Source organism: Loxodonta africana, chromosome 11, assembly GCF_030014295.1.
Source record: "Loxodonta africana isolate mLoxAfr1 chromosome 11, mLoxAfr1.hap2, whole genome shotgun sequence".
Lineage (NCBI taxonomy): Eukaryota > Metazoa > Chordata > Mammalia > Proboscidea > Elephantidae > Loxodonta > Loxodonta africana.
The window spans coordinates 27,863,091-27,928,160 of NC_087352.1; the positions used below are offsets into that span (position 1 = coordinate 27,863,091).

General features: G+C 43.1%; 1 protein-coding gene across 1 annotated transcript; it reads right to left on the reverse strand.

The window, feature by feature from the left end:
* Positions 1–29,367: 29,367 nt before the first annotated feature.
* LOC135232835 (zinc finger protein 154-like) lies at positions 29,368–43,804 on the reverse strand. Its single transcript, XM_064294309.1, has 3 exons — positions 43,306–43,804; positions 39,946–40,072; positions 29,368–34,548 (listed from the first exon to the last, which is right to left on the reverse strand). Exons 1-3 carry the CDS (start codon positions 43,336–43,338, stop codon positions 34,478–34,480), a joined length of 231 nt encoding a protein of 76 aa, XP_064150379.1. The 5' UTR covers positions 43,339–43,804; the 3' UTR covers positions 29,368–34,477.
* Between the last annotated feature and the right edge of the window lie 21,266 nt (positions 43,805–65,070).

Below are 65,070 nucleotides of genomic sequence, written 5' to 3' on the forward strand. Positions count from 1 at the left end.
TTCCAGAATACACTGACTCTAAATAAACTCATTGTCCTTATGATCAAATTGCCATCCAAGGTCTTGGCAATGGAAATCATCTTTGTCTCTCAGACTGGGGTTGGAATCCTGGGGAACACCTTCCTCTTTGGTTATTATGTCTTCATTTACTGCTCTGGACAAAGGTTAAGGAACACAGATTGGATTCTTATGAACCTGATATTTGCCACCTGTTTAGAGGAATTCCTCAAGCAATGCAAGCTTTGGGGATGACATATTTTCTGGATGATTTGGGGTGCAAACTAGTTTTCTATCTTCACAGAGTGTCCAGAGGAGTGTCTCTTGGCACCACCTCCCTCTTGAGTGGCTTCCAGGCCATCACAATCAGCCCCAGCAGTCCCTGGTGGATGAAGTTCAAGGTCAAGGCCCCAAGTACATTGGATTTTCTATTATCCTCTGCTGGATCTTTCATATGCTGGTAAATATTAGTGTTCTTATGTATATTAAAGGCAAAACCTGCAATCAGGAAAGCAAAAACCTCATAGACACAAAAGATTATGGATACTGTTATGGCTTGGTTAATCATAGTGTTATTACTTTGTTGCATGTAATGATATATTCTTCCATTGATGTATTATGTTTGGGGTTCATGATTTGGGCCAGTGGCTCCATGGTGTTAATCTTGTGCAGACATAAGCAAAATGTCCTACACATTCACAGCAATAAACTATCCTACAAATGCTCCCCTGAGAAAAAAGCCACCCACAGCATCCTTATCCTCGTGAGCACATTTTTCTCCTCTTACTCACTGTCCTCATTCTTTACCTTTTATTTGTCTTGCTTTGATAAACCCAGGTGGTTGCTGGTGAACACTGCTGCACTGATAGCTGTGTTCTTTCTGGCTCTCTGCCCCTTTGTATTCATGAGCAGTGACCCCTGTGTCTCCAGGCTCTGCCTTACCTGCTGCACAAGGACAAAATATTTCCTTAAAGTGGTCAGAAAACTATAAAAGTTAGGACTTATGGCTATGGATATTGTTTATTTTTTTATTTCCTTCTTTTGTCCCATATATTTAAACATGTACTGTGACCAAATCCAATTGTGAGCAGAACCTGGAACAAGATAGAATGAGCCCATTCCCAAAATATTTTGTAATTTACCAAAAAGCCAGGCACGAAATAAGGTAGGTGTTCTCATGGCCATTTTGCAGATGAAGAATAAAATTTGGAAGTGGCAACATTCACATGTAACAAGGGGCAGAGCAGAACCTGGCGTTTTTCTCTTAGACATTGTGGTCTTTTCCTCATGCGCCCTGCTGTAGTTCCTCTTTCTCCTACTCACCACTCTTCCTTTCTTTAAGATTGTGGGGGGAAAATGCTATTATACAGGGAGGTGTCCCTGGGTTGCACAAAAGGTTAAGCGCAGGACTTCTAGCTGAAGTGTTGGCAGTTCAAACCCACCAGCACTGAGGTGACTTGTAAGACTGGCCTGGCAATCTTCTTCCAAAAGGTCACAGCCTTGAAAACCCCATGGAGCAGCTCTATTCCCCACACATGAGGTTGCCATGAGTGGGAATCGACTTGATGGCAATGAACGACATTGGTCCAGGGAAATTTCATTCTCCCCAAAGTTACTTATCCAGTTCCCTACAGTTAAAAATGCTACTGTAAATAAGGACACCTTTATTAAAACTGACCAGTGTGTCAGAAGCAGGTGCTTACACAATATATTTAGCACAGCGAGGTTTCTTCCTATTAGTGTGTTCATTTAGAAACAGAATCATGTTTGTAAAAACAAGATTTTTTAAACTCTTATTGCGTAAATTGGAGAATTTAGAACTTATGACTCCAGGCATGATGGAGCTGTAAGCATGTTACTTACCTGCACACAATACTACTTTGCATTCCCTCAGGTGGAGGATGAAAGTTCCAAAGAGAATTTAGGAAATTTCTTATCCTCTGGATGAAAAGATAACATATCCCCACACCCTCTTGTAAACATCACCTCCTAGAGGACTGCCTTCTCAGTAGGCAGGACACACAATGATGGACTTTCCAGTAACGACTGACACATTTGTTCCAAAGACATCTGTTTTCAAAGCTGTCTATGTTAACATAGCCAACACTTAATTGTATATCCTCCTAAAAACTCTCAACTCTTTTCAGTCCTAGTCATTTTATTTTTAACAGATTAAAAGAAGAAAACATTCCAAATAATTCATACATATCATATAAAGAATTTTTACTTCAGTATTATTGGAATCATTGTCAGTGTCCAGTTGCCTAGTTTGGAAGGGGAATTAGTAAATACACAAGTTTTATTTGCAGGAAGAAATCATATGCAATTATTACAAATTATAATTTAGGTAACTATGATATAAAGATGGAAAATCTTTTTTGTATATGAACTAAGAAAAAGAGAATGCTAATATTTTCACTGTATTTGTGATGTAAAATGTGCAACATAGGTATATGAGAATAAGAACAAAGGCTCCATTAGGATTTGAAAAAAAATGAAGAAAATTGAATTAATTTCATGGGAATGATGCACACAGGTCTGAGAAAAGACAAAATCACAGAATTTTCAATTTCCCATTGTCTGCTAGATTCCAGGGGAGAATGAATGCTAAAGCTGATAAGAGGAATTACATGGCAAAGTGGCTCTCTGTGTTGGGGAGTTGGAAGTGTTAACACTGGGAAATTTGGATGAGAGGGAAGGCTTTCAAGGATTCCCAAGAAGTCTTCTTGCAGTCTTCTTCCCATACGGGGACTGCCTTAGAGCTCACCTTCATTCTCCATGCAAAGTTGTCCAATATGGTTTTTTTTATTAGCTTTCTGGTTAAATATGCTAATTTTGGTGCCTGCATTAAAGACATTGTGACCTACTTACAGTTTCACTTATTTGATTAAATACATAAAAATACCTTTACAAAATAGGAGGCATTTTCTTTCACTTTGGTTGTTGTGTGCACTAGGTAACCCTTTGGAAATACCACTTTCATAAGTGAGAAGGGTCTTAATTTACTTGGGGCTCAACAATTAATGGCTATTATTGAGTCTATTTTTACAGGCCTTTGTTGCAAGTTGAGTGTCCTCAGATAAATGTGAAACAGGATTACAGAAGAAAGCAAGCTGTCCCATTAATGGTATCTTCAGATCTGTGTTAGGGGTTATTATATAACATTGAAACAGGAGTATGGAATTTTGAAATTTCGATGTTCATGGATGTGATCTGAACAGAGGACTCACATGTCCTCCCCTGCAGTGTTCTCTGTGGGATTCGTGGGATCCATGGGCTCAAGGATGGGCTGAAGGGAAAGGATCACACTGCACTGGTGCTGAGCACAGTACCCCCTACAGCATGGAGAAACTTGTAATTTGCAGCTGAAGAGCACCATTCATGGACACACTGATTTTTTTCACAGCTCTGGTCCTTGGACTCTCAACTTCAAATGGAGACAGCAACAGTTATGTAACTCACCTAAGAGGCTGTGGTCATGCTCAGACTCCAGATCCCCAATCCTTCTGTGATTTCTCTCCCCAAAACTGTTCTCTTGTCCGGGTCACTTGTAAACTCAGCTGTCTCACAACTAGAGCTCAGTGGCTAACTCAGGAAAATTTCTCCAAGCCTTTCTTCAGAGTGGCCTCGGTGTGGGTGTGAATTGCCAGCTTTTTGGTTAGTAGTTGAGTGCTTACCAATTGTGCCTCTTAGGGACTCCTTAATAACTAATAGACTGTGAAGATGTTGATATCCAGTAAGGTAATTCCTCCAAATTAGTCCTTTTCTTATATCATGTCTTCACTATTCTTGACCATATATTGTTTCATATGAGTTTTTAAATGAACTTTTCCATTTGTTCATCCAAAATAATTTTTCAGAATATTAATTTTATTAAACCAATAGAAACATTTAAGAACCTATTAACAGTGTCATTCCCCTTCGGTAAACTCTGTCATCCAAATATACTGTTTAGCCTTCAAAATGATGCTGAATGTACAAGTCTCTCAAAAAAGTAGTGCTGTATGGAGATTCTTTGCTAGGAAGAAAACTAAAGAGCTAGCTAGGAGATTAGAATACAGGCCTGGTGTGAGGTCTGAGGGGTGAGGAGAGGGCCCACATCCTTTGACCTTTCTTCCCAAAGGCCACATGCTCATCAGTTCACCACCATCCTCAATGGCCTTTTCTTCTGCCAGCCTCTGTACTCATTTAAGATATCCTTCCATTCCTTTTTTTTTCTCCATTCCTCTATAGGAAATACAAGTAAAACGTAGCTTATGAGAAACAAAATTGAGATTCTGACCATATTTTTACATAAACATGGATCCTTCCCCTTAACTATGCCTCTGTTTCTCTGAAAGCCAATGGCAACTGGAGTCATGAGACTTGTGGGGCATGTGGTGGCTCCTTTGTCGTGAGGGTTCAGTTCTCTGCAGTTCCTGTGGAGAGAACTGATAAGGGCTAGCTTCCCCGTGGGAGGGCTGAGCATCTGGCAACCAGCATAAAAACCACTAGAGCAAGGATTGAAATGAGTTATAAAATAAAATGACCCAAGGACAGCTGCTGCAGGGACTCACGTTGCTGGTGAAACTGAGAATCTGGATAGATGTTTTGAATTGAATTGTGTCTCCCAAAATATGTGTTGTAAATAATAACCTTTATTTCTGTGGTTAAGAAGTCCTGGTGGTACAGTTGTTAAGCACTCAGTTGCTGACCAAAAGGTCTGTGGTCCGAACCCACCAGAAGCTCCATGGGAGAAAGGTGTGGCAGTATGCTTCCTCAAAGGTTATAGCCTTGGAAACCCCGTGGGGCAGTTCTACTTCATCCTATAGGGTGACTATGAGTTGCAATCCACATGATGGCAGTGTTTTTTTAGTTTGTTTGTTATTATGTATGTGGTTATAATCCCATTTGGGCATGCGTTGCCTTTCTTATGCTAAACGAGGCAAGATTTGTGAGTCAATCGGTATTGAGACATTAAAGAGATTAAAAAGCAAGCTACCAAGTAGAGATGGAGAAAGATTGATGCCATGCCACATGGAGATCTCCAGGGAATCAGGAAACAGAAGAGACACGGACCTTCCCCCAGAGCTGAGAGAGAGAATGCCTTCCCCTATAGCTGGTTCTCTGAATTCAGAATTCCAGCCTCCTAAACTGTGAGAAAATAAACTTCTCTTTGTGAAAGCCATCCAGTGTGGTATTTCCGTTATAGCAGCACTAGAAAGCAGACAAATAGTAACCTGGAAGCCAACATATTTTAGAGTTTAGCATGCATATGTCCTTTGACCTAGAAATACATTCCTGTGAACCTATTAACAGGAATAAAGGCTCCATTACATATGGCCTTATGTATAAAAATGCTGAAGGACATGCGTTCCCTAATAGGAAAATTGTACACAAAATACCCATTAATAGCCAAATGGCTGATTGAATTGTTCTCATGATTAGAAAAAAGAGCGAAAAGAATAACTTCATCAAGTATAAATAATCTGTGTGGTATGATCACACCTATTTACATAATAGAGTATATGTATACCATAAGCATTTGCAAAAAATCTCTTCAAGGAAAAAGAATATAAACATAATATTAACTCTGATTCTCACTGGGGTACTTGGAATATGGAAGAGCTTTTTCTTCTTTACACTTTCTCCTTCTTCCAAAATGTGTTCAGTGAGAAAGAATAATTCTTCCTTTTGTAAGCTAAGAAAAAAAAAAGATAAAAGTTGTTAAACATTTAAAAGTAAGACTTTGGTATAACAAATTACATTTACTGATTACTAAATAATTATGTGTTAAAAATTCATGTTCAAGTACAAAGTGATTATTTTATGAGAAGTAAACATCCCCCACCACATACAATAAAAGAATATAGACTTTTAAAATCAGTTTTTGACCTTAAACTTCTACTTATTGATTCTTCTAACAAGTTGCCACATTTTCCTTGAGACCCATTATCCATCAGGAAATGTGCTGGACACTAGGGTTACCTAAGGCAAGATGTAGGTACAGGTTCTGCCATGTGGCAGTGTTAAGTGTTTAATGGGGAGACTTTTAAAGAAATAAAACCATGCACTACGGTGTGCTGAATCTAGAAGAAGAGAGCCTATGGCGCTACATGGCACCTGGAGGTGAATTCTGCAATGTAGAGTGAGTGAAGCTTGGGGAAGAAGCAGGTAAAGGAGATATTTAAGGTGCTAAGGACTTAAATGGACAAATGAATACATAAAACAAACAACAACTGCCCTATGGACCCCATGTATGCAGAGCAGAACTGCTCCACAGAGTTTCAAGGCTGCCACTTTTTAGAAGCAGATTGCCAGGCCTCTCTTTCAGGCAATTCTAGGTGGATTTGAACTGCCAACCTTTTGGGTAGTAGCGGAGCACTTAACTGTTTGTTCCACACAGGTAAAACCTTCGTAATTGCCTACGGTCACACCTGAAAAATCACACTTAGAGTTTTAGCCAGGGTATGGACTCCTCAACTGCTTTATAATTTTTTTTCTATTACTACACTTTGATATGAATTTTCATCATAAGTTTTCTCCTATGCTGATAATTACATGTTTTTCCCCCTTGATCCCAATCTGAAATAAGAAAGCAAAACATTACATATTTTTCTAAAGTTTTTGAAATAAACTTCTGGTGGAAATTAGAAAATTGAACAAAAAATAAAGCTCCCAGGACACATGGCTCTGACAGCTCTCATCTACTGCAGTGATTTCTGAACAGTGCACAAGACGGGCATAGCTTCCAGAGGCAGGAACAGAGGGTGATAATGGAATACGTTAAATAGAGACAATCAGGTAAAAAAAAAAAAAAAAAAAAAACTTTCAGAAACTGTCTAAGACATTCTGGATTCAAAGTCATCATTTTGTGCCTTTAGTCACGTGGAAAGACACACTTTGCCTCACTGTCTTGGTTCACCAATGTAAAATCAATCTCATTTTGCTGGCGGATTAATCTGCTTAAATTGCAGAAATTATAATACTGCATTAAACACCAAAATAGCTTTCTGAGTTTACGTAGGGTCTATGTGAAATCATATGCTTATCAGAAAATATTGTTCCTGGAAACCATCTCATATGTTCTTCACTTCCTCTAGCACATTTGTTCATGTTTGATCACTGAAGCTCAGTGTAAAATCCTAGTGGTAGTAATAGCATGAGAACTTGTATAACTTCAAGGGGGATAAAGTGAATGAAGACCAGCCCAAAGCTGATTCCCATGAGGTGGAGGTCAGAAATACCTCCACCCTCCAAACTTTTAACCAATTTTGACACCACCCATCCCTCCCACAGCACTCTCTAATTCTTTTCTGGGTTCGATAATCCACTGCTATGGCCACACGGAACTCACAAACGATACTTAAGGTTAAGTGGTTTATTAAGGAAATAACAGGGTATAACTTGGGATCAGGATTAGAAAGCATGTAGGCAAAATCTCCCTTCTTCAGTGCAGGCCAACTCTCTCAGCTCCTCTCTGCCATACAGGCCTCCTTTCAGCCCCTTCAGGACAAGCTCCTCTCAGCCCCCTTAGTACAGGCTTCTTTTGGCCCTCTCAGAACAGGCTCTTCTTGACCCTGCCGTCTATCACAACCAACTCTGCCTCTGGGTGTCTTCTGGGCCTCTCGCTGTCTTTAGTGTTACAGCCCTTGACCCATGTTACAACTCTTTCAGGAGGGTCCTTGCCTCCTCTCTCTCTGCTGCTTCTCTCTTTCACCTGCTTCTTCCTGCTGCTCCTCTTCCTACTTCTTTATGACTTGTCTGAAACCACTATGGGGTTGGCTGCTTATATACACAAACTACTGGTCAATTTCAAGGCATGACCCTCCCACCAAGATCACGAACTGACCAATCCCCTCTTGGTAGGCCACGCGCACTTCATCTGCATGGTAGGCTACAGATATTTCATTTACTTAACCTATACCCAATTCATTTACATGGTATATTTACCAATCCCTGCAAGGTGCATAACAATCACAGGCAGTCCAGAACCAGACAAAAAGTATCAAACCAAATTGTTTACAGCTTACCCAAGAATATCAATCAGCCTGCAAAAAGTAACGGTCCCTATGGTTTAAGGGAACTTCTAAGTCAATTGGCAAAATAATTCTATTATGAAAACATTTTGCATCCCACTTTGAAATGTGGCGTCTGGGGTCTTAAATGCTAACAAGCGGCCATCTAAGATGCATCAATTGGTCTCAACCCACCTGGAGCAAAGGAGAATGAAGAACACCAAGGTCACACGACAACTAAGAGCCCAAGAGACAGAAAGGGCCACATGAACCAGGGACCTACATCATCCTGAGACCAGAAGAACTAGTTGGTGCCTGGCCACAACTGATGACTGCCCTGACAGGGAGCACAACAGAGAACCCCTGAGGGAGCAGGAGATAAGTGGGATGCAGACCCCAAATTCGCATAAAAAGACCATACTTAATGGTCTGACTGAGACTAGAGGAATCCCGGTGGTCATGGTCCCCAAACCTTCTGTTGGCCCAGGACAGGAACCATTCCCAAAGACAACTCATCAGACATGAAAGGGACTGGACAGTGGGTGGGAGAGAGATGCTGATGAAGAGTGAGCTATTTGTATCAGGTGGACACGAGACTGTGTTGGCATCTCCTGTCTGGAGGGGGGATGGGAGGATAGAGAGAGTTGAAGCTGGCAAAATTGTCACGAGAGACTGGAAGGGCTGACTCATTAGGGGGAGAGCAAGTGGGAGTACGGAGTAAGGTGTATATAAACTTGTATGTGACAGTCTGACTTGATTTGTAAACGTTCACTTGAAGCTCAATAAAAGTCAATAAAAAAAAAAAAAAGTAATGGTCCCTCTGGGATAGAAATCCGGGGCAGAGTTAACTCCTCAGAATTTAGGGGGAAAACCTCTCAAGGTGTTTTTCCAAAGAACCAAGGCAAAAGGGCTGACATATAAAGAAATTCATTTCACCACACTCAGCTTTAGAGGAAAAGTTATCTTTCATCTAACTGACAGCTTTTCTTGGCCTAAATTCAGCTGTATCTTTCTCTTTAAATGGACTTAAAAAAGAGTATTTCAACGTTGTTGTTGTTGTGAATAAAACTGCACTTTGACTTAAGACTAAAAACACATTTACCTTTAATTAGATGACATGAGATATACATAAAAATAATAACTAGGGATGGAGATTGGTCCTTTACAATCTAAGCTGAAAATATGCAATTTCCTTTTTTTCTGGGATATTTTCCTGTCTTCTAAGGAAGACAGTGTTCCTCGAAATTCCTAAGAAACCTCCACCTTTCCTCCAATGATCATTTCTACAAAGACTTCTTTTACCCAATTCAACACAACTCACTTGGAAACATACACTTTCACAGTGTTTTCTCCACCACCCACAACTCTTTTCCAGAAATGGGTGAAAGATTTCTGTAAGTAGGGGTAAAGCTCTCCTCTGTCTTGCAGGCCAAGGACTCCATTCCCAGGGGCCCTGTGGTTCTCATAGGTCTCTGTCCCCGCATGTGGGACTGCAAGGTCCACAAGCTTCATAATATGTTGTAGAAATGTGCAAACCATACACCCCAAACGCGTTGCACAGGCCCAGAGAACGGGCATATCCTGAGCGCCGAACACCTCAGGGCGGAACTTCCGGTGGTTTCATCGTGGCGGCCATTTTGGTTATTCTGGGGTATGCTGACTGGTTTGGTTTGGTTTTGGTTTCACTGTAGCAGCAGGTACAGAACGTCTGGCTTGCACCGAAGTGACGGCACTGAGGAGGCGTGAGAAGGTTGTGACCACGGCACAGAGAAGTTTCTGAGCCTTGGCAACGCCCTGCACAGAGTGACCCACGCGATGGCCATGGCAGAGACCCTGGAGCTTGCATGCCTGTCCCAATTACTCCTGGCTTACGAACATGCTCCGTCCACAAGCTCCGAAGGCTATGGCTGAGCTGAAGGGTTCGGCTGATGTATATGCTGCGTCTTCCAGGTTCTCACCCACTCTTACCCCCACCTCTAAATCCCCTAATTGGGGGACCTGCTCACGTCACTGCAGTCTAGGCCCCAGTGCCCTGCACAGAGAGGCGATCCTAGGTGAGCTCTCCTTTCCTGACAGCCAGTGTGAATAGGTGTGGGACAGTGTTACAGGCAGAAAGACCACTGTGTGTAAATGATTGGGAGGTGCGATATGGCCGGGTACATTCAAGAAACCTGGAATTTGTAATTTGCCGACAGGGAACAAAGTATGGTAGGAATCAAGCCTGAAATATCAGGCTGAGAAAGCGTACCTTCATTATCTGGACATAATGGAAGCTGTGGAAGAGTTTTGAACAGAAGAGGGACACGATCTGTGGAGGGCTTTGAAAAGCTTTCCCAAAGCTGCTCAGTGAAAGAATGACTAGAATGGTGATGATAATGGTGTGGTACAAGGAGGTTGAGTCCTTGTACAAGGTGACAACAGCTGGTAAGAGTCAGTACTGAAGGGTGATGCAGAGGTTAGCCAGCCATCCTGAGGTCACCTAGCTTCAGGGCCAGGAACAGGTACAAGGTCTGAGCCCCTGGAGTGCTCACAACTTCTGCCTCTCATGACCTGCTTCTTCCGTCTGGTTCACATGACTGGAAAAGCACTTATGAACCCTACACAGGTGAATGGAGGGTGTCCCAGGGCATCATTAGTCCTGTCCCCACCAATGTGGTCTTTGGACTTGTGGTGTCCTGGGACTCCTCTTCTACAACCCTTCTTGCCTTGGGCCTGGGGATCCGGAACAAACCTCATGCTTAGGGTACTAAGTTCAGGCTGGGGTTATATTGAGTGGTTCATATTGTTGCAACAATGGAATGAGGTGGGGAAGGTTGTCCCAGGTTTAGGTAATCCTGTAGGGTCGCTATGAGTTGAAATTGACTCAGTGGCAATGGGTTTAGTTTTTTTTTTTTTTTTTTTTGGGTTATGTGCAAATGCTTGGAGGTATTCTAAGTTTGACCCAAAGCAGGTCTGTGGTTGTCATGAATGGTCTTTCAGGTGTTTCATGAGTAATTGAGATGCACAGGAATGCCAGAAACAGGAAGAGAAACTACCAGCATTAACCTGCTGATGTTGAGTTGATCCCAACTCGTAGCAACAGAACGGAACTGTCCCACAGGGTTTCCAAGGAGCAGCTGGTGGATTCGAACTGCCGACCTTTTGGTTATCAGCCATAGCAGCCAAACTCTTAACCGCTGCATCACCAGTGCTCCATCACACCTTAATGTAGATCACAAAGGGGGTTGCACTTGGGACCAGGTAACAAAAAGCTGGAATTGTAGGAGAGGGCTATGGTATGGCAAGCAGGGTGAGGTCTGAGTTAGCCCATGTTTAACTCTTCTTGGTCAGTTAAAAGATATCTATGTGTTGATAAACAGATATATGCACACCCATGTTTATTGCAGCTCTGTTTACAATAGCAAAAAGCTGGAAGCAACCAAGGTGTCCATCAACGGATGAATGGGTAAATAAATTGTGTTATATTCACACAATGGAATACTACGCATCGATAAAGAACAGTGACGAATCTGTGAAACATTTCATAACATGGAGGAACCTGGAAGGCATTACGCTAAGCAAAATCAGTCAGAGGCAAAAGGACAAATATTGTATAAGACCACTATTATAAGATCTTGAGAAATAGTATAAACTGAGAAGAACACATACTTTTGTGGTTACGAGGGGGGTAGGGAGGGAGAGGGTTTTTTATTGATTAATTAGTAGATAAGAACTGCTTTAGGTGAAGGGAAGGACAACACTCAATACATGGAAGGTCAGCTCAAGTGGACTGGACCAAAAGCAAAGAAGTTTCCGGGATAAAATGAATGCTTCAAAGGTCAGCGGAGCAAGCGCGGGGGTCTGGGGAACATGGTTTAAGGGGACTTCAAAGTCAATTGGCAAAATAATTCTATTATGAAAACATTTTGCATCCCACTTTGAAATGTGGCGTCTGGGGTCTTAAATGCTAACAAGCGGCCATCTAAGATGCATCAATTGGTCTCAACCCACCTGGAGCAAAGGAGAATGAAGAACACCAAGGTCACACGACAACTAAGAGCCCAAGAGACAGAAAGGGCCACATGAACCAGAGACCTACATCATCCTGAGACCAGAAGAACTAGTTGGTGCCGGCCACAATCGATGACTGCCCTGACAGGGAGCACAACAGAGAACCCCTGAGGGAGCAGATCAGTGGGATGCAGATCCCAAATTCTCATAAAAAGACCATACTTAATGGTCTGACTGACACTAGAGGAATCCCGGTGGCCATGGTCCCCAGACCTTCTGTTGGCACAGGACAGGAACCATCCCCGAAGACAACTCATCAGATATGAAAGGGACTGGACAGTGGGTGGGAGAGAGATGCTGATGAAGAGTGAGCTAATTATATCAGGTGGACACTTGAGACTGTGTTGGCATCTCCTGTCTGGAGGGGGGATGGGAGGATAGAGAGAGAGGGAAGCTGGCAAAATTGTCACGAAAGGAGAGACTGGAAGAGCTGACTCACTGGGGGAGGGCAAGTGGGAGTACGGCGTAAGATATATGTAAACTTACATGTGACAGACTGACTTGATATGTAAATGTTCACTTGAAGCTCAATAAAAGTTAATAAAAAAAAAGATACCTATGTGTTGGATGGGAAAAGGGAGAAATTTTTATCACAGGAAGTCACAGCTACTTGGGCAGGAGGGGAAAGGAGTAACTATGGTGAGCTGTTAAAGACTGGGTCCACGATAACAACATGGGAAACCATATGGGGCACAAATAGGAGAACTAGTAAGAGACTACAGCTGTTGGAAGAGTGTGACAAGACAGGAATGGCCATTGTTATGGATTGAATTGTTTCCCCCCAAAATGTGTATCAACCTGATTAAGCCATGATTCCAAGTATTGTGTGACTGTCCATCATTTTGTCATCTGGTGTGATTCTCCTGTATTGTAAATCCTACCTCTGTGATGTTAATGAGGTGGGATTGGCAGCAGTTATCTTAATGAGTCAGGACTCAATTGACAAGATTAGGTAGTGTCTTAAGTCAGTCTCTTTTGAGATATAAAAGAGAGAATCCAGCAGAGAGACAGGGGGACCTCCTACCACCAAGAATGCAGAAGCAGGGGGACAGCACATTCTTTAGACCAGAGGTCCCTGTACTGAGAAGCTCCTAGGACAGGGGAAGATTGATGACAAGGACCTTCCCCCAGAGCCAACAAAGAGAGAAAGCCTTCCCTGGAGCTGGTACCCGCACGTCTGTCAGTTTGTTGTAATGTGGGGGCTTGTGTGTTGCCGTGATGCTGGAAGATATGCCACTGGTATTCAAATACTAGAAGGGTCACCCATGGCAGACAGGTTGTAGCTGAGATTCCAGGCTAAGACAGACTAGAAAGAAGGACCCAGCAGTCTACTTCTGAAAAGAATTAGCCATTGAAAACCTTATGAATAGCAGCAGAAAATTGTCTGACATAGTGCCAGAAGATGAACCCGTCAGGTTGGAAGGCACTCAAAAAATGCATCTGGGGAAGAGCTACCTCTTCAAAGTAGAGTCAACCTTAATTACAGGGATTGAGTCAAGCCTTTAGGACCTTCATTCACTGATTTGGGGGGACTCAAAATGAGAAGAAACAGCTGCAAACATCCATTAATAATTGGAACCTGGAATATACGAAGTATGAATCTAGGAAAACTGGATATTGTCAAAAATGAAATGGAATGCATAAAGATCAATATCCTAGGCATTAGTGAGCTGAATTGGATTGGTATTGATCCCTTTGAATCAAACAAACATATGGTCTACTATGCTGGGAATGACAACTTGAAGAGGAATGGCATTGCATTCATCATCAAAAAGAACATTTCAAGATCTATCTGGAAGTACAACGATGTCATTGATAGGATAATATCTGTATGCCTACAAGGAAGACCAGTTAATACGACTATTATTCAAATTTACACACCAACCACTAAGGCCAAAAGTGAAAAAATTGCAGATGTTTACCAACTTCTGCAGTCTGAAATTGATTGAACATGCAATCAGGATGCATAGATAATTACAGGTGATTGGAATGCAGAAGTTGGAAATAAAGAAGAAGGATCGGTAGTTGGAAAATATGGCTTTGGTGATAGAAACGATGCCAGATACTGCATGATAGAATTTTGCAAGACCAACTTCTTCATTGCAAATATCTTTTTTCACCAATATAAACAGCGACTATACACATGGACCTCGCCAGATGGAATACACAGGAATCAAATCGACTATGTGGAAAGAGATGATGGGAAAGCTCAATATCATCAGTTAGAACAAGGCCAGGGGCCGACTGTGGATCAGACCATTAATTACTCATAGGCAAGTTTACGTTGAAACTGAAGAAAATTAGAACAAGTCCAAGAGAGCCATAGTATGACCTTGACTATATCCCACCTGAATCTAGAGACCATCTCAAGAATAATATGACGTGTTGAACACTAATGGCCTAAGACCAGATAAGTTGTGGAATGACATCAAGGACATCATACATGAAGAAAGCAATAGGTCATTTAAAAGACAGGAGAGAAAAAAAAAATACCTAAATGGATGTCAGAAGAGACTCTGAGTATTGCTCCTGAATGTTGAGTAGCTAAAGCAAAATGAAAAAATGATGAAATAAAAGAGCTAAACAGAAGATTTCAGCGGGCAGCTGGAGAAGACAAAGTAAAGTATTATGATGACATGTACAAAGACCTGGAGTTAGAAAACCAAAAGGGAAGAACATGCTTGGCATTTCTCAACCTGATAAAACTGAAGAAAAAATTCAAGCTTCGAGTTGCAATACTGAAAGATTCTATGGGGAAAATATTAAACAACGCAGGAAGCATCAAAAGAAAATGGAAGGATTACACAGAGTCACTGTATCAAAAAGAATTGACTGACGTTCAACCATTTCAGGAGGTAACATGATCAGGAACTGATGGTACTAAAGGACTAAGTCCAAGCTGCACTGAAGGCATTGGCAAAAGCAAAGCTCCAGGAATAGACGGAATACCAATTGAGATGTTTCAATGAACAGATGCAGCACTGGAAGTGCTCACTTGTCTATACCAAGAAATTTGGAAGACAGCTACCTGGCTAACTGACTGAAAGAGATCCATATTTATGCCTAGTCCTAAGAAAGGTGATACAACTGAATGCAGAAATTATCAAACAATATCATTAATACCACACGCAAGTAAAATTTTGCTGAAGATCATTCAAAAGCAGCTGTAGCAGTATATCGACAGGGAACTGCCAGAAATTCAAGCCAGATTGAGAAGAGGATGTGGAACCACGGATATAATTGCTGATGTCAGGTAGATCCTGGCTGAAAGCAGAGAATACCAGAAAGATGTTTACCTGTGTTTTATTGGCTATGTATGCTAAGGCATTCGACTGTGTGGATCATAACAAATTATGGATAACATTGGGGAGAATGAGAATTCTGGAACACTTGTGCTCATGAGGAATCTGTACATGGATCAAGAGGCAGCTGTTTGAACAGAACAAGGGGATACTGCATGGTTTAAAGTCAGGAAAGGTGTGCATCAGGGTTGTATCCTTTCCCCATACCTATTCAATCTGTATGCTGAGCAAATAATCTGAGAAGCCGAACTATATGAAGAATGCCACATTGGGATTGGAGGAAGACTGATTAACAACCTGTGATATGCGGATCACACAACCTTGCTCGCTGAAAGTGAAGAAGACTTGAAGCAGTTACTAATGCAGATCAAAGACCACAGCCTTCAGTATGGATTACACATCAACATAAAGAAAACAAAAATCCTCACAACTGGACCTATTAGCAACATCATGATAAACGGAGAAAAGATTGAGGTTGTCAAGGATTTCATTTTACTTGGATCCACAAACAACAGCCATGGAAGCTGCAGTCAAGAAATCAAAAGACGCAGTGCATTGGGCAAATTGGCTGCAAGAGATCTCTTTAATGTGTTAAAAAGCAAAGATGTCACCTTGAGGACTAAGGTGTTTTCAGTTGCCTTATACGCATGTAAAGGCTGGAAAATGAATAAGGAAGACTGAAGAACTGATGCCTTTGAATTGTGGTATTGGAAAAGAATATTGAATATAACATGGACTGCCAAAAGCATGAACAAATCTGTTGGAAGAAGTACAACCAGAATGCTCATTGGAAGCAAGGATGGTGAGACTGCATCTCACATACTTTGGACATGTTACTGGGTCCCTGGAGAAGGACATCAGGCCTGGTAAAATAGAGGGTCAGTGAAAAAGAGGAAGACCCTCAACGATGGGCTCAAGCATAGCAGCAATTGTGAGGAGGGTGCAGGACCGGGCAGTGTTGCATTCTGTTGTGCATAGGGTCGCTATGAGTCATAACTGACTTGACGGCACCTAAAGACAACAAAGCGTCCTATGGTGTGAGAGAATAAACTTCTATTTGCTAAAGCCATCCACTTGTGGTATTTCTGTTACAGCAGCACTACATAACTAAGAATTTGGTACCGGAAGAGTGGGGTGCTGCTCTAACAGATACCTAAAGTGTGGAAGTGGTTTTGACATGTGAATAGATAGAGGCTGGAAGAGTTTTAAAATGCCTAATACTAAAAGACAGATTGCCTGGAAGAGACTATTGGTGGAATTATGGATATCAAAGACAACTCTCGTGAGGACTCAGAAGGAAATGAGGAGAGGTGTTACACTGGAGATGACAAAGACAGTGAGAAGCAGCAGCGGAATCAGGACATGAGTGTGAGGCAGCAATGGAGTTGATCCACAGAGTGAGAGAGCTGAGGGCCTTTGGCAGGAGACTTCCTAGCAGAGTGGAATGCATTAGAGCACTTATTGGTGGAACTAGGCTTGCCAACCCATGGAGCAAGGGAACTGAGTGCCTTCCAGTTGAAATTTATTGGTATAGTCGGGTGTCTCCAGGCACTTATTGGTGAAGCCAAAGAGCTTTGGAAGACTTGCCCCAGCAGGGCAGACATGAGTGATGAGGTCTGAGGGGTGGAAGGGACAAGGCACCAGGCGGCAGAATCTCAAGAGATAAGGAACACAGGAAGTAAAGCTGTCTCAGTCTCAGTCTCAAAGGGTGGTACCACCACTCAGATGGACTAGGAGAATGGGGCTGCCCAAAGCTGAGGGAGCAGAGTTGCTGTTCTGGTGGGCCCAGAAGGTGGAGCTGAAGCCCAGGACCAAGAGACCTCCATCCAGAATCTGGAGAGTGTGGCCAACACCCAGAGTCCGGAGGGCAGGGCCGTTGCCTAAATGTTTTCAGAGGAAAAAGGATTATTTTCAAGACTTGAGAGGTGACGAGAGCAGTTGGAGTTTTGGAGTAGACGACGAAGGTAATCTGAACTAGGTATCATCACGCTCCCTGCTGCTACAGCATAGACACCAGACTGTGGATGTGAGGGTGGTGTAGAAAAACCACGGAAGTGGCTACTGCAGTAGTCCCGGTGCATAGTGACAGTGCCTGGACCAATGTGGAGCCTGTGAATATGGGAGGAATGGTAGGTGTGGTGGATAAGATTGTGTGTCAACTTGGCTGGGCCACGATTCTCAGTGTTTTGGCAGCCGTTTGATGTTTTGGTAACTTCCCTGTTGAGATTTGATATGGGATAACCCCCATGATGGCGTCTGCTGTGAATAGCCAATCAGTTGAAGGGTAGTTTCCTTGGGTGTGATACCTGCATTGAGTGTGGGCAGGTGTTCTGGCAGTGCTTGGGGCTTTTGCTTGTTCTGGATCCTGCAGCTGTCTCCTGTTTGTCTGACATCCGGTTCTTGGGATTTGAGCTGGCAGCTTACCTGTGGTCTTGACTGCCAATCTCAGGATTCATCCATCTTCACAGCCTGTGAGCAAGAGCCCTGCTCTCTGACCTGCTGATCTTGGGTTCGTCAGCCCCTGTGGCTATGTAAATTAGGAGAAGCCTCAATCGCGACCCACAGACTTGGGACGTTCCATCCTCTACAACTGTGTGAGCCATTTCTTTGATATAAATCTCTCTCTATATATATATTTATAGGCTTTACTGGTTTTGCTTCTCTAGAGAACCCAGCCGGAGACAGCAGGGTTCTGGATCTGATTTTTAAGTAGGGCTGCCTGAATTTTCTGATTTTGAGGGTGAGAGAGTAAGGTACAAGTGAGGGATGACTCCAAGGTTTTTGGTTTTCGTAGCTAGAAGAATGGAGCTCTGTCAAGTGAGATAGGAGTCATTAATAGGAGTAACTTTTATTGAGAATCAAAAAATTTCTTTTTGACCATGTTAAGAGTATGAGGTATGTCAAAGAATAATGAATTGAGGCATTAAGTGGATAGCTGGACAACAGATCTGGAACTCTGGAGATAGGTTCAGGATGGAGACATCTCCAAATGTAGTGCCCAATGTGTGAACCAGGGTAGAAATGTGGGTCCCGTTTAGTGGAGGAAATCTTACCATGGTGATAAAGCTAATAACATGCCAGGAATGTGAGGGTAGTTGACAAGGATTAAGTTTCTTGGGCCCCTCTTTGTGAGTGGTGTGTGTCACAAACAAAAGTAAAGAAGAGAACTGGCCATGGGAGGGGTGTAGAGAGAGGATGATCTAGAAGTTGTCTAAGGCTTCCACGGGCTCAGTGGATATGAGCTGGATGCGGAGGCACAGAATTAAGAGAGGCAAAGTGATAGTAATGCCAGGATTGGTGCTTGTTCATCATGCTGTGGACACACCAGAATTTTGTTCTGTTTTGGTATGTTTTAGTCAGGGTTGTGGATTACCTCTGGGCCACAAGTGGTCATTTGGGAGGGCCTGGAGCCAAGGGCCACTGAGGACCAGCTTTGAATGATGGTTAGGTGGAGAGAAGAAGGCTGTGACAGGTGTAGGACAGCAAGTGTAACACAAGTGGAAGAGGACCAAGGGTATATGAGATCCACGTGGTTCTGAGTGGCTGAGTTAGAAGCAAGGAACAATGGCAGCGAGGCCTTCCCAGCAGCATTCAGGGCTGCCTCTGTCAATGGGGACTACCCGTGGTCTGGGGTAGTACAGAATTCTGTTTGACTTTGCCAAAAACTCTTTGCATGCCATGTGCACAGTAGCTTGTGAGAAAGCCAGGGAGATGCTATGATGTGGGAGATGGAGGGGAGGCTGTGGGTGTGCTGCTTTGGTGAAAATGTGGAACAAAGAGTGATGTGCACATGGAGTTGACTGTGAACATCAGGACCCTGGTATTGTGAGCCAAGGAGAATTACCTGAGAAGAGGGGGTACAGCTCTGCATTCCAGTCCCCGAACTTAGATGGTGTCTGTCCCCTCCTGTTTGTTCCTATGGGCTGACACAATGATTGTTGGGACCATGAGGAGAGAGCAGGCATCAATGGCACTAAGGCCTGGCATCTTCTCTGAGGTGGGGAGGACAATGAGCAGAAGTCAGTCATGTGAAGTGATGAATTTGGGGTTCTGAGGAATGAAGCTAATCATGGAAAGAAATGTCCCCATCACGGCAAGTCGGTGTGACCTCTGAAGACGTGGCCATTGACTTCTCCCAGGAAGAGTGAGGGCTCCTTGATGAGGCTTAGAGACTCCTGTTCTGTAATGTAATGCTGGAGAACTCTGCAATCACAGACTGCCTGGGTAATACCCTCACACCCACTCAAGTGTCCTAAGCTGCTGTCTGCCTTCCTTCGTTTTTGCCAGAGACAGCTCTGTGCTTCCACAGCCAGACTATGGGCTCTGCTACCGTCCCCATGTCCTGACATGTGTGCTGTGGGGGCCAGTGCTTAGCTGTGTGCACTGCCCTAAGCAATGTACTCTGTGAGTAGCCCTGACACCTGCTGCCCAAACTATGCAGGGAAGTGTCTGAGAGTCAGGAATTTTATAGTCAGCCTAATGGAGCTCACCTTTCTTGCACTCTCACTGGCTGAGTGACTGTGTGTCTGGATTCATGGCACCTCTGTGTCCAGGATCTGCCCCTTTACTCTAGCTTCATTTCTTCATAGTTGCCTCTCAAAGGAACTAAAGGCATTGTGATAGTCACTACCAATCATAACATCCTCCTGAAGGGTACTGGCAGAGGAGTGATTTGGAAACCCTGCCTCTTGTTCCTGTTCTTCACTTCATCTTAGTATCCTTGTAAACTTCAGAGTCCTAATACTGCAAAGCACTCCATTCCGCAACATGCCTCCAGCTCCCTCGTTCTCAGAACTATTTTGCAGGTACAGACTTGTTCAGTGCCAGGGAATTCACATTAGAGAAATGAATGTAGTGAGTGTGGGAAATCCTTTAGCCATAAATCTTTACCTATTTACTCCTTAGTGTGTGTGTCTGGGACACACATATGCTAGTTCCACCTCCCAGCAAAGTCAACGTGCATTTCATCAGCATTTCTGTTCTTTCAGGTTCTTGGCATAGGACAGAGGATGATGAGGCATCTTTTAAGCAGAAAGTTTCTGTAGAAGGAATATCACATATCAGGACTTCAAAGGCAGGTTCATCCACCCCAGAACACTCACCCCTGGGAGATGGGTGTCCCAGTCTTGAAAGACATTTGCACCTGGATGAAGAAGTAACATACCCTAGGCAGAATCCATACTTGGGTGGGGCATGTGACTGATATCTCTGGATAAGAGCAAACATTCACCAGCACCAGATGCATCACATTGGAGAGACAACCTTCAAAAAAAGACATGAACAAGGCATCATTGATGAAGAGGTGCAAATTCCGTGTTTCAGAGAATCCTTCACCTGTGTGGAGGCTGTGAAGGACTTCCCAAGAACCTTGAGCCTACTCCAGCACCAGGCCCCTCCTAATAGTGAGTGACAAGGCATATGATGGCCTCAAGTGTGCAGAGGGCTTTCACAGTGGAAAAAGACTTTGCAATTGGGGTAAATATGGGAAATTTCCACCCACAATCACATTCATGTTCACCATAAGAGCATCTATACTGGAGAGGGGCTTTATGAGGGTAGCAAATGTAGGACAGTCATTACCTGCAACTACAGACTTGTACAGTGCCAGGGAATTCACACTGGAGAAGGGCCATATGGATGTAGCGAATATGGGAAATTTTTTAAACGCCAATCTTTGCTCATTTACCACCAGATAGTTCATACTGGAGAAAGGCCTCATCAGCGCGTGGGATGTGAGAAATCACTTCGTGATCACTCGGTCCTCATTCAGAATCAGAAAATTTGCACTGGTGCAAGGCTTTGAGTGCAGCCCTGTGGGAAATTGTTTAGCCATAACTCCCACCTTAATAAACACAAGAGATTTCACACTAGAGCTATAGCATATGAGTGAAGCAGAAGTAGAAAACTCTTTGGCAATTTACCCTACTTGAATAAATGCAACAGGATTCACACAGTAACAGAGCTATATGAGTGCTGTGAATGTGGAAAATCATTTAGCCGAGGGCCCAAGCTCATTTAACACCAGAGAATTCACAGTAGAGCTAAGGCATATGAGTGTGCTGAATATGGGAAATTGTTTAGCCACAAATCTTTATTCATTTACCATCAGAGAGTTCATACTAGAGAAAGACCTTATCAGTGTGTGGAATGTGAGAAATCATTTCACGATCACTTAGCCCTCATTCAACATCAGAAAGTTCACACTGGGGAAGGGCCTTACAAGTGCAGTGAATGTGGGAAATTGTTTAGCTGTAATTCCTTCCTTAATAAACACAAGAGAATTCACAGTGGAGAAAAGTCATATAAGTACCAAAAATGTGGGAAATTCTTTAGTGTTTTTCCTTACCTGAAAATCACAAAAGGATTCACACAGGGACAGAACTGATTGAGCGCTGGGAATGTGGAAAATCACTTAGCAAAAGGTCCAGTCTTATTCAACACCAGAGAATTCACACTAGAGCTTTGGCATATGAGTGTGGTGAATGGGCGAAAACGTTTCGCTGCAAATCTTTATTCGTTTACAACCAGAGAGTTCACACTGGAGAAAAGCCTCTTCAGTGATGCCATGGGGCCTACGGGAGTGCAGGCCTCAGTCCTGATACCGACCCGGTGCCTACAACTGAGCCGTCCCTCACTCTCCAGGGGCTATAGCTAATGCAGCAGCCTTTGATACTGAGAAAAATTCTATGGTAGAGATTATACCACAGAGCTTGTATTTTCTGTTTCAGGCAAGATGAGCAAGCCAGAAAGAGCTGGTTTAAACTAGTTCAAAAGACCTAAAGTTAACCTTGGCTCATTAAACACTTCATACATACTAACTTTCCCACCCCAAGGAAGAGTTTAACTGCCATTTTGTAAACAGACGTCCTGTGAAGTTGGATGTAACCCCTACTGTGCCTGCATAGCATGATTTAGAATGTTGCTAATGTAATTCACATGATCTTCCTATTTGTAAGCTGTATAAAAACAAGCACCTTAAACCTTATCCTTCAACAGTCTTGTAGGTACCAGCTCCTTTTCCTTGCACAACAAAATAAAGTTCCCTTTCTGGTCTCTGACCTTGGCCTCTTGTTCAATGGCTTTGACAAGTTGCACTGAGTAGGACCTGGAGTTCCTGGAAACAAATTCTGGAGAGGCAACCAGGAGTCATCTGCTCATTTCCAAAGGCAAATCAGATAACAGACAGGCCCCAACATCAGGTGCCACCAGATTTCTCCCAGAGACCTTGTAACTGCCCTGGAGGCCGACCCACCTTGGACCCAACAGTGACTGAGTGGGAGACATGAAATGCACTTGAGGTATTCCCTAGGAAGGAGGATCATACATCCTCAATGAGTAACAATTTAAATCCTATGTAAAACCTTAGAAAAGCTCCAAGAAATGGAAGTAACTGGCCGCTTAGGACATAAAAGGTTTTTGGTGTTTGTTACTTCTTTGATTGCTAGCACTTGGAGATATGGGTAACACACAAGGAATTCCTGAATGTCGTCCATTAGGGTGCATTGTAAAAAATTGGTCTTACTTTGGGTCGGACCCTATGAAAAAGAATAAAATAATTTTCTTTTGTAACACTGCTTGGCCCCAGTACCAATTAGGGATGGTGAAAAATGGCTCCACGATGGGTCCTTGCACTATACTATTTTGCAACTTGACCTCTTTTCTACGTGTGAAGAGAAATAGGATGAGAAGATGTATGTTGAGGCTTTTATGGTTTTATACCAGAACAAAAATATGCAGAAGCAGTGTAAGATGTTAGTGCAGGAAAAGACTGATGAAGTGAAACCACCAGTCTTGCCCTTGGATTCATAGGATAACATTCCAGTTCCAACCCCACCCTCTCAATATCTTCTTCTGGTTTTGGCACCTCCACAGACACTGGCACCACGGCCCTCTGCCCTGTACCCTGAATTCCTAGCCATTCAGCCCCATCAATGTGATTGCCTCCCAACACACAGAATGGAACAGCTTCTGGGTGCCCTGATTCAGCCAATAGGGAATGCTCTGAAAGACGGGGACAGGACTTTCAGGTAGGCCATGGTTCTGAGGGTCGTGATCCCAAGCCTGTAAAAAAGCCTGATAACATGCACCCTTTACATGAAGTCCCAGGAGGGAATGCCAGAATTGTGTTGGTTCATCAGCCCTTCACAACCAGTGATTTCTATAACTGAGGAAACAGGTGCAGAGAGCACTCTAAGTGAATGCAAGATCTTTTTGCCTCCATCTTCTGAACTCACAGCCCCACTTAAGCAGATTGCCAGGCCCTCTGCGACATTCTTCCAAACACAGGAGAGCGTCACATGATGTTTGAAAAAGCTCAGTCTGAGACAGAGAGGTGGCATGAGTTACAGGCCAAGGACCTAAATGAAACTAATGCCTTTCCTGCTGCAGATCCTGCCTGGGACCCAAGACCACAGCAGGGCAAGAAAGCCAGAATATTGGTGGTGCAGTGGATAAAATGCTCAGGCTGTTAACCAAAAGGTCAGCAGTTCGAATCCCCCAGCCACTGTTTGGAAACCCTGTAGGGAAGGTCTGTTGTTGTTGTTAGGTGCCGTCAAGTTGGTTCCAACTCATAGCGACCCTATGCACAACAGAATGAAACACTGCCCAGTCCTGAGCCGTCCTTACAATCATTGTTATGTTTGAGCTCATTGTTGCAGCCACTGTGTCAATCCATCTTGTTGAGGGTCTTCCTCTTTTCTGCTGGCCCTGTACTCTGCCAAGCATGATGTCCTTCTCCAGGGACTGATCCCTCCTGACAACATGTCCAAAGTATGTAAGACGCAGTCTCTCCATCCTTGCTTCTAAGCAGCATTCTGATTGTACTTCTGCTAAGACAGATTTGTTCATTCTTTTCGTAGTCTATGCTATATTCAATATTCTTCGCCAACACCACAATTCAAAGGCATCAATTCTTCTTCGGTCTTCCTTATTCATTGTCCAGCTTTCACATGCATATGATGTGATTGAAAATACCATGGCTTGGGTCAGGCGCACCTTAGTCTTCAAGGTGACGTCTTTGCTCTTTAACACTTTAAAGAGGTCCTTTGCAGCAGATTTACCCAGTGCAATGCATCTTTTGATTTCTTGACTGCTGCCTCCATGGCTGTTGACTGTGGAACCAAGTAAAATGAAATCCTTGACAACTTTAATCTTTTCTCCGTTTATCATGATGTTGCTTATTGGTCCAGTTGTGAGGATTCTTGCTTTCTTTATGTTGAGGTGCAATCCATATGGAAGGCTGTGGTCTTTGATCTTCATTACTAAGTGCTTCAAGTCCTCTTCACTTTCACCAAGCAAGGTTGTGTCACCTGCATATCGCAAGTTGTTAGTCTTCCTCCAATCCTGATGCCCTGTTCTTCTTCATATAGTTCAGCTTCTCATATTATTTGCTCAGCATACAGATTGAATAGGTATGGTGAAAGAATACAACCCTGACGCACACCTTTCCTGACTTTAAACCAATCAGTATCCCCTTGTTCTGTCTGAACAACTGCCTCTTGATCTGTGTAAAGGTTCCTCATGAGCACAATTAAGTGTTCTGGAATTCCCATTCTTTGCAGTGTTATCCATAATTTGTTATGATCCACACAGCCGAATGCCTTAGCATAGTCAATAAAACACAGGGGAACATCTTTCTGGTATTCTCTGCTTTCAGCCAGGATCCACCTGACATCAACAATGATATCCCCGGTTCCATGTCCTCTTCTGAATCTGGCTTGAATTTCTGCCAGTTTCCTGTCGATATATTGCTGCAGCTGCTTTTGAATGATCTTCAACAAGATTGTGCTTGCATGTGATATTAATGATATCGTTCGATAATTTCTGCATTCGGTTGGATCACCTTTCTTGGGAATAGGCATAAATATAGATCTCTTCCAATAGCTTGGCCTGGTAGCTGTCTTCCAAATTTCTTGGCATAGACAAGTGAGCACCTCCAGCACTGCATCTGTTTGTTGAAACATCTCAACTGATATTCCATCAATTCCTGGAGGCTTGTTTTTCACCAATGCCTTCAGGGCAGCTTGGACTTCTTCCTTCAGTACCATCAGTTCCGGATCATATGCCACCTCTTGAAATGGTTGAACATCGACTAATTCTTTTTGGTATAATGACTCTGTGTGTTCCTTCCATCTTCTTTTGATGCTTCCTGAGTCATTTAATATTTTCCCCATAGAATCATTCACTACTGCAACTCGAGGCTTGAATTTTTTCTTCAGTTCTTTCAGCTTGAGAAACACTGAGCGTGTTCTTCCCTTTTGGTTTTCCATCTCCAGCTCTTTGCACATGTCATTATAATACTTTATTTTGTCTTCTCGAGAGGCCCTTTGAAATCTTCTGTTCAGTTCTTTTACTTCATCAATTCTTCCTTTTGCTTTAGCTGCTCGATGTTCGAGAGCAAATTTCAGAGTCTCCTCTGACTTCCATCTTGGTCTTTTCTTTCTTTTCTGTCTTTTCAGTGACCTCTTGCTTTCTTCACGGATGATGTCCTTGATGTCATTCCACAACTCGTCTGGTCTTCGATCACTAGTGTTCAATGCGTCAAATCTGTTCTTCGGATGGTCTCTAAATTCAGGTGGGATATACTCAAAGTCATATTTTGGCTCTTGTGGACTTCAGTTTCAACTTGAACTTGCATATGAGCAATTGATGGTCTGTTCCACAGTCGGCCCCTGGCCTTGTTCTGACTGATGATATTGAGCTTTTCCATCATCTCTTTCCACAGATGTAGTCAATTTGATTTGTCTGTGTTCCATCTGGCAAGGTCCATGGGTATAGTCGCCGTTTATGTTGATGAAAGAAGGTATTTGCAATGAAGAAGTTGTTGGTCTTGCAAAATTCTATCATTTGATTTCTGGCATTGTTTCTATCACCAAGGCAATATTTTCGAACTACCGATCCTTCTTTGTTTCCAACTTTCGCGTTCCGATCGCCAGTAATTATCAGTGCATCCCGAAACTTGGAATGGGGACATACAGGCAGATACGCAGGAAGCTGGGGACAATGAGCCCCTAAATTCCATGAAATCACTTTTGCCAACAGAGCCAGCCCTCTCACTCCCATCTGAAGAGATTACTCCATCTTTGTCTGCTAAACCATCTTCCCCAGTAAAACCATTATCCCCTCCACCCCCACCTGATGACATTAACTCAGCTGTGTTTGAAGAGCCTTTGTCAGAGATCATGTGGGGCGGCATTTGAGTCATCAACTGGGGAGGCGTCTGAGTCATTGCTTGGGGCATCACCTGAGGTAGATGCCTTACAAGACGCTGTTGAATGTTCTCAGAACACATTCCCACCACCCATTTTGGCTCCTAGACCTATAACTAGACTTAAGTCCAGCAAACCCGAAAAGGTGAAGTAAAAATTGTGACCCAGGAGGAGGTACACTACACTTCAAAAGAACTACTTGACTTTTCTAATATGTACAAACAGAAATTTGGGATATACGTGTGGGAATGGCTATTAAGGGTGTGGGATAATGGTGAAAGGAACATAAAGTTGAACCAGTCTGAGTTTATTGATATAGGCCCACTAAGCACAGATTCTTCATTGTTTCAGCTCAAGGGGTTAGCAAAGGATCTATTAATTTATTTGGTTGGTTCATTGAAGCATGTATTATGCAATTGCCTACACTAAATCAAGCTGAAGTACCCAGATCTGCCTCAGTATACTATAGTAGAAAGAATCCCTCCATGATGGGATCTGCTGTGAGTATCTAATCAGTTGAAAGGGAGTTTCCTTGGTGGTATGGACTGCATCCAATATAGGTGGACTTTCTGGCAAGGCTCACAGGCTTTTGCTCACTCTGGGTCCTGCAGCTAGCTCCTGTTCATCTGACCTCTGGTTCTTGGGACCTGAGCTACCAGCTTACCCGCCAGTCTTGGGAATCGTCAGCCTCCACAGTCTGTGAGCTAGCGGCCTGCCAGCTTACCTGCCAATCTTGGAATTTGTCAGCTTCTGCAGCCTGTGAACCAGAGGTCTCTTGTCTGACCTGCTGATCTTGGGATCACCAGCCCCTGCAGCTACATGAGTCAGAAGAAGTTCCCAGCCTGACCCAAGGACTTGGATCTTTCCAGCCTCCACTGTGTAAGCCATTTTCTTGAAATAAATCTCCCATATGTGTATATATATAGATAGACACACACACATATATGGACACACGTATGTATACATAATCTCTGTGGTGAAACATGGGCACAGGTAGTTTTTAAACCTCCCCAAATGATTATGAAGTCTAGAACCAGGTAACTGCATTCAACTTCAACTCATGGCAGCTACATGTATATAAAACCCAAACCCGTTGATTCCAACTCATATATACCTATATAAATAGACACTTCACTGGTTTTGCTTCTCTTCAGAATCCAGTCTAAGACATCCCCCCTGTAGTATCTTGGCTGTGGTGTAGCCTCTACTCAACATGCCTGCTTCCTGGTACACGCAGCAGCCTCAGTCAGAAGTCCTCAGCACCTACCCGAAGAGGGAGCCTGCAGACCCAAACTGAATTCCCGGGAAGTCTGCCCTGTTGGTTTCAAAGGCTATGGGGTGTGCAGGGAGGCAGAGTGTTGACTATTAGAGCAGGCTCCACTGCAACGGGCCTTCTGTAGCAATTCACAGAACTGGCTCACAGCCAACAGTGCTAGGTGGGGGAGGTGCTGCACATTCCAAATGGACTCCCAGAAAGGTCTAGCTTGCTGATTTCAGAGCAGAAGCTTGGGGTCCTGTCTCTTTGTATAGGCAGGTGATTAGTGGTGGTTAGTTTGCAGCAGCTGGCAGCCTGCCTGGCTGGGGGGAGTGGCAGGGATGGTAGGAGAAGCAGTTTTCCTACTGTATGGGACTTGCTGAGTCATTGATTCTTGCCTGTCTGCAGCTCCTCGCTGCTTTCCTCTGCTCCCTGATTCAGAGTCCCTCAAAGCTGAGTACTGTTTCCTTGTTGTATCTGAGGGGGAGGGTTGGAATGATGGTCTGTTTATGCTGACATCTTCCCAGAATCCCTCCCTTTCTCTTCTAACTCACATTTAGTTACTACAGTCAACTTGCCCTTCAAATTATATACAGAATTTGACCATTGGTTATCTGCCCACTTCATACCACTCTGGTCCAAGTCAAATGTGACAGGAGGCACGTGGACAGGTGGAATGAAGGTCATTGGGCTACACGGTCACTCGAGCCCCTAGGGCATCCACCCAACAAATTTCCCACTAACTTGCAATGCAGTGGCCCCTAGCAGTCTAAAGGCCATAGTGACTCCCACATGTTAGCTGTCAAATGAATGGAAAATCTCAATCCAGACTGGACTTTAAGACAGGGACATGATTTTGGAATGAAGTTATTTCCATCCATGCAAACAAAATGTTGGTATTTGACCTGAAATGCAAGGGCACAAACTCCATCCTTGGGCAACAAAGGCTGGTGAAGGGAGTACTGATGGGACACCTATCCTTCCGTACAGCATTTTTAATTAAGTCACTAGGTCTCAACTACCCTATGGTTCAAAACCACGTGGGGTTGCCTGGTCCAGAAACCAAGCCAAATGAAATAAAATCTCTGTGGTGAAACGTGGGCATTTGGTAGTTTTTAAACCTCCCCAAGTGATTATGGAGGTCTAGAACCAGGTAACTGGATTAAACTTCCACTCATGGCACCCATATACGTGTCACAGAGTACAGCTGCACCCCATAGTGTCTTTCAATAGCTGATTATTTAAAAGTAGCTCACTAGGTCTTTCTTTTGAGACAACTCTGGGTAAACTCCAACCACTAACCTTTAGGTTAGCAGCTGCGCATTTAACTGTTTTAGCCACCAAGGGAATCCATGAGGCCCAAAGATGGTACACAAACACTAGTTAAACCACGGGGATTGTCAGGAGTCTGAGAATAGTCCTGGTGGTGTATAGGTTAAGCTCCCAGGGAGGGCTCAGGTGTAGGTGCTGGGCCAGTATCAGGACTGAGGCCTCTGCTCACCTGGACCCTGCAGCAGCACTGTGTCCTCAGGCCTGTGGCCCTGTGCCCCCATGTGGGGCAGCCTAGGGGTTGAGGCAGGAGGCCTGCACCTTGAGGACTGACTCACTCCCCGCGGTCCTGCTGCCTCTGCCTGGGACATGCCAGCCCCATGTTTGGCAAGAAGCATGAGTGAGACCCTCCCAACACCTCCATCCAAAATGGTACCACACAGGAGCATTAACATCCTTAGGAACCCAGGGGCTCAGCTAAAGCAGCGTCGTAGTTTTGCACCCAGAGACAGGTCCAGAGAGGCAACATGGATGGCCTGTGAGCTCCCTTCGAGGTGTGGGATGGAGTCTGGCATTCAGTCTCTGGCCACAGGGCCACTGCCTCCCTTCCCTCCCTGCAGCCTCCTGGCCAGTAAGCACCCTCCTCTCCTTTTTTCTGCTGACCCCTCTGAGGGGTCCTTCTCAGGCCGTCTAGGGTGCTGTGCAGACCTCCGGGATGCTGAGGGCCCCGACTCATCTTTTCATATGGAGCCAATATTGGCGGACTCTCCTGAGAGTTACTTCACATAACATTCCCAAAACAACTAGTACAGAGGCACAGTGATTAAGCACTTGGCTGCTAATCAAAAAGAGTCAGCAGTTCAAATCCACCAGCCGCTCCTTGGAAACCCTATGGAGCAGTTCTACTCTGTCCCACAAGGTCACTATGAGTTGGAATCAACTCAACAGCAATGGGTTTGGTTTTTTTTTTTGCATTATTTCTTAAAGGATCTGTGGCTCAGAGAGGCTGAGTGACTTCCACAAGGGTACACAGCCCCAAGCAGTTGATCTGGGAATGTTTACTCTGCTCTGGGTCAGCTCATGCTGTTCCCTTCTTGCCGTCCCCTCATGGGGAACTGCTGGGGACTCGGGTCCAGACTCCCAAACTTCTCTCTTTCTCAGTCTGCAGGCTGAGCCCTGGACCATCTGCTAACCAGTACCCACCAGATCAAGCCCCTCCTCACACACCATTCCCCACAAACCTCACTTCCCACCTGCATGAACACTCTTAGCATAAATGATATTACCACTACCCAGCACCCCAACAGCATCAGAGTCACCCCAAATGCATCACTGGCCCTCACCACCACATGCAGGAATTCAGCCCCAGTGTCCTGCTGGTCTTCCTCCTAAACACCCTCAGGGTGCTCCCTTCGTTCTATAACCCCATCTTCAACTGTCAGTCACTAGTGTGGACAATGAGAAAGATACTGAGGGACTCTAGCATGTCCTGGTCCCCAAGGCTTTCCAGTTATCCCAGGCACTATTGTGAACACTGGGAAAGATGCTGCAGCACTGAGATTCTGCACTTTGACTCTGGCATGTCCATATCACCATGACTTTTCTGCCCCACCTCTTTAGCAGGTGGCTTTGGCCTGACTGCTCCTCCCAAACCAATGACTGACAGACTATTAATCCTGACAGAATGGGAGACAGAGTTGTTCTCTGAAAGCCAAGTTGTCTGCTTCATTACACTTAGTCTACGGGAATTGTGTCATTGTGTGTGCCCCACACACGAGGCCTTGGAGCATCTCTATCGCATGCCTGTCTCATAAGTCTCAGGAAAGTATTTTCATTTGTGTCTCCACACCCTCTGTGGTGTGTTGGTACACAGGTCTCTGATGTGTTTGCATATGCTGGTTGTGTCACCTGTTACACAGGGTCCCCCATACATGTGTACAATGCTAGACTGTGCTGCAGTGTCACCACCATACACCCGTCACAGTACTTACGTTTGTTTCCAGGCTGTGCACTGGAGTGCTGGCAAGTCATACGGTGTGCGATTCCAGATGTGTCACCATCATAAACCTGTCCACTAGATCTCAACCACCCATCTCACGAAAATAAAGTGCACAGGAGGGCTAGCATGTTAAAAAAATGACATCAGAGAGATTCAATAAGCCTAATCTGGAATATGGCAAATTCTAACTGACAAAAGGCTAAGCAACTTCAATAAGTAAATAAAAATTTAAAAAGAGGCATATAGCACCCATAGGACAACAGACTCAAAAGACACTTCTACTAAAAGCCATAAGCATATATTTTGGATCTTGACTGCAATCTATCTGCCTTAAAGAACAAAAATGTTTTTGAGACAATCAACAACATTCAGCACTGATAACATAACGATCATATTTTAAAAACAATTTCATTTTACATGATTAAGTTTTTGGGGTTATGATAGAGCCCTTACATTTTTGAAATGCATTCTGAAGAGGTTTACTTATGTCTGGAAGTATAAGTAAAATGACTTGCTGTTTCTTAGAAAGATAAATACCCCCTAGCCTGTAACTCAAGCCTTTCAGTCAGAGTTATCGACACAAGTGAAATGAAATATCTATATTAAGAACTGCACCCAGATATTCACAGTAGTTTTATTTACAAGAGCCAAAAAAGGGAAATAATCTAAACGTTTACAGATGAATAGATAAACAGTGAAATATCCAGAAAGTAATATTCAGCAATAAAAAGAATGAATTACTCATTTAAGCATCACTGGTAAATCTCAATATAACATGCATGATGGAAACTGGGAGAAAAAAATTAACATTTTATGATTTCAATAATATAAAATTCTAGAAAAAGCTAACTAATCTATTCTAAAGAAAGTAAATGGATGCTTGCCTAGAGAGCTGGGGAGGGCAGGAAGAGATTTAAAAATTCGAAGGATGTAAATATGTGGGTATAGACAGATTCATGATCATGATGATAGGCTCGTGGATTTATAATATGTGTGTCAAACTCTTCAAATTGTACATTTAAAATATGTAGCTAAAAGCAAGACTACCAGAAAGATGTTTACCTGTGTTTTACTGACTATGCAAAAGCATTAGACTGTGTGGATCATAACAAATTATGGATAATGTTGCGAAGAATGGGAATTCCAGAACACATAATTGTGCTCATGCGGAACCTGTACAAAGAGGCTGTCATTCCAAACAGCATGGTTTAGTATCAGGAAAGGTCTGTGTCACGGTTGTATCCTTTCATCATACTCATTCAATCAGTATAAAACAAATCCAAACCCGCTGCCGTCGAGTCGATTCCGAGTCAATCAGTATGCTGAGCAAATATTCTGAGAAACTGGACTATACGAAGAAGGTGACAACAGGATCAGAAGACTCATGAACAATGTGTGATATGCAAATGACACGATCTTGCTTGCTGAAAGCAAAGATGACTTGAAGCACTGAAGATCAGACTACAGCCTTCATTATAGATTACACCTCAACATAAAGAAAACAAAAATCCTTACAACATCATGATAAACCAAAACCAAACCCAGTGCTGTCGAGTCGATTCTGACTCATAGCGACCCTATAGGACAGAGCAGATCTGCCCCATAGAGCTTCCAAGGAGTGCTTGGCAGATTCGAACTGCCAACCCTTTGGTTAGCAGCCATAGCACTTAACCACTACACCACAGGGTTTCCCCAACATCATGATAAACTGAGAAAAGACTGAAGTTGTCAAGGATTTCATTTTACTTGGATCTGCAATCAATGCCCATGGAAGCGACAGTCAAGAAATCAAATGATGTAATGCATTGGGAAAATCTACTGCAAAAGACCTTTTTAAAGTATTAAAAAGCATATGAAAATTGGACAATAAGGAAGACAGAAAAAGAATTGGCACCTTTGAATTACGGTGTTGGCAAAGAATACTGAATATACCATGGACTGCCAGAAGAGTGAACAAATCTGTCTTGGAAGTACAGCCAGAATGCTACTTAGAAGCGAGGATGGCCAGACTTCATCTCATTTACTCTGGACACAAGGACATGATGCTTGATAATGTAGCCAGTCAGTGAAAAAGAGGAAGACCCTCAATGAGATGGTTTGATGCAGTGGCTGCAACAATGGGCTCAAACACAGCAACAATTTTGAGGATGGCACGGGACTGGGCAGTGTTTCATTCTGTTGTATATAGGGTTGCTATAAGTTGGAACTGACACGATGGCACCCAACAACAATTGCATGTCAATTATACCTCAGTAAAGCTTTTTAAAAAATTGTTCAAAATAAAATTCTAAACCATCCATTGTTTTTGGAAAATCAAGTTTGGCAACTCTATTTAACTCCCCCATCACTCTCCTCTTGCCCTGGAGAGCCAACAAATATTGGAGAGCAATGAAAGCCACTGGCACCTGAGTTAAAAGGAATGCTGGCTGGACCATAAAAGCCACATCCCTGGACTCCAGGATCTCCTTCAGCTTTATCCTTGCTTTCCGGCCTGTTCATCAATAGCCTTGTGGTGAACAGTCAGTGGCTACAGGAATCCACAAAAACTATTTGCTCTGACCACAGCTGCACACATGCAATTCTTCTGATACTTCAGTACATGGAGTTGGGTCAGACTACACGGATTATAGACACAGTCCTACATAAAACTGCCCTCATTTCAGACACCAGCTACAAATTCAAGAGTTCTCGGCCACCTGCACTTCTGAACAACTGGCTACAAATACAAGGGTTCCCACTACCCCTTAGGTTCAATAATTTGCGAATGATGCACAGAAATCAGAAAAGTGCTATGCTTAATGGTTTATAGTTTTATTACATCAAGAAAGTATACAGAAGAAATACATAGAACAAAGGTCTGGGAGGATCCAAACATGAGCTTCCACATCCTCTCCCCATTAGTCAGGACAGGTCATCTTGACACATCAATGCGTTGACAGTTAGGGAAGCTCAGTGTCCAGAGTTTTGTTGGAATTTCATTTCGTAGGCATGATTGGTTGAATCAGTGACCACGTGACTGAACGCAATCTCCAGCTCCCCTACCTGCCCTAGCAGCCAGGGTAATATTAGGTGGTGGGTTTCCTGGTGTGGCTAACCCCAACATGAGTCACCTCCTTAGCATAAACTACAAATGTGGCCCAGTGCCTCTCATAAATAACAAAGATATTCCAATCACTCAGGAGATCCCAAGGTTTCAAAGGTTACCCCCCAGAACCCAGGGAAAATAAGTAAAATTCTTTGGGTGAAGTTAATTTCTTCATCTCACCAGGGACACAAGTCTGGAGGTTCCAAGTTTCTTTGTACACTGAATCCAACATGCTGGTAACAACAGGAGTGTGTGTGGAAGCACTTTTAGAAGAGGCACACGCATTCTAATTTGCTGCAGTCTCCTCCACTCCTTTTTAATCCAATGTTTCCGTCCCAATCATGGGTCTCCCTGAGCCTCCACAGTGCTGAACACTCTGTGATCTGCCTGGTGGACAAGGGGAAAACGTCACGTTATTCTTAAAAGCCCTGGAGACTTTCACAACTTCACCCTCTTTAGGGTGACCTCTGAACAAATGTACACACATGCACACACACACAAAGCATTCATCCAGCTACAATTTAGGACCAAAAAGCCTGTATTCTTCCCTAAGAAGCCTTGAGCAGCAACGCAATTTAGGCCCCAACTGAAGAGAGCGCTGTTTTCTGTCATAACATTGTCCTGAGGCATACAAAGTTTGGGGTCCCCCTAAGAGTTGTGTACCCCTTGTATTGCTGCATAAGGAACTGTCTAAAGTCCTGAGGGGTAAGAATGAAGACCAGCACAAAACCGGTTCCTATGAGGTGGAGGAGAGACATACCTCCGCTTTCCAATTTCTTCACCATCTCTGACAACAGCCACCTCTGCCCCTCCCCCCTCCACGACAGCACTCTCTACTTCTCTGCTGAGTTTGATAATTCATTGCAATGGCCACACAGAGCTCACAGACCACACTCACAGTTAAGTGGTTTATTAAGATAACAGGCTACAACTCAGGATCACAATCAACCTGGAAGTAACAGGAACAACTCGGATAAGGATCAGGAAACACACAGATGAGATTTGGAGGGCTCCCTCAAAGTGGAGAGCATATCCCTCCCTACTTCAGAGCAGGACAGCTTCCCATCACCAGGACAGCTCTCTCAGCCGCTGCCATGAGAGCAGGCCACTCAGCCATATAAGCAGGACCCTCGTGGCCATGGACGCCCCTTGTCTGCCTTCAGATCTTTCTGCCATTTGTAGCCAGCCCAGCTGAGAGCTAGTGCGGCAGATCTGCTCAGCTCTTTTAGCTGCTTTCCTAGTAGCAGCTTTCTCTTGTCAGTGCAAATTCTGCTGATTGGTCCCCCTCAAGGCTCCTCGCCCCAAACTCTCTGAAGCTGGGCCCCCTTCCCAGGCTCCTCACCATATTCAGTGTTACAACCCTGAACCCCTATTACAGCTTTTCTTAGGAGGTTCCCCTTACAGGAACCCCAGGTCCAGAACCGTGCTCCATACTCTTACTGGTCTTGAGGTTCCTCTTCTCTACTTGCCTCTAAAAACCTCTGTGGAGTTGGCCGCTTAGGTGAGTAAACTTCTTATCAGTTTCAAGGCGTGACACTCCTAACCCAAACTGACCAGTCCTCTCGATAGACCGCAAATCACTCAATCCTATTGGATAGATTTTCAAGCCATTATTTGAACAGTAAATAGACCAACTCCTTGCAAGACTGTGGCCATCATTTAGGTGGAGTCAGAAGCCCAAAAGATGTCAATCAATTCACGTCTTGTACAAAAGTTAACATTTTCCAGTGACAGAAAATTACATCTTCCCTGGGCAAAAGTAACAACCCTCCAGGGTAGAAAGCAACCTGGGAGCACCACCCGCCCCCCCAGCCCCGCCCCAAGTAATTTCTCCAAAGAACCAGGGCTAAGGCAACAATTCTTCAGGGCTTAAGGGGAAAAATATCCCATGCTATTTTTCCAAAGAACCAAGGCAAAAGGCTACAGAAACTCATGTTACCACACCCCTTTATGCAGGCAGATCCTAATACTGCTCTCGCATCACCTAGCATCGTGAGTGGAACCCCCAAGATTTAAGATACTCAAATGAAACGACATTTATGACTGCACACACCACAGCAACGTGCTGCAGGCAGTTTCCAGGTCGGTGACTTGGAAGCTGGATAAATTCAAGCATCATGAGAGACCAAAAATATACTTGAAAAAGGCAGTCTTTCTTGAAAAAACATCAGCACAACTCAGATTGGGTCTTCTGGGCCAAAACTGGGTCAGATCCAGGCCTTCAGTAGTCAGAGAAAGGAGAATGATGTCCCCTTTGCCTCCAATGCTCATGATTTCCTCCGGTGAATAGGTGGGCACATACGTCTGTCTTTGGACACCTTGGCAGGTCAGAAAGTGCAATGCAACTTCTGAAGGCTTCTCTCATACTTATAACCAACAGGGAATCTCCCTTTTCTGTATGTTTAAATGTAGGAGGGTCAATTCAGGCAGATAAGTCCCTCACAAAGACTCTCCATCTAGTGTCGACATACCGAACAAAGAAATGGCACATTCCTTGTACATCTAAGACCTTTTTCAGTGTAAACTCTCCAGTAATAAATGAATTCAGATTTACAGCTATAGGATTTTCCACATTTGTCACACTCATCAGCCTGTCTCCTGTGTGACTTCTCTGGTGTTGAATGAGGTTGCACTTTTCCTAGCAGATTTCTCATTCTCCACTCATAAGGCTTTGTTCCTACATGAACTCTGGTCTCAAATGAGGTCATGCTTATAGAAAAAGGATTTCCCACACTTGCTACATGCATAAGGCCTTTCTCAAGTATGAATTTTCTTGTTTTATTAAGGTGAGAAAAAAGCTATGGCTAAATGCACTCATAAGGCCTTTCACCAGTGTGAATTCTCCAACATCGAATGACGGCTGAACAATGGCGACATAATTTCTCACATGCCATATATTGATAAGGCCTTTCTCCAGTGTGAACTCTGGTGGCAAAGGAGTAAACATTTGTGGTTAAAAGATTTTTCACATTCACCACACTCATATGCCATAGGCCTAGTGTGAATTCTCTGATGTAGAATGAGGCTGGACCCTTGGCTAAAGGATTCTGAACATTTGTAACACTTAAATAATTCTGTTCCAGCATGAATCTTCTTGTGTTTATTCAGATAGAAGCAACAGCTAAAGAATTTTCCACATCTATCGCACTCATACGGTGTAGCTACAGTGTGAATTCTCTTATGATTACGAAGGTAGGCGCTAGGCCAAAGAATTTCCCACATTCACTGCACTCATAAGGCCTTTCTCCAGTGTGACTTCTCTGGTATCTCTTAAGGACAGATCAATGGTAAAGCATTTCCCACATTCACTACGCTCATAAGGCCTTTTTCCATTGTGAACTCTCTGATGGTAACTGAATAAACATTTGGATCTAAAGGATTTTCCACATTCGCCACACTCATATTGCCTTTCTCCAGTGTGAATTCCCTAGCGCTGAACAAGTGTGTACTTGCAGCCCAAGTATTTCTCACACTTGCTACCCTCATAAAGCCCCTATACAGTACAGACACTCTTGTGGTGAGTAAGCGTGTTTGTTACCAGAAGAATTCCCACATTTACCCTACTTGCAAAGTCTTTTTCCACTGTGAAAGGTCTCCCTACACTCAAGGGCACTGGGTGGCGTTATACTCTCAGGAGTGGTGGCGTGTTGGAAAAGGCTTGAGGTTGCTGGGAAGACGTTCCTGACCTCTTCACAGGTGAAGGGTTGCCCTGACACATGGAATCTGCAGCTCTTCATAAATGAGGCCCCGTCCATGCCTTTTTTAAAGAGTATCTCTCCACTGGGATGCTTCTGTTGCTGATGAAGGTTTGCTCTCATCCAGAAGCATCTCACACATGCTCCACCCAAGCATAGATTCTGCCCAGGGTGTGTTGCTTGCTCAGTCAGGTGCAAAATGTCTTTCAAGACTCGGACACCCCCCTCCCAGAGGTGAGTGCTCTGTGTGAATAAACCTGCTTTGACGTCCTGACCTGTGATAATCCTTCTACATAAACGCTCTGCTTAGATGATGCCTCCTCATCCTCTGTTCCATGCCATTAACCTAAAAGCACAGAAATGCTGATGAAATGCATGTTGACTTTGCTGGGAGGCAGATGCACCATCAAAAAGGTGCGTCAGACACAACAAGAAGTGAATTCATGGACTTGTTCTGAGAACAAGGGAGCTGGAGGAAGCCTGAATAATGGGCTGCTTTGCAGTACTGGAACTGTGAGGTTTCGAGGACACTAAGATGTGGTGCAACACAGGAATAAAGCAGGGTCTCCAACTCACTCCTCTGCCAACAGCCTTCAGTAGGACCTTATGACTGGTAACATATGCCTTTTGTGCAGAAGTTGTTTGTGCTCAGGCCCAGGAAAACCCAGCTGGAACTGGGAAGGTGGTATTTAAGGATATGTACACATCGCATGACACATTACATGTGGGCCAATATTGAAGCGCACCGCAGATAAAGCAGTGGAGAGGAATACGTGATGGGTGGAGGCCAAAGAGGTAGACATGGGCTACATGCACAGTTGAAATAACAGTCAGCAAACTGTCAAGATAGGGAGGAAAAGGTAGAAATGACGTGTGGCCATTGCCATTTCCACCAAAACACTGGTGGACACAGAGCAGGTTCCTGATATGACTTAAACAAAGCTCTGATATCATGTCCTCTGTAATACAGTATCTCACAGATGCTCTCTAGACCCAGTTTTGAGGCCCTGGTCAAAGGCTCGTCAGTTCCCCTTCTTGAGCAGCAGGTTAAGTGCTCTCCAACCACTCCCCTGAGTTCTCACACTCCTGGATCACTACACACCCACCATAATCACCATGGGCCAGGTCCCAAAGAAGCAGGATGTCCCATGCCCCAGAGCCTGTGGAATTATTCAAAATGCCCAATCCTCAGAAAACCTGTGAAATCTAGCTAACCCTGTTCTGTTTGCCATACAGAGCATTTCCAACAATTTCTGCTTGTTGTTACCCTATCCTTAGTGGCCACGTTCTGAGTGGCCTGGCACGGCATGTGGTGTTCTCACCAGGGAACTATGACTATAATAAAACCTTTAATACTTTCATGGTCTCAGTCTCTTGATCTGTACCTGACTTTACCATATACCTTATCCAAGGCAATATAATTAAAACACCCTTCCCAGTTGCCACTCAGCAGGGCCAGGCCACCTCTGAGACCATCTTCTCACGTCTACCCTCAGAAGCAACCAGGGTATACCCCCAGTCCCAATTGTGCAACTATATGAGACCTACATGAGGTAAGTCCCAAGGGACACATAGGACAGAAGAGTAGCCAGCAGTGGTCTACAATAAGTCAGCAACAATAGACCACAGGAGAGAAAATCAGCATTATAAACAGGAAAACCTTTGAAGGAGGTTATTGCAAGAACAGCCCATGGTCCACGTAACTAGTGGCCATGACACTGCCTGTAATTCCAGGCAAGTATGAGGAAATGTCAGCTAGAGGAAGGGGGCACAACCTGGACACAGAGGTGTCATGAACCCAGACACAGTCATGCTGCCAGGAAGAAGGCAAGAAAGTTGAGCTCCATTAAGCTGACTGTAAGACTCCTACTCCCAGACCCTTTCCCTGCAGCGTGTGGGCACCAGGTGGTGCCAGTGCTCAGGGAGTACATTGCTCAGAACAGGGGCTCAACCCTAGCCCCACAGCACACATGCCAAGAACATGAAGAAGGTACCAGTGCCACAGTCTGGCTGTGGAAGGACAGAACTGTCTCTGGGGAAAGGAAACAGAGACTAGAGTGGGACAAGTGTGTGGGTGTGAGGGTCTTACCCAGGGAAGTTATGATCGCAAAGTTCTCCAGCATCACATCGCAGAACAGCAGCCTCTGTGCCTCCTCAAGGAGCCCCCACTCCTCCTGGGAGAAGTCAATGGCCACATCCTCAAAGGTCATATCACCCTGTCATGATAGGGACAGCAGTTCATTCCATGATTAGCTTCTCTCCTTGGGACCCCAACTTCATCCCTCCTCATATTCATCTTCCACTTACCATCCTTCCCAGCTCAGAGGAGATACCAGGCCCTGGTGTCACTGATGTTCTCTCTCCCCTTGGTCCCACTGATCGCTATGTCAGCCACCAATACCAACAGGCATGTTGGCAGATAGACACCATCTCACCTCTGGGTTGGGCATGCAGGGCTGTACCCCCTCTTGTCAGGCAATTCTCCTGGGTTCCCAAGAATGTATCTCCCTGATACAACCAAATACGGGCCTACCTTCAGCCTTAGGTTCCCAATACTAGGCCCCGGAACCATCAGTTCACAGTCATCTCCACGTGCACAGCACTCTTTGACCCACACTCTCTCCCACGGCCTCCTCCCCCTCCTTGCCCTACTCCACAGGTACCCCCTGGCCTCCCCACATGGTACTCAGCACATGGCACCAGAGAGTGCTTACCAAATTCAAACAGGATCCAGACCCAGACCTCTGGTGGTCCCCACTGATAGAGTAGCCGTGAATCAGTTATAAAGACCTCCCTGCCTAACTCTGTTCCTTGTTTTAACCTCAGCCACCCAGAAACATGTGGATCTCAGATACCCTTGGTCCTCTTCAGCTTATGCTGCACATGCTGAACCCACACCAATTACAGCTTTCTTCTCTCCACCTAGCCATCATTCGAAGCCAGTCCTCAGTAGCCCAGTGACTTCCAAATGACCACTTGTAGCTCATAGCTAATCCACATCCCAGAGTGAAACACCTCAGACCACACCAAGGGTCGCAACAAAATCGTGTGTCCACAGCAAGGTAAATAAGAACTAATCCTCGCCTCACTGTCATCTTGTCTGTAGTACTCCTATGCCCCCACAACCAGCTCATGTCCATTCACCCCTTGGAAGTCTTAGCCACCTTCCAGATCATCCTCTTGCCTACACCCTTCCCATGGCCACTTCTCTCCCTCACCTGTGTCTGTGACACACACCACCCACAAACACAGACCAAGCAGCTGGGTCCTCAGCCTCCACTCTCCCCTTCCTGGTATGCTATCAGCATTACCACAATGACTAGACTTCCCCTATTAAACAGGACTCACAGCTCTATCCTGGTTCACACATTGGCCACTACCTTTAAAGATGTCTCCATCTTGAACCTCCTTCCAGAGTTCCAAATCTGTTGTCCAGCTGCCCACTTAATACCTCAACTCATTATTCTCTGACATACCCTCATACTCTTAACACGGCCCCAATCAAAGTTACACCTACTACCAGCTCCCCTATCTACTTGGTGGGGCTTCCATCCTTCCAGCTGCAACAACCAAAAAGCGTGGAGTCATCCCTGACTCCTACCCTACTCTCTTACTCAAAAAATCAGAAAATCCAAGCATCCCAACTTAAAAATCAAATCTAGAATCCAACCATTCCTCCTACCTTCACGGCCACCACACTGGTCCAGCCACCGTCAACATGCACCTGGACTACTGCAGTAGCCCCCTCCCTGGTTTCCCTACCAGGCCCCTCATATCCACAGTCTGGTCTCCAAGCTGCAGCCACAGGGAGTTGACGACACCCGGGTCAGATCACCTCCCTCCTCTGCTTCAAAACTCCCACTGCTCCCCATCACCTCCAGAATAGACGCTCAACTTCTCAGGAAGATATTTCAAGCCTGATTCCTGCCCCTTGCTCTCTATTCCCATGAGAAAAAAAGGGAAACCTTCAGTTTCCTAAAGACTGCAGCTCAGCCTCACCTTCTGTCATGAGGCCAATGTGTGGCCTACATAATTTGTTGCCTTGGCATCCCTTAATTCCTTCTAAGTCTTGTCACACAGTATCTCAACAGTTGTAGAATCTTACTAGCCCTCCTAGCTGTGTACCATACGGCTTCTCAGGATAAAGACCTTGTTGATATCCTATAACCCAGTCTCTCAATCACCTACTGTAGTTACTCCGTGCTCCTCCTAGCTATGTCCCATATGACTCTCTTTGAAAAAAATTTCTCCATATTCCTGCACTAATGCACCAGAAACTTTTAAACTGACCAATAAGACTTAAGTGTTCACTAACTTGGAGACCCCACCCTCCTTGCCCTCTCCTGCAGTTCCAGCTTGTTGTTACCTGGCCCCTGGGTGTAATACCCTGTGTGGTCCTGTGTCGAGGTGTTCTGTAGTTTGTTCTGTGGGACCTGTGAGTCCTAAATTCTACTTGTTTACTGGTCTTCCTGGAGCTCAGGTGGTGCAGTGATTAAGAGCTATGGCTGCTAACCAAAAGGTCTGCAGTTTGAATCCACCAGCCACTCCTTGGAAATCCTATGGGGCAGTTCTACTCTGTCCTACTGGATCGCTATGAGTCAGAATCGACTAAACAGCAACAGAGATTGTTTGTTTGCTTACCAGCCTTCCTATGTTAGTCTCACTTCTTCTTGCAGCACCTGACAGACCATCTACGGCATCCACAGACCTCCTTTGGGTTAAGTTAAAAACCTCTAAGCATTTGCATATGCAGTTACCTAAGCCTGGGACAACCTTCCCCACATTCTTCCATCGACTGCAACAATATGTACTGCTCTACTTAATCCCTGGCCTGAACTTAGTACCATATAAGAAGTACACAGTCACGTACTCAAAGGTCAGACCACCCTCTAGGATGGGACAACAGTCCGCTCCTTGATTAGCACCTCTCCTCGGGACCCCAAGTTTTTCCCTCCACATTCCCATCTTCTGCTCACTGTCTTTCTGAGCTCTCCACCTCAGAGGAGATGCCAGGCCTTAGTGTCATTGATGCCTGCTCTTCCCCCGTGGTCCCATTGATCAATGTGTCAACTCACAGACACCATCTAAGTTCTGGGCCTGGCATACAGGGCTGCACCCCCTCTTGTCAGGCAATTCTCCTAAAGTCCCCATGAATGTATCTCCCTGACACAACCAAATATGGGCTTACCTTTTCCCGTAGTCCCCAGTACTAGGACCTTGGTTTTAACACTGTTTCCAATTACACACCACTCTTTGTCCCACACTCTCTCCAAGAGCAGCACTCCCACAGCCTCATCTCCCTCCCTGCCCCACACTATAGCACCTCCCTGGCCTCCCCACGTGGTACCGCGTACTTGGCATACAGAGTATTTGACAAATTCAAATATGACCCAGTACTATCAAAGTCCTCTGGTTGTCCCACTGACAGAAGCAGCCCGGAATCATTTACCTGAGGCGGGTCCTTCAGCTTAGCCGCCGCCATCGGAGCCTGTGGGCTGAGCCGGGCCAGGAGCGGCAGGCAAACGGGGCGCTCGTTTCTGCTGCCTCTAGTCCGGCGTGGCTCGGGTCAACTAGTGCGGCGCCGGCGCCGAGTCTCTGAAACTCCTTATGCAGTGGTGACAACGCCTCCTCTCGTGTCTCCTTGGTCCCATCACTTTGCTGTACACCCGACTTTCCGTAGCCTCTAACATAGTGAGCGCCTCTGAACGGAATCAAAAGGGCCGCCATGAGGAAGACGCCGGAAGTTCCACCCTGACGTATTGCGCACGAATGGAAATACCCATTTTTGGGGGCCTTCATAGGCTCAACTGTGTTACGGCTTTTCTGGTTATTGTAGTTCGCACTTCTCTACAGAACAAGAAGAAGGATGCGGATCCACCCGCAGGGCCAGAGGTCTAAGGGCACCGCCAGGTACTCTGGGACTGGCGTCCTGGGCCTCCAATGCAGGGGAGGGGCTTCGCCGCTGCTTAAAGGAGCCGTTCGCCGATTTCCTGGAAAGAGCCCTTGGTGGTGGAGAAAACATTGTGAAATTGTACGTTTCCAAGTGAATTGGGCAAAAGAAGTCTTTGCAGAAAAGATCCTTGCAGAAGGTGTGGAGGCTTTTTTAGGGTCTTGGAGGAATACTGTCTTCTAAGATCCCAGCTGGAAAAACCAAACCCATTGCCTTAGAGTCCATTCCGACTCATAGCGACCCTATAGGACAGAGTAGAACCACCCCATAGGGTTTCCAAGGAGCAACTCGTGTATTCTAACTGCCTACCTTTTGGTTACAAGCCGAACTCTTAACCACTATGCCACCAGGGCTCAGTTACATATTTTCAGCTTAGAGTCTAAAAGAACCATTTCCTCGTTCCCAGTTATTATCTGTATCCCTCATGTGATCTAATCAAGGGTGATGTTATTTGCCATCGTAAGTCAAAGTGTAAATTTAATGAAAACAAAAAATAGGTAAATTCCTCTTTTTAAAGTGCACTTTAGGCTAAGAAAAGCTTTCAATTAGTTGGAAAATCACTTTGCCTCTAACTCCTCTAATTGAACAAAAGTGTTACAGGAAGCGAAGAACGTATGAAATCGTTTCCAGGGACAACATTTTCTAAAGTCCAATAAATGAACATATGATTTCACATGTTGTTGTTAGGTGCTGTCAAGTCAATTCTAACTCATAGCGACCCATATGTACAACAGAACAAAACACTGTCAGGTCTGGCAGCATCCTCACGATTGTTATGCTTGAGCCCACTCTTGGAATGACTGAGTCAATCCATCTGGTTGAGAGTCTTCCTCTTTTACACTGACCCTCTATTTTACCAAGCATGATGTCCTTCTCCTGGGACAGGTCCCTCCTGAAGAAGGGACCAAACTATGTGAGACGAAGTCTCACCACCCTTGCTTCTAGGGAGCATTATGGCTGTACTTCTTCTAAGACAGATTTGTTCATTCTTACAGTCCGTGTTATGTTGGATATTCTTTGCCAACACCTTAATTCAAAGGCATCAATTCTTCTTCCGTCTTCCTTAGTCATTGTCCAGCTTTCACATGCATATGAGGTGATTGAAAACACCATGGCTTGGGTCAGGCGCACCTTCGTTCTTAAAGTGACATTTTTACTTTTTAACTAAAGTGTTAAAAGAGATGTTTTGCCACAGATTTGCCCAATGCACCATTTGATTTCTTGACTGCTGCTTCCATGGGCATTGATTATGGATGCAAGTAAAATGAAATCCTTAAAAATTTCAGTATTTTCTCCGTTTATCATGATGTTGCTTACTGGTCCAGTTAAGAGATTTTTTCTTTTTCCTTATGTTGAGGTGTAATCCATACTGAAGGCTACAGCCTTCCACTTCACTTTCAGCAAGCAAGGTTGTGTTGGTCGTCTGCATATTGTAGGGTGTTAATGAGACTTCCTCCAATCCTGATGCCTTTCTTCTTCATGCAGCCCAACTTCTCCGATTATTTGCTCAGCATACAGATTGAATAAGTACTGTGAAAGGATACAACCCTGACACACATCTTTCCTGACTTTAAACCATGCAGCATCCCCTTGTTTGTTCTAACAGACTGCCTCTTGGATCATGTACAGGTTCCTCGTGAGCATGATTAAGTGTTCTGGAATTCTCATTCTTCGCAATAGTATCTACAATTTGTTATGATCCACACAGTCGAATGATTTTGCATAGTCAAAAAAACACAGGTAAACATCTTTCTGGTATTCGCTGCTTTCAGCCAAGATCCATCTGACATTGGCAATGATATCCCTCATTTTATGTCCTTTTTTGAATCTGGTTTGAATTTCTGGCAGTTCCCGTTGATGTTGTAACTACTTTTGAATGATCTTCAGCAAAAGTTTACTTGCATGTGATATTAATGATATTGTTCGATAATTTCCACATTCTGTTGGATCACCTTTCTCTGGAATGGGCACAAATATGGATCTCTTCCAGTCGGTTGGCCAGGCAGCTGTCCTCCAAATTTCTTGGCATAGACCCGTGAGCACTTCCAGCACCGCATCCGTTTGTTGAAACACCTCAATTGATATTCCGTCATTTCCTGGAGCCTTGATTTTGGCCAATGCCTTCAGTGTATCTTGGACTTCTTCCTTCAGTACCATCAGTTCTTGATCATATGCTACCTCCTGAAATGGTTGAACATCGACCAATTCTTTTTGGTATAGTGACTCTATGTATTCCTTCCATCTTCTTTCAATGCTTCCTGCATCAAATAATGTTTTCCCTGTAAAATCTTTCAAAATTGCAATTCAAGGTTTGAGTTTTTTCTTCAGTTCTTTCAGCTTGAGAAATGACAAGCATGTTCTTCCCTTCTGGTTCTCTAACTCCAGGTCTTTGCACATTTCATCGTAATACTTTACTTTGTCTTCTTGAGCCACGCTTTGAAATCTTCTACTCAGCTCGTCCTTTTGCCTTAGCTGCTCTACATTCAAGGGCAAGTTTTAGAGTCCCTTCTGACATCCATTTTGGTCTTTTTTTCCTGTCTGTCTTAGTCATCTAGTGCTATGGATGGCTTTAACAAAGAGAAATTTATTTCTTCACAGTAAAATAGGCTAAAAGTCCAAATTCAGGGTGTCAGCTCCAGGGTAAGGCTTTCTCTCTCTGTTGGGCTTCTCATCAATCTTCCCCTGGAGTAGGAGCTTCTCTGCACAGGAACCCCAGGTCCAAAGGACATTCTTTGCTGCCGGTGCTTCTTTCTTGGTTGTATGCAGTCGCCGTCTCTGCTTCCTTCCTTTTCATCTCTTGAGAGATAAAAGGTGGTGTGGGCCACACCCTGGGGAAACTCCCTTTACATTGGATCAGGGATGTGACCTGGGTAAGGGTGGTGTTACAATCCCACCCTAATCCTCTTTAACATAAAATTATAATCACAGAATGGAGGACAACCACACAATACTAAGAATCATGGCCTAACCAAGTCGACACATATTTTGGGGGGACACAATTCAATCCATGACACTATTTTTTAATGACCTTTTGATTTCTTCATGTATGATGTCCTTGATGTCATTCCACAACTTGTCTGGTCTTCAGTCATTAGCATTCAATGTGTCAAGTCTATGCTTGAGATGGTCTCTAAATTCAGGTAGAATATACTCAAGGTCATACTTTGGCTTTCATGGACTTGTTCTAATTTCCTTCAGCTTCACCTTGAACTTGCATATGAGCAATTGATGGTCTTTTCTGCAGTTGGCTCCTGGCCTTGTTCTGACTGCTGATGTTGAGCTTTTCCATTGTCTCTTTCCACAGATGTAGTCGATTTGATTCCTGTGTGTTCCATCTCGTGTGGTCCACATGTACAGTTGCTGAAAAAAGGTATTTGCAATGAAGAAGTCATTGGTCTTACAAAATTCTATCATGCGATCTCCAGTGTCATTTCTCCTACCAAGGCCATATTTTCTAATTACTGTTCATTCTTGTTTGTTTCCAAATCTTACATTCTAATCACCAGTAATTATCAATACATCCTGATTGTATGTTCAATCAATTTCAGACTGCAGAAGTTGGTAAAAATCTTCAATTTCTTGATCTTTAGCCTTAGTGATTGGTGCATAAATTTGAATAATAGTGGTATTAACTGGTCTTCCTTGTAGAGGTATGGATATTATCCTATCACTGACAGCACTGACTTTAGGATAGATCTTGAAACGTTCTTTTTGGCAATGAATGCGACACCATTCCTCTTCAATTTGTCATTCCTGGCATAGTAGACCATATGATTGTCTGATTCAGAATGGCCCATACCAGTCCACTTATGTTTATGCATTCCATTTCATTTTTGATGATTCTCATTTTTCCTAGATTCATATTTCGCACATTCCACATTCTGATTACTAATGGATCTTTGCAGCTGTTTCTTCTCATTTTGAGTCATGCCACATGTCATGGACTGAATTATGTCCCCCCAAAATTGTGTGTATCAGTTTGGCTGGGCCATGATTCCCAGTAGTGTGTGATTTTCCTATATGTTATAAATTCTGCCTCTATGATGTTAATGAGGGAGCATGGGCAGCAGTTGTTTTAGTGAGGCAGGACTCAATCTATGAGACTGGATTGTGTCTTGAGGCAATCTCTTGAGATATAAAAGAGAGAAGCGAGCGGAGAGACAGGGGGACCTCATACCACCAAGAAAGCAGTGCCAGGAGCAAAGCACATCCTTTGGACTCAGGGTCCCTGTGTGGAGAAGCTCCTGGTCCAGGGGAAGATTGATGAGAAGGCTAACAGAACGAGAAAGCCTTCCCCTGGACCCGACACCCTGAATTTGGACTTTCAGCCTACTTTACTGTGAGAAAATAAACTTCCCTTTGTTAAAGCCATCTGCTTGTGGTATTTCTGTTACAGCAGCACTAGATGACTAAGACACCACATAAGCAAATGAAGGTCCTGAAAGCCACCCACATCATTAAGGTCAACTCTACTTTGAGGGGGCAGCTCTTCCCCAGTCATCTTTTGAGTACCTTCCAACCTAAGTAGTTCATCTTCCAGCACTATATCAAACTAATATTCTGCTGCTATTCATAAGGTTTTCACTAGCTAATTTTTTCAGAAGTAGACTGCTAGTCTTAGTCTGGAAGCTCAGCTGAAACCTGTCCAACATCGATGACCCTGCTGGTATTGGAAATACTGGTGGCATAGCTTCCAGTATCACAGTAACACGCAAGCCACTATACTATAACACGTGGGGTATGATTTCACTGCAGAATTTATAATAAACTGCAGAATTTATGATACTGTATTAAACACCATAATTTGCAATGCAAAATAATAATAATCTAAATGCTTTTTAGGGCTTACAAAGATTTTGGCTTTCTGAGTTTATGTAGGATCAATATGATTTCACATTAAAAAAAAAAAAAAAAACCGTTGCCATCGAGTTGATTCTGACTCATAGCGACCCTATAGGACAGAGTAGAACTGCCCCATAGAGCTTCCAAGGAGCACCTGGTGGATTCAAACTGCTGACCTTTTGGTTAGCAGATGTAGCTCTTAACCACTACACCACCAGGGTTTCCTGACATAATCTTAGAAAGCCTATCTCTGTGAGCCCTAAAGAGCGTTTAGTTTTTTTTTTTTTTTGCATTGCCTGTTGTGGTGTTTAATGCAGTATTATAAATTCTGCAAATTTAAGCAGATTAATCTGATAGTAAATTCAGATTAATTTTACTCGGGTGACCCAAGACTGTGAAACAAAGTATGGCCTTTCATTTGACAAATGGTACAAAATGATGGCTTTGAATCTGGAATGCCTTCCACCTATTCAACTTATTGTATCACAGTAAGTGATTACAGGGTTGACTGTTACTTTAATTTTGATTGGTTGTCTTAATTGACTACTCAGACACCTGACACCTTGCTAAGCTCTCAGGTAACTTCCTTAGCAGCAGCGTTTTAAATGCTCAAAGTTTGACAAGGACTGGGAATATACAGGGCAGATGAATGGGTAGCATAAAAATCAAGTAGATCCCAGACACCCTTCTAACTCAGAACTGAAATCACTCCCAAAGTTTACCTTTCAGCCAACAATTAGATGGGCCTATAAAATTAACAATAACACACGTGAGGAATGTGCTTCTTAGATCAATCAAATATACAAGACCAAATGGGCAACACCTGCCCAAAAGCAAAGACAATAGGACAGGAAAACTGGATGAATGGAAATGGGGAACCTGGGGTAGAAAGGGGAAGAGTGCTGACACATTGTGGGGATTGTAACCAATGTCATGAAACAATTCGTGTATAAATTTTTGAATAAGAAAATAATTTGCACTGTAAACTTTCACCTAAAGCATAATAAATTTTTTTAAAGGGAAAAAATCAAGTAGAACATTTCTGCAGTGCAGTGAATTACTTAACATGGCCCTTCTAGCCACGCATGGTCTTGTGACTCCCACAAAATGATTGGGTAGGGCTATGCAAATAAGTTGCTTATAGCCCATCAAAAGCTGGGAGCAGAGTGCATTCTTTGGACCCAGAGTCCCTGTGCTGAGAACCTCCTAGACCCAGGAGGCAGAGTTAAAACACGGGAAACAGTGTGAAGCAGGGGCAGAGAAATGGCAGCAGCAGAACCAGGAGACTGGTGCAGGATGGTGCTGTGGGTTTCCAGCCCATAGAGCAAGGCAGCTATGGTAGGCATGCCAACCCAAGGAATGAGAGAGCTGAGCACCTTCAGGTCACGGCTTACTGGTGGAGTGGGGTGCCTCTGTGCATTTATCGGCGGAGCTAAAGAACTTTGTAACACTTGCCCAAGCAGGGCAGAGGCCAGGCCCAAGCACAGCTAAGGACCAACAACTGAGAGAGGAGGCCTGTCCTGAGGGGACCGAGAAGAGGCCATCCTCAGGGGGCTGAGAGGAGCACTGCATGGCCAAGGGGAGCTGAGAGAGCTGCCCTGCACTGAAGAAGGGAGACTTTACCTACCTGCTTCCTGATCCTGATCCTGAGTTGTAACCTGTTACTTCCCTAACAAGCCCCATAACTGTAAATATGGTCTGTGAGTTCTGTGTGGCCATTACAACAAATTATCGAACCCAGCAGAGAAGTAGAGAGTGGTGTCAGAATTGGTAGAAAGGTTGGAGTGCAGAGGTATGTTTGACTTCCACCTCATAGGAATCCGTCTTGGGCTGATAATCTTGACTCTCTCTCCTCCTCCTGGCATCAGAAGAAGAGGTCTGACTTCACAATGCCATTTTTACACTCTCACGTTAAGAGAAAGCCTTACTGAGGAAACTGTTATGAATAAAATATATTTGGAAGCAGCCTCTACTTAAACTCAGTTTTTTCTGAACCATGGGAACTTCTACTGAAGATAAATCACATCAATGGGTTATATTTAAGAAGAGCTGACCATAAAGTCAGTTATAAAAAATGAGAAAATCAGTGGTGGAAAAAAAAAGTTTTAATTTTAGTGAAAGTGTGGAATCCTTTGCCTAGAGTAAATCTCTTAACCATCACCAAACTGATCATAATAGAAGATCTATACATGTACTGAAGGTAGACATGTCTCTGGGAAACAATCAATCCTTAATCACCACTAGAGAATGTATACTGGCAGAAACAATATGAATGTTGTGAATGTGGGAATACTTCTAGTCATAGCTCATCCTTTACTTGACATCAGATAAGTCATAATGGAGAGAAACCTCACATATGTATTGAATGTAGGAAGGCCTTTAGTCATGTCTCAGCACTTACACAGTAATCCTACCAAAGAGAAACCATACTACTGTCTGGAATATGGACAGTCATTTAGTCATGTTTCATATTGCACAGAACATCTGAGAATTCATAATCAAGAAAAACTCTAGAGTGCGGTGTATGTGGGAAATCCTCCCTTCATAAGTCATCTTTGAATTACTATTATGTAGTAGCATCTGAACTCATTTAACTTAAAAACCAAACCCACTGCCACTGAGTTAATCCCAACTCCTAGCGGCCCTATAGGACAGAAGAGAACTGCCCCACGGGGTTTCCAAAGCTGTAAATCTCTATGGAAGCAGCCCGCCACATCTTTCTCCCACAGAGTCACTGGTGGGTTCAAACTGCTGACCTTTTGGTTAGCGGTCAAATGCTTTAACCAGTATGCCACCAGGACTCCTTTGTCTAACTTAAAGAGGAGGGTTAAGAATCAAGATCAGCACAAAGCTGATTCCTATGCAGTGGAGGTCAAACATACCTCTAGTCTCCAATCTTTTCAACATTTCTAACACTAAATCATTCTTCCCACAGTACTCTTTACTTCTCTGCTGGGTCCAATAATTCATTGTAATGGCCACACAGAACTCACAGACCATAACTCATGATTATGAGGTTTATTAGAGAAGTAACAGGTTACAACTTGGGATCAGGATCAAATCTATAAGTAACAGGATACAACTCAGGAGACAGGATGCAGTTCTTCAGTAGGACAGCTTGCAAACACATCAGCTCTCAGATCCTCCTCGGCCATACCCGCAGGCAGGCCTTTTGCTCAGGCCTACTACTGCCAGACTTTATGTCCTCAGCCACTTCTCACTGTCTGTTGCAGTCTTCAGTGCTGCACCTCCTTCTTCTCTCAAAACTTCTGTCAGGTTGGCTACTTACATAAGCAAGTCATTCAATCCTACTGGGTGGTTTTACGCACGCTATTTGCATAGTAGACTGACTATTCCCTGCAAGGGTTTTACACACCTTATTTATATAGTAAACTGCCCAGTCCCTGTAAGGTACATTAAATAGGCTAATCACAGAGCAGGCTGTGGCCCATCCAATTATTTCTGGCAGAATTACAAACCCAAGTCCAGAAAGGCCATATGATCAAGAAATCTATTACACTGCAGTCACCATCACAAATTTATTCTGGAGAGAAACTTTATTAATGTAATGAACGTGAGAAAGCTGTTAGCTGTAGCTTACACCTTATTCAATATCGAATTCACATTGTAGAAAAAAAATATGAATGCAATTAATGTCTGAAAGTCTTTAGTAGCCTCTCATTTCCTATTCCACATCAGCATATACATTCTGAAGAAAAATCTTCTCAATGTAAAAAAGGCAAAAAAAAAAAACAAAACAAAAAACCCTTCAGCCAGCGTGAATCACTGAATCTACATAAAAATCACACTATGTTGAGATAACGTGAATGTGGCATATATGAGAAAACCTTCAGTTATCCCTCCATCATCACAGGATTTATACAAGATGGAAACCTGATGAATGTGTTGAATGTGGGAAGACCTTCAGTTGTCTTTCAAAACTTCATGTATATCAGACAATCCACATTAGATACAGACCATAAAAAAAATGTAATGAAGGTGACAAAGTTTTCATCAAAGGTTCAAACCTAAATGTCCATCACAGAATCCATACTGGAGAAAGATGCTATAAACACGAGTGTGGAAAATCCTCTAGGCCAACCCTTATTCCACATCAAAGAACTCACACTGGTGAGAAATCTTAACACATGTAAGAAATGTAGTTCCTGTCAGTCTTTAGAAGATTCATGCCAGAAGAACCTGAGCGATGTAGGAATTATGTGTAGACCTATCTTTGCAATAAAGCTATTAATAAAATCAGAGAATTCTACAAGAGAGGAAACAGCATTTAAATGAATATGCATTTCTTATAGCAGTAGCTTGCAATTTTACTCAACACAAGAGTTCTGTTACATAGGAACACTTTTCAGGCAATGGGTATATGAAGATATTTATTCACCTAATTGATGCAGTATATATGGTACATGTATATAAGTATGCTTTAAAACTGTGTACTGGCTAGACTATCTTTTTTACCAAGGCTAAGATACTACCAATTAGAAAAAAAAACACACCATTATTTTATAGGAAATTCAGAAAGGAAAGTGCTGTGATAGGGTGGTTTAATGATGCCAGAGTCCATTACACAGCCTTTTGGTACTTACAAATTTCTTATATCCCTAGGCATTTGCCAATTTCTCCTGCCTTCATTTGTCTCACTCTACTGAAGTACTAGGGCTATTGTCAAGCTTGCACAAGCAGTGAAATCTATATTACAAATGCCATCTGACCAGCTGCAAGTGTTGTATACTATCCTGTATATGATGTCTTTCAATTTCTGAGTTACTAGAAAGAAGGAAAATGTGTGTCTTAAGATCACTGAAAAAATGGTACAACCACTGTGGAAAACAATTTGGTGGTTCCTCAAAAAGTTGAACATAGAACTGCCACATGACCCAGCAATCCCAACCCTAGGTATATATCCAGAAGAAGTGACATCAGGAATGCAAACGGAAATCTGTTCACTGATGTTCATTGCAGCAGTTTTCACAATAGCCAAAAGGTGGAAACAACCAAAACGTTCATCAACAAATGATAAACAAAATGTGGTATATACAATAAATGGAATATTACTCAGCCATAAAGAGAAATGAAGTTCTGATGCATACCACACATATATAAACCTTGAAAACATCATGCTGAATGAAATAAGTCAGTCATAAAAGGACAAATGTGTGATCTCATGTATATGAAATAAGCAAATATATAGAAACCAACACTCACTAATGTTTATAAGGGGTGGGAGGGAAGAGAAAGGGGGAGTTTTTGCTTAGAGGGATTTGAGATTATGTTAATGGTGGTGGAATGATTTGGAAAAGGGTAACGAGAATGGTTGCACAACTTGAAGAATGTAATCAATGTTACTGACTTGTACACATAGAAATTGTTGCGAAGGCATATGTTTTGTTAGGTATGTTTGTGCCCCAATAAAATGAAAATAAAAAAGATCATTGAAATATGTCACAACTGGGACTGCTAGGCTGTCTAATTTATCATACCATCAAATTATCTAATAATACTCAGCCCATAGCAGGAGCATAAACCAAGACCATAACCAAACCCTCTGCCATGAAGTTGATTCTGACTCATAACGACCCTATAGCAACCCTATAGGACAAAGTAGAGCTTTCCCATAGGGTTTCCAAGGCTGTCATCTTTATGGAAGCAGACTGCCACATCTTCCTCCTGTAGAATGGCTAGTGGGTTTGAACTGCTGACCTTTCAGGAGCATCCCAGCTCTTAACCACCGTACCACAAGGCCTCGTTATAATAGGAGCTTAGCCTTACATAATGAACAGGTGAATATTCTGCACAGAACACAAACCTCCAAAACTTGTGACAGATTTAGAGAAAACTACCTTTTCCAGGAGGGACTTCACGCTTGGTGTCTTAGGATGGGTTCTCTAGAGAAGCAAAAGCAGAAAAACATATAAATATATATATAGAGAGATTTATATCAAGAAAACAGCTCACGCAATTGTAGAGGTTGGGGCGCCCCAAGGCCAGGGATCAGGATAGAGGTCTCTTCCAATTTATGCAGCTGCAGAAGCTGGCAGACCTAAGATTGGCAGATTGGACAGCAGGGCTCCCACTCACAAGCTGTGAAGGTCGACAAATCCCAAGATAGGCAGGCAAGATTGCAAGGTTTCTCCTGATTCACATAGCTGCAGGGGCTGGCAAACCCAAGATCGGCAGGTCAGGAAGGAGGACTCTTGCTCACAGGCCGTGAAGATCGATAAATCCCAAGATCGACAGGTATGCTGCTAGCTAAGTCCCAAGAACCAGAAGTCAGACAACAAGAGACAGCTGCTGGATCCAGAATTAGCCAAAAGCCTTGGCATGGTGAGCAGGAAGGAAGTAGAAGACAGAGGGCGGAGAGATAAAGGCTGAGGTGGCAGTGAGCCACCACAGGCCCCACTCTCACCGCTACCACTCAGCAGATTCCATCATGGGGCGATCACATATCAAAATTCAACAGGGAAATGATCACAACATTATACAACTGCCAAAACACTGAGAATCATGGCAAAAAAGAGAAAGACCCTCAATGAGATGGATTGACACAGTGGCTGCAACAATGGGCTCAAACATAGCAATGATTGTGAGGATAGCACAGGATGAGGCAGTGTTTCATTCTGTTGTACACTGGGGCGCTATGAGTCAGAACCAACTAGACGGCACCTAATGACAACAACAGCACCTTTTCCTCCAGCAGGGAAAATACAGCCTGGAGACAAAGTTATTTTTACTGATGAGCACAAAGGGGCTAAAATTGGGGAAACAGGTTTCTATAAGAGCAATGGTGTTTATCAGCCATAGGCTTGGGTCATCAAACAGTGCTATATAAAGTATCAGGATGGAAGATAGTGAGTAGAAGGTGATAAAGGTACATACCAGGAACAGGATGGTTTGGGTGGCTCGGGTCTCAGGGGAGAGTCTGGGGGAGAGCTGGGTGCTGTGAATGTATTGGACTTGCCTCTGGTGCCTGTAAAGGATGCTTACCATGAAGGCACTGGCCCAGGCCATAAGGCCCAAACACAGCACATCAGTTAAACAGAGCATGAATACATACAGTGGAGTTGTAATCATGCCAGAAACAAATCCTGAGCAGTACCTAAAGTTCATCATCTCAGTGATATTTTTGCAGTTACTAGGGCCAGCCACTCTCATGAGAATCACGATGTTTACAAGCAGTTGTACAAGCCAACTGAGTAAACAGGAGGGCCCAATGTATTCTGTGGCTCTGTACTTAAGCTCCATCCACCTGGTCCTGCTGGGGATGATCGTGAGGGCCTGGAAGCAACTCAGGAGGCAAGTGGTGTACAGGGAGATCCCCCAGGCTACCCGATAAAGGTAAAAGACAAGTTTACATCCAGTGTCATATAGGAAACATTTCAACCCCAAACCTGCCATTGTCTGAGGAATTCCTCTTTAGATAATAGCCAAGGAGTTAGCCAAAGTCAGATGCTTTAAAATCAGGTCTTTGGGCCTCAGAGTCTGTCTCATGAATACCAAGAAGATACGATGAAAGAGAAGTGAGGAATTGCCTAGGATTCCCATTCCAGTCTGGGACAAGAAGATAATCCCCATCGCTAAGTCCCTGGGAGTCATTCTGTCTCCTTCTAAAGGAAGTTGAATTTATTAGGGTTCAAAAGACCCTGGAAAGAAAAATAGAAGTATGTATTACTCTTATTAAGGCAGCTTAAACCAAATGTTCATCTCTTTATCATATTTACGGAATTTTCCCGTTGATAAATGTCTTCTAAAATTTGTTCCTTACATTAATAGACATGCTGACTTCTGCGGTACGTACCATATACATTAAATGAAGTTTCATAATTGAGATATTTAAGTATTCTCAATTTTTTTTTAATTCTACCCATAAATCCAAATATTTCTACTAGATGTTTAAAGCCTCATTGATTATTGTGGTTATTTCATACTTTCATTTTTTGGGAAAGAATTACTGTTACAGTCTGATTTTACTTAAGAACAAAATAAGATGCAAATATCATTAATGTGATATGAACAAAATGATCACAACATTTTTTAAGAATTCCTCTATCACTAAATGGTTGATGATTGCTTTAAAACAAAGATGAGAAGGTAAGGGGGCAGGGAACTAGATTAATGGAAACGGAACAACCGGAACAGAAATAATGAGAATGTTCATACATCGTGAAGAATGCAACCAGTGTCACTGAATAATTTGTGTAGAAATTGTTGGATGGGAACCTAACCTGCTGTGTAAACCTTCACCAAAAACACAATAAAATATTATTAAATTTTTTTTTTTTACAGACTGCAAGAACTGTCCCATCTCAAGATGGTGAATCAGGAGACATCTCCAGAAACAAGGTGACAGTGGTCATCAAAATGGCAATTGTTCACAACTTTTATTACACATTCATTACTTACGGTAAATTTAAAATAAAGCCAAATGTTTACAAGTAATAAATTATCATGATTTCCCAAATCTGGTTAATCAATTTGCCTGTTAAATTCAATGAGCTGAGTTACAGTTAGAATTAAAGATTTAATAGTTTTTCCAGATACGAGCTCTGAATCACAGTCTGTGTTAGGTCCTAAGCCTGGAACAACCCTTCCCATGTCACTTTCCCTTCAGGACAACTCCAAGTCCCACTGCTGACAGAACAGGTGGTAGGACTATGCACTTGAGGTCTGAATGTTTGGAATTAGGGCCCTTCCTCACCTACCTTCTAGAATCCCGGACTTATGTCACAATGTTCTACTTAGATTCAGGGTATACCAGGGATCATATGCAGTCAGTGACTAACTTTCTTTTATATGGATTTGAATCCAGAAATATTTCAAAGCCTTAAACTAATTGTGGGGAGCTGAGAATAAGTAAAGGAGCCCCGGTAGCACAATGGTTAAGCACTGGGCTGCTAACTGAAAGGTCTGTAGTTCAAATCCACCAGCCACTCCATGGGAGAAAAGACCTGGTGATCTGCTCCCACAAAGATTACAACCTAGGAAACCGTATGGGGCAGTTCCACCTTCCTACAGGGTGGCTATGAGTCGGAATCAACTGAATGGCACAAAACAACAATAATAAGCAAGAGTCCCTGGGTGGTATAAACAGTTAACATGTTTGGCTGTTAACTGAAAGACTAGAGGTTGCAGTTTACCCAGAGGTACCTCAGAAGAAAGGTCTGGTGATCTATTTCTGAAAAACCAGCCATTGAAAACCCTATGGTGCACAGTTCTACTCTGACCCAGTGGGGTGCCCATGAGTTGGAGTTGATTCGATGGCAACTTCTTCTAAGAATAAGCAAAAGTTTTTCCCGCGGTACTCCATAATCTAACGAAGGAGGATGTGGGTTGTGCCTAAGACCTTTTCTCACATAACTGAAGGAGCCATTCATTATAAACCTATTTTTCATATCCACTCTCACCCAAACCGAGTACAACAAGAAAAAAGAGCCACACACACTCAGTATATGCATGCCATGTCCCAAGCATGTACATTTTCCCATTTAATTATGTAAAAGACTTTGATCAAAAGTGTGCCACTCCCATTAATCCAAAAAACACAAAATAATAAATGTTAGAGAGGTTGTGGGGAGACTAGAACACTTACACACTGCTGGTGGGAATGTAAAATGGTACAACCACTTTGGAAATCGATTTGGCGCTTCCTTAAAAAGCTAGAAATAGAACTACCATACGATCCAGAAATCCCACCCCTTGGAATATATCCTAGAAAAATAAGAGCCTTTACACGAACAGATATATGCACACCCATGTTCACTGCTGCACTGTTTACAATTGCAAAAAGACGGAAGCAACCACGGTGCCCATCAATGGATGAATGGATAAATTATGGTATAGTCACACAATGGAATACTACGCATTGATAAAGAACAGTGATGAATCTGTAAAACATTTCATAACATGGAGGAAACTGGAAGACATTAACCTGAGTGAAATTAGTCAGTTGCAAAAGGACAAATATTGTATAAGACCACTATCATAAGAACTCGAGAAATAGTTTAAGCTGAGAAGAAAATATTCTTTGATGGTTATGAGAGGGGGGAGGGAAGGAGGGAGGAACAGAGAGGCATATTCACTAATTAGATGTAGATAAGAAATATTTTAGGTGAAGGGAAAGACAACACACAGTACAAGAGAGATCAGCACAACTGGACTAATCCAAAAGCAAAGAAGTTTCCTGAATAAACTGAATGCTTCGAAGGCCAGTGTAGCAGGGGCAGGGGCTTGAGGACCATAGTTTTATGGGACATCTAAGTCGATTGGCATAATAAAATCTATTAAGAATACATTCTGCATCCCACTTTGGAGAGTGGCGTCTGGGGTCTTAAATGCTGGCAAGCAGCCATCTAAGATGCATCAGTTGGTATCAACCTACCTGGATAAAAGCAGAATGAAGAACACCAAAGACACAAGGTAATTATGAACCCAAGAAACAGAAAGGGCCACATAAATCAGAGACTACATCAGCCTGAGACCAGAAGAACAAGATGGTGCCTGTCTACAACCGATGAATGCCCTGACAGGGAACACAACAGAGAACCCCTGAGGGAGCAGGAGAGCAGTGGGATGCAGACCCCAGATTCTCATAAAAGGACCAGACTTAATGGTCTGACTGAGACTAGAAGCACCCCGGTGGTCATGGTCCCCAGATCTTCTGTTAGCCCTAGACAGGAACCATTCCCAAAGCCAACCCTTCAGGCGGGGATTGGACTGGACAATGGGATAGAAAATGATACTGGTGAAGAATGAGCTTCTTGGATCAAGTAGACACATGAGACTATGTTAGTGTCTGGAGGGGAGATAAGAGGGCAGAGGGGATCAGAAGCTAGCCGAATGGACACTAAAAGAAACAGTGGAGGGAAGGGGTGTGCTGTCTCATTAGGGGGAGAGCAATTAGAAGTATATAGCAAAGTGTATATAAATTTTTGTATGAGAGACTGACTTGATTTGTAAACTTTCACATAAAGCACAATAAAAAAAAATTAAAGTGTGTGAATCCCAATTTTATGATGGATGGCTTTATCTCATTTCAGGAGTTCAAACATTCTAAAAAGTAGGTATCTAATTATCCATTTATGTGCATATGATTCTAAGGCAAATTTTAATCAAGAGAAAGTTGAAGAAAATAGGATAAGGAAGAAAGTAAGAAAAAGCAGAATTCAGACTTCAAAAGGGATGATATCAAGGAGAAATCTCTGGCAACCTGGGAATAATGAGGTTTACACGGGCAGATGGGCTGGAGACAACAACACAGTTTGCACCTAATAGGAAGCAGTCCAAAATTCCTGTGAAAGGCTTTTTAGGGTCTCCGATCCAAAACTGGCAAAAGAGTCACTTTTCCCCATCCCACTGATTCTTTGGGGTTCCTGATTACTCTGTCTCTTGGTAGGAAAGGAGGAAACACTCACCTGCATGCACTCTTGTTACCGTAACAGTGGCCTCTGGTGACAGGTTGAGTCTGTCGTGTGGTCAATACAAGCCCCGGATCCCTGAGTTATAGGTTTCATTCTCCTGGTCTTCTTCCCCACCAGACCAGTGACTTTCAAGTCAGCTCCAGATGCATGAGTAACTTAACTCAATTAACAGTCCATAAAACCAACTAGACATGAGCATATCCAAAGATGCAATTAGGAGTAATTGGGAGAGAAGTTTTTCTCTGAGTCCTTGCAGTAAACAGGATCTCCAAGGGAGAGGAACAGAAGGCATGGAGGTGTGATGACTAAAAGAGTGGAAGCCATTAACATGGCTCTGTCTGGATTTGGGCTAACCAGGGCCTCTCCCCAACACCTAATTCCCTGGAAGACTCATAACTCTGAGGAACACCAGTATGAATCCCTCCTAATGACATGTCCAAATACAGGGAGCTGGTCAATGTTCCATTGTAATCTATAACTTATAGACTATAAGGTTTTTGCTGGCTAATTTTCAGAAGTAGATCATCAGGCCTTTCTTCCTAGTCTTAGTCTGGAAGCACTTTTGAAATCTGTCTACCATGGGTGACCCTGCTGGTATTTGAAATACCACTGGCATAGCTTCCAGCATCACAGCAACACACAAGCCACCACAGTATGACAAACTGACAGGGCTATTGTATTTAAAATATATTAATAACATATTATTAATATTAATATATTTAAGTATACTCCTATTTAGGGGACTTTCATAGTGTTAAAAATAATCAAAATTCACCAAAATTTGAACATAAGATTTATTCTGAGCAGTTATTCTATATGCATATAGGGGGACAATTTGGATTCCAGAAAAAGTAAATGGATCAAAGAAGTACAATGGAGCTTATAAAGAAAACAGGAGGGTATAATAAAGATACGTTTGGAACTCTGAACCAACCAAGCTAAAGACATAGAAATGCTGAAAGAAGCATAAATCTCAGAAATTATTCAAAGTAATTGCATTGAAGCCCTCCACATCATAGGTATCTGTCTTAGTCATCTAGTGCTGCTGTAACAAAAATGCCACAAGTACTGCATTTTCATCTATCTCTCACATCTGCCAAGACGTCAACTATGGCTGAATTATTCGACAACTACACTCCAACGGAGCATCCATCTTCTTCCTCTGCCTGTATATATACATTGGGCGAAACATCTGCTATGTATCTTACCTCTACTCAGAAACCTGAAATACTGGCATTAATATTATTACCATAGCTACTGCTTTCATAGGATACGTCCTTCCGTGAGGACAAATATCATTTTGAGGAGCAACTGTAATCACTAACCACTTCTCAGCAATTCCTCATATCGGCACAGACCTAGTAGAGTGAATCTGAGGAGGCTTTTCAGTAGACGAGGCAACCCTAAACCGATTTTTTGCCCTCCACTTTATCCTTCCATTTGCCGCAGTTGCACTAGCAGGAGTACACTTAATTTTCCTTCACGAAACAGGCTCAAACAACCCACTAGGCCTCACCTCAGACTCGGATAAAATCTCCTTCCATCCATACGATACTATCAAAGATTTCCTAGGACTACTTATCCTAATCCTATTTCTTCTACTTCTAACCCTACTTTCTCCAGACATACTAGGAGACCCTGATAACTATGTACCGGCCGATCCACTAAATACTCCTCCACATATCAAACCAGAGTGATATTTTCTTTTTTGCTTATGCCATTTTACGATCTATCCCAAACAAATTAGGAGGCGTCCTAGCCTTATTCCTATCTATCCTAATCCTAGGATTAATGCCGCTACTCCACACATCCAAATATCGAAGTGTAATACTCCGACCTCTCAGCCAAGTCCTATTCTGAGCCCTAACAATAGATCTACTAATACTTACATGAATTGGCAGCCAACCAGTAGAACATCCCTACATCACTATTGGTCAAATGGCCTCAATCCTATACTTCTCCATTATTCTAATCTTCTTACCAATCACGGGAATAATCGAAAACTACCTTATTAAATAGTCCTTATAGTTTAAGACATTACAATGGTCTTGTAAACCATAAATGAAAACCACCTTCTAAGGATATTCAGGGAAGAGGCCTACTTACCTCGCCATCAATACCCAAAACTGAAATTCTTCTTAAACTATTCCCTGCAAACAAATCAATCTGCTATGTACATCGTGCATTAAAGGCTCGTCCCCATATATAATGATATATAATACTAAGTATGTTTAATCTTACACAGACCATACTATGTATAATCGTGCATTACACTATTTACCCCATGCTTATAAGCAAGCACTGTTTAGTCAATGTATCAAGTCATCTCATGCACAATTCCTGAGTCATGTTCTAACCCATGGATATTATTTACCTATGATAAACCATAGTCTTACATAGCACATTAAAGTCCTTGGTCGTACATAGTACATTACTGAGAAATCTCTAGTCACCATGCATATCACCTCCAATGGTAATACCTTAACTACCTACCTCCGAGAAACCATCAACCCGCCCATCTTCGTGTCTCTCTTCTCGCTCCGGGCCCGTTAATTGTGGGGGTTTCTATACTGGATCTATACCTGGCATCTGGTTCTTTCTTCAGGACCATTTCACCTAATATCACCCATTCTTTCCTCTTAAATAAGACATCTCGATGGATTAATGACTAATCAGCCCATGATCATAACATAACTGTGGTGTCATGCATTTGGTATCTTTTAATTTTGGGGATGCTGTGATTCAGCTACGGCCGTCTGAGGCCTTAACACAGTCAATCAACTTGTAGCTGAGCTTGAATTGAGTATTAAGATCTGGCATGGTGATATATGAGGTACTATTCAGTCAATGCTCGGAGGACATAAAATTTTTTTAACCCAAATTCCCAGCGTACGCGCATGCATACGCATACGCATAACCACTATGTAACTATCTATTACAAACCCCCCTTACCCCCCTTAATTACTCTTAACTCAATTTCTATAAGTATATTTTTTTGTCCTGTCAAACCCCAAAAGCAAGACTATACTACAGATGAAACTAAGAGCATAAATAGGTAGGCATAACTAGTTACATATGAGCGAAGGCAAATTCTCCCGCCTTCAATACCAACGTATTACTTAAAAAAATTTATTTTCTTTTCAACAGCCATTTTCCTAGATCTGAAAAAAAAAAAAAAAAAAAAAACCCGGAGACGCATTTCTTGGAAAATCTTACCCCACCTCGTTAATGTAGCTTAAAACAAAAGCAAGGTACTGAAAATACCTAGACGAGTTAATCCAACTCCATGAACAGCAAAGGTTTGGTCCCGGCCTTCTTATTGGTTATTAGGAAACTTATACATGCAAGTATCCGCCCGCCAGGGAATACGCCTTCTACATCATTACTGATCAAAGAGAGCTGGCATCAAGCACACACTCCAAGTGTAGCTCATGACGTCTCGCCTAGCCACGCCCCCACGGGAAACAGCAGTAGTAAATATTTAGCAATTAACAAAAGTTAGACTAAGTTACCCTAACAAAGGACTGGTCAATTTCGTGCCAGCAACCGCGGCCATACGATTAGTCCAAATTAATAAGCACCCGGCGTAAAGCGTATTAAAAGAAACAAAAAAATAAAGTTAAATCTTATGCAGGCTGTTAAAAGCTCAAGATAAGACATAAATAACCTACGAAAGTGACTTTAATAATCCTAAACATACGATAGCTAGGGTACAAACTGAGATTAGATACCTCACTATGCCTAGCCCTAAACTTTGATAGCTACCTTTACAAAGCTATCCGCCAGAGAACTCCTAGCCAGAGCTTAAAACTTAAAGGACTTGGCGGTGCTTTATATCCACCTAGGGGAGCCTGTCTCGTAACCGATGAACCCCGATATACCTTACTGTCACTTGCTAATTCAGTCCATATACCACCATCTTCAGCAAACCCCTATAGGGCACCAAAGTGAGCTCAATCATAACCCATAAAAAAGTTAGGTCGAGGTGTCGCCTACGTGAGGGTCAAAGATGGGCTACATTTTCTATTATAGAACAGACAAACGAATATCACCCTGAAACAAGTGATTGAAGGAGAATTTAGTAGTAAACTAAGAATAGAGAGCTTAACTGAACTAGGCGGTGAAGTGCATACACACCGCCTGTCACTCTCCTCAAGTATTTCTATATCAGACAACCATATTACGGATTAAAACAAATACGAGAGGAGACAAGTCGTAACAAGGTAAGCATACTGGAAAGTGTGCTTGGGTAACTCAAAGTGTAGCTTAACAGAAAGCATCTGGCTTACACCTAGAAGACCTCATTCATAATGATCACTTTGAACTAAATCTAGCCCTATCAATTTTACATACAACTCTCACACTATATTAAATTAAAACATTTACTTACCAAAAAGTATAGGAGATAGAAATTTTACTAAGGCGCAATAGAGATAGTACCGCAAGGGAATGATGAAAGATAACTTAATAGTACAAAACAGCAAGGATTAACCCCTTTACCTTTTGCATAATGAATTAACTAGAAAAAATCTGACATAGAGAACTGTAGCCAGAAACCCCGAAACCAGACGAGCTATCTGATAGTAATCCTTAGGATCAATTCATCTATGTGGCAAAATAGTGAAAAAACTTACAGATAGAGGTGAAATGCCAATCGAGCCTGATGATAGCTGGTTGTCCAGAAATAGAATTTCAGTTCTACCTAAAATTTACCACAAAAACAAAGCAATTCCAATGTAAATTTTAGAGCTATTCAAAAGGGGTACAGCTCTTTTGATCAAGGATACAACCTTAACTAGCGAGTAAATTTATCATTAATCCCATAGTTGGCTTGGAAGCAGCCATCAATTAAGGAAGCGTTAAAGCTCAACAACCAATCAAACTAAAAAGTCCCTAAATTAATTAATGACCTCCTAGACATAATACTGGACTAATCTATATAAATAGAAGAAATAATGTTAGTATAAGTAATAAATATTTCTCCCTGCAC

What these genes read in the sequence shown, in the direction of transcription:
- LOC135232835 (XM_064294309.1), bottom strand. Translation starts at nt 43,338, where the DNA reads ATGGCGGCGGCTAAGCTGAAGGACCCGCCTCAG. An exon ending in AGCTGAAGGACCCGCCTCAG is followed by an intron (nt 40,073 to 43,305) that starts GTAAATGATTCC and finishes CTATCATGACAG; the next exon opens with GGTGATATGACCTTTGAGGA. An exon ending in TGCGATCATAACTTCCCTGG is followed by an intron (nt 34,549 to 39,945) that starts GTAAGACCCTCA and finishes CTTGTCCACCAG; the next exon opens with GCAGATCACAGAGTGTTCAG.